This window comes from Lepisma saccharinum, chromosome 19 (genome assembly GCF_977018435.1).
Source record: "Lepisma saccharinum chromosome 19, izLepSacc3.1, whole genome shotgun sequence".
Classification (NCBI taxonomy): domain Eukaryota; kingdom Metazoa; phylum Arthropoda; class Insecta; order Zygentoma; family Lepismatidae; genus Lepisma; species Lepisma saccharinum.
In genome coordinates, this window is record NC_139247.1 from 10,935,082 (window position 1) to 11,007,170 (window position 72,089).

General features: G+C 38.9%; 1 protein-coding gene and 1 pseudogene across 1 annotated transcript; both read left to right on the forward strand.

Annotated features, from left to right (window-relative positions):
* Positions 1-2,052: 2,052 nt before the first annotated feature.
* LOC146003072 (uncharacterized) lies at positions 2,053-31,904 on the forward strand. The gene is made up of 3 exons (XM_083141243.1): positions 2,053-2,646; positions 16,937-17,286; positions 31,244-31,904. Exons 1-2 carry the CDS (start codon positions 2,112-2,114, stop codon positions 17,272-17,274), a joined length of 873 nt encoding a protein of 290 aa, XP_082997369.1. The 5' UTR covers positions 2,053-2,111; the 3' UTR covers positions 17,275-17,286; positions 31,244-31,904.
* On the forward strand, positions 14,624-15,410 carry LOC146002744 (uncharacterized; annotated as a pseudogene).
* Positions 31,905-72,089: the final 40,185 nt, after the last annotated feature.

Genomic DNA, 72,089 nt, shown 5'->3' on the forward strand with positions numbered 1-72,089 from the left:
CAACGCATGTAGACGTAAACTTATAGTCTACGGCACATCACTGGTTGGCACCGAAATAGCATCCATTCAGGAGAAGGTCCTCTCACATCCCACGAAAATCATACCAGCCTAGCACCTAAGTGTGAATCTGTCTGTCGTTGTACATGTTATTAGAAAAGTGGGGATATATGGGCATTTTGTAATTCGACTAAGTGAATTCGTAGGCGTTTGTTCGTTCCTTTTGCCAAGGATGAACATCCGCCTATTTCATCCCCTATGAGTAGACATTAATTACCGCTCGCAGACCTTCCTTATTTCTAGAAAGGCTACGGTATCTAACGAATACTAGTTTCCAGTTAACTTTAAACTGTAAACCTGAGAAATATGAACTTGATACGTAATGCATATTTTCAGTTATATGACTGTTCTATTGAATCATCTCAGACAGTCGATAAATATCGATCACAGAGAAAGCACTTTGACGGAGTAAAAAATCCACGTAATTATCTAATTAATAACTATTTTTACTCATAGTAAAAATGAAGTAATAAATTGTTAAAACTACTAAACCACAAACATGTAAATGTTATCCTCATAATACATAAAATAATAACTTTATTGAACGAAATGTTCTCGATTTCATACATTTATATGATCAAGTTAGTAATCAACCAATGAGATCTGTTGTTTACTCATTGACTACTACAGATAAAACGACAATAAAAGTTTGGTGTACCTAATAAAGTGTGCAATATCTCTATCATCTAGCTTATGGATCTAGAAATGAGAATAAAATAATTGACAGTATCAATTTGGTGTCACATCTGAGACACAAATATCTCTTTCAGAGTGAAATTTCAATACGAATACAAGAAGTTCGATTGCATTGTTTAGGATTACTACTATTTAGATTACTAATATAGAACTTTGTGTTAAGAAATGTATGCAACAAGCGTATTTAATTGCTATATACGGGTGTCCAGCTCTGTAACAATAGTTACTAAGCGTGTGGAGTAATTCTAAAAATTTCCCCATATTCTAGGTATACAACCCTTCATATTCCACAAATTATAATGAAAAAATATTAAAAAATTAGATATATAAAAATGAAATCCTTGCAATTTGTCATTAGCATGGTGTATTAAAGTTCAAGTTCAATTCTTTCCCAAATGTTACTTTTATGAATGAAAAATGTTTCTTGTGAAAACTAAGTACGATAATTCACAATACCGTGAAAAGAAAATACAATCAACATAAAAAACATACAATGGATTAATTACTTTATTTTACTTCGCTTTTCTGCGACTTTTGGTTAATTGCGAAGATGGGATGAGTGATGATATGATGAAATTGATGAATGGGCACTCCAAAACATCCATGCCCAGGCCGTGATTCGAACCCGGTACCCCTGGCGTCGTAGCGCGATATGCCACGGGGGCCGGCAAAAATGCAATAGAATTGGCATGCTAAAATACTTTTCCCCTAGATCCCATGTCATCAACACAGCCAAATTTTAATGTGAGTTTTTTAAGGCAGGGATATTATTTTCTTTGAGAGAGAGGGGGGGGAGGGAGAGAAAGAGAGAGATAGAGAAAGATGAAGATAGAAAGAGAGAGAGAGAGAGAGAGAGAGAGAGAGAGAGAGAGAGAGAGAGAGAGAGAGAGAGAGAGAGAGAGAGAGAGAGAGAGAGAGAGAGAGAGAGAGAGAGAAGTATTTGAAATAACCATCAACGTATGGTACTTGATATTCCTCCAGACTGACTTGGTCGTAAGGCCAGTTAGTGTGCAACACTGCGGATGACCCTGATTCTTATTCTTTTCCACCTGCCTATGCGCTTTCGTTTACACCCGGATGGGTGGATCCAGAGGGCGACGATGAGGCATGTGGACACACCGGGGCAGAAGAGTTGTCAATAACACGAGCACACACAAATACATTCCTCTACGCATACAGTCCCAGATTCATCCAGTCGTGGGGCGGTTTTACGTGGCCCTATTACATGACCCCTTTATACACCAAAGCCCATAAAAGATGCGCCAGCTTCGGTTCGCCAGTCATTCATTGTAAGGATTTTCTGTGCGGTTGTTCAGTGAGCTTCCGCTTTTTCGAACATCGCCGTGGTGGTTGCAGCCATGCTGTCTCTTGCGGTGTCGGTGCTTTTGCTTCTGGGCGTCGGCGAGGCGGTTCCCAGGGACGCCGTCGCCGAATTCGCTGCCAAAGCTCTGCAAATGGCGAAACCTTACATTTTTCCGGAACCGTCGGCAATCGCCAACGAAGTAGAAACCAACAGAAGCTCGAGGAACGGCGTGTATTCCGGCGACACGTACTTGGATTCAGCTTACGAGGAGTGTTTGCGAAAGGACGCTTTCGCGTGTGCGAAATATCGGGCCCTGTACAGTTTGCACACGATTGTGTTGCAGGACAAAATTCCGCTCACGGATTCCCTAAAGTTGGTGCAGATTCCTTACAAGGACTCCGGCAAGTACGAGCTGTCCGCTGCCCCCCGAGGGGTCGACTCCGAGATGGACCAGTTCTTCAAGTTTGTCCTTCGGGAGTTCGAACGATTCACCAAGTCCCACGCCATCACCATTCCCCTTCCGGAAGAAGGGGAGTCCGCCCCTAGGCTCATCGATGAGGATGCCCTTGGAGACGGAGAAATACTGGAACGTAAGTAATTCTTTATTTTTTTACTGTAGACATTTATACTGTTATCTTGAGTATTGATACCTTATTACAGCAGCATTACAGAAATATTACAAGAGGCAAATGCAGCCTTAAAAGTCCAATAAACATTATAGGGCAGACAGCTCAAATTATATGATGAGGCATCAACTGTTATTTACAAAACGATCTCAAGACCGCAACACTAATCAAGTGAGCTTCGAGACGCCATTTTTGTTATTTTAAAGATGACGCCTCGTATACACACTTGCTGCAGTTAAGATGAGTGGTTTCTTGCCCTCTGTCAGCCTAAAACTTACAGAAATAAATCTGTAAATGAAAATTCAATATCTCAGTGCATTCTTACCACACCAGCCAGTTTACTAATGGAGGAGAAAGTTCGACAATGGCCTTAGTTCGCAGGCAGATGGGTGGAAAGGCCTTCGCAGTGGCTCATAAGTGACTGCAGAGACCCCAAAGACTTATTCTTCTTAACGTATTCAGCAGTGTTTGGAAGTAACTAGTTACAAGTAACAGTCACTTTCTTTGAGAAAATGTATCTGTAACTAGTTACTTTTAAAAGTGAGTAACTGTAACTGAGTTACTTTTTTACGATAGAAGTAACGTTTTAACAGTTACTTCTACAGTTACTTTGCGACACTTAAATTGCTATATAAGTGTCATAAATTATTGGGGATTTAGGACTCAAAGTGAGCTGGAATTTAGTTTCTGCTGTGATATAAAGGCCCATCTTTGATACATTAATTCTTGCAAGAGAATGCGAGAGGCCCCTGGTTCGATCCTTGGTGGGAGAGAATCGAGATTTTTTCCACCTGTTGAAGCGGTTCCGGCGCCCACCCAGAGTCGTATAAAGTGGGTATCTGGAGGGTGGTAAAGGATGCCAGGGACGTGGTACTGATCACATCAGCCCCACCTTCGACCATGATGAAAAAAGTGTGGGGCTCAAACTCCACACCCCCCTATACGCCATCATAGCGTCGCGTAAAGCACAGGAGAGCACTTTATTTTGTAATGAATATAAATATACGAAGACTTATTAAGATTCTTATTGGGAAACCTGATGGTAACAGACCTGTAGGAAGGCCAAGACGAAGATGGAGGGACAACGTTGAGATGGACCTAAGGGAAATCGGTACGGATGGAAAAGAGTATATAGAACTTGCTCAAGATAGGGAAAGATGGAAGGCCTGTGTTGCTGCAGCCATGAACCTTCGGGTTTAAGAAGGCTAGGGAGTTAGTTAGTTAGTTATACGAAGACTTAACATGTTATATTATGTACCAGTAACATAAGTAAAAGACATGTTAGTCTTCACAAAATATGTTAATACAATTAATGATCGATTTGTGTAATTTGGTTGCAAGAAAATTTTCAGGAAAAAATAATTGTAAAAGTAACTTACAGTTACTTTTGAAGTACATGTAACTGAGTTACTTTTTAAAATGAATAACTGTAACTCTTACTTTTCTAAGCAAGTAACTGTAACTTTATCTAGTTTACCTTTTTAAGGGCCGGTTGTATAAACATCACTAACTTGAGATCAGATTTGACCTACGATCCGGTAGTGAACTAAGTTCAAGCTTCTATCTTGTTGTATAAAGCTAACTGTCGATTTGTCGATCTTAGATCAAATCCTGATCTTGGGTCAAAGAAATACGTTTGGCAACGTGGCAAATCCAGACATGTCGCTAGTGTGCCTGTGATGTTACCAATTGTCCAACACTAAACAGCAAACATTTTAAAGTCGGTTTCGGAAAATGCATGTATTTAATATTTGAATAAAGAATAAATCTGAGGTACTGGATGTAGTAAATATTCGAACATGTTGCAAATTTAGTAAAAACACGTAAAATAGATACTAAACGGCCATTTATTGCTTGTGCACGTTCCACGTGGATGATTTGTCCTTGACAACGAAAGCAACTATCGGTTCTGGGTTGCAAAGGGGAGAGCATAAATATATTTTTTTAAAAAAATATGTATTTCTTTTTAACTAAAAAGAGGTATAACAACTTTCTTATACTCGGATTTGGAGCTATTGTTCATGTAAGGAGATGTTTATTATATTTATTTTGTGATTACACGACAGCATGTTACAGGTGGACCTTTAGTTCCTGTAAGTAATATACGGAATTTTCCTTGCACTTGAATAGCCTACGTTGTGAAATGTAAAATATGTTTGCGTTTTCCCGAATGGAAAGGTGGTGCTTGTCCTCGGATGTAAATTATGCACAAAACAAATAATATTCGAAATAAAATATGTGTCATTTATATATCGGAAGGAGAGAAAGCTTTACCTTATGGCTTTACCAAGTAAAATGCAACGTGCTCGGTTCATAAAACCAAAGTTACATGATCTGTTCCATTCTGCGGACAACATTGAATTGCAATAATACTTGGCTGGATGCAGTATAGCGAAATGGTAATATTTTTATACTCCCTCTTCATCCCAACGCAAGTTTTACAATGATATCATAACAAGAAAATGTAAGCGGGTCTATTTTCGGTTTGTATCAAAACTCGATTGATCTCAAGTTACTTTTCTCTGATGGTGAAATTAAACAATGTTACAATATGCTCTTGCGGTCATTTGAGGCAAATTTCAAGAAAAAATACATGGTATTTCAAACAGTAAATAACAATGACACGATTTATGGAAAGAAACAAAAATGGAAGAAATATTTATCATTGTCACCTCGTTGTGCATACTTCTTCTTTATTATTATGGAAACAGGATTTTATGAATTAATTCTCCCGTCTTGCCGCATACGTTCACTTGCAACACATTTTACAAGCAAATATTCGTTAGTGCAGCCTTGTTACAACAGCTGAACTACGGTCAATATCTGCTGATCGGAGAAAAATCGCGGATCAACTTTGATCGCAGATCGCAGGGACTGAATCTCAGTTCAACTTTTATACAACACAAAATCAGAGTTCAGCGTGACTGCAGATCAATTTTACTGGCTAATGGAGGATCAACTGTTTTATACAATCGGGCCTAAAAGTAACTTTCCGAACACTGGTATTAAGCCACTAACTCAAAGTTGAAAATATATGTAGATCAGCAAAAGGTCTGTGCTAAAATGCAGCAAACTTGTGCAATCCTACATACAGAATCATTCAGAATAGGTAATAAACAAAACAAATTAAGGTTTTCATTTGACTCTCCCTTGCACAATGAGGTCCATGAGTATTACCGTGCAAATTGTCCATCACCATGTTCGTGCACTTTATTTGACCCACTAGGAGCTTCAAGAATTAAAAGAAAACTCAAACAAGATGTTGACAACTCCTGCACCAGCATGCATAAAAATCCATTGCTTAAGAACACATGGGATGTGAGAGAAAAATCATTGAAAATAGTCATGGACAATTTGCACGGTAATACTCATGGATCCCACTGTACATGACATACAATTGCAAGTTGCGAAGAAACAAAATATTTGATAAGACATACAGTTCCAGATGATTATAAACAACTCAACTTAAACTAACACATGTGTAATAAAATACTATTAAATATGCATATTGGCAACTTTTAATCATCATTCATCCTCGTTTAAAGCGATTAGCCAAAAGTGGCATATACGTGAACTCAGAAGAAAACTCAAACCCAACCTTACTTCCACGTAGTACACTCAGGTAACTGCATATTACAGGCCAGGCTCTGGCGTCTCGACCCACGGCCAGTATAAAGTGTGGAGATCGTGCTTAGTCGTTCATATATGTTAGTGATTGTCCCTTCATCCATTCATCCTCATCTTCGCGATTAGCCGGGCCTCCCCGATGGCGCAGTGGTAGCGTCGTCGCCTTGTAATCAAGGGGTCCCAGGTTGGATACCCGATGGAGGAACATAATGGTTCGGATTCCACTTTAAACTGTAGGTCCAGTTCCGATTAGCCTTACTGTGGACTTAAAACACCAACTCAATTTATCGCGATTAGCTAAAATTGTCAAAAAAGGGAAGTGAAGTAAATCAAGTCAATCAATCAATCATAATTTTTAGTTGATATTATCAGAATTTATTATAAATATAAATTGTATTTTAACGCCTTAAGAATGAGCGAAGTTTTATAAAAGCATATTCTATAAAACAGAATATTCGACAAGTCACTATATTTACCAGAGAAAATTATTGGGGTGGGAAAGTTGGAGAGAATATTTTCTGGAGTAAAATGGCATTTAATATACGTCTTACCAAAGAAAAATACCTGCGTACTCTTGTTCTTGGATGTGGGGAATGAGTCAGTCCTGTTCTGCCCACGGCGACTAATTTCCCCTGAAATGTCTCCTGGCATCATGGTCGCCCTGAGTCTGGATTTCTTATTTTTCCATTCTCAATTATATTTCAAGATTTGTTCTGTTTCTACTTTCCCGTATTACTTTTCTAGTTTTGATTCTTGTTTACAGGCTTAGTATATCTTTGTTAGCGGTTATTTTCGCTTGTCTCGATAAGTTACAACCTTAGTGACAATGAAGTTCGACCAGTCACAAATATAGGAGTGCGTTGTGAAAGAAGGAGAACACATGCATATGCTGAACACATTTTATTCAGCAGGCTACATGGAACAAAGGAAAACATAAATTTCCGCTGCGACACAGCAATGTATGGTGTCCACACAAAATAAAACATTTTCGTCCATCTACACGTGACATTGAAGTTCGACCACTGTTAGAGGGGATCCTGTTTACCATGGTGTGACGCCGCCCCGTCGGCGAATAACTGTGGCAATGCGTCGGGGCATGCTGCGGACGAGTCGTTCAAGGTATTCCACATCGATGCGGTGCCATTCCTCCTGCAGGCAGGTGATAAGAGCAGCCACTGTCGTGGGTCCCCTCTGTTGCACACGTCGCTTAAGAACACGCCACACATTCTCAATGGGCGAGAGGTCGGGACTCGATGGTGGCCATGGCAGAGTTCGCACGTGATGGCGAGTCAACCATTCTCTTGTCAGCCGCGCTGTATGAGGCCTGGCATTGTCGTGTTGAAAGATGAGACGCCGCCTGTGGAACAGGTGCCTTCGCACTGTGGGAAGATGCCGCTCCAGTATGCGTGTATAGGCGTGTGCATTCACAATGCCCTTACAAACGTGTAGTGGGCCAATCCCAGATGCCGTCATGCATCCCCAAACCATCACAGACGCAGGTTTCTGTACCCGACGTGCATAACATTTTGTTTCATTCTGTTCCTCCTTCCGACAAATGACTGTTTTCCGTATTTTCCCGTACACAACATTGAAAATGGATTCGTCCGTCCACAAAACCCTGTTCCACTGCCGAAATGTCCATCCCCGGTACATTCGTGCCCACCTTAGTCGATTGCCTTTGTTCAACATGGAAAGGAAGGGTTTATGTTTCGCCTTGTACACTCGGTAACCGCATCGTTGTAGGTAACGGCGAATGGTTCTGGTTGACACTTCAATGTGAAAGCGTTCTCGAGTCCACAGTCGTAATTCGGCCACAGAAACATGATTGTTGGTCTGGATATAGCGCCTAAATATCCGTAGGTCACGCACGCTCAGCAGGCGTTTTCGACCGGGGGCCTTACCTGGCTCTGTAGTACCCGTATTTTGGTGGTGTTTGATGATGCAGTGGACGGTTGACTTGGGTAAGTTCAGTTGGCGCCCTATTTCCCAGGTTTGCCCCTGGCCATGGTGATGATGCACTGCGGTTCCTCGGTGCACAGCACGCGCTTATATACGGCGGACTCCCTTACCGTGTTCGTGACGTCATGCTTCCGTCGAATGCGCCACTATCTGGAATTTTTCGTATGGGTGTGGTGCCTGGTCGAAGTTCAATGTCACGCGTATAGTTCCCCGTTTTCGTTCTTTACGTGACCTTTGATGCAACATGCTGGGATCACGATTCTTGCCTGCTCACACGCCTCCTCTTACACACATGCGTCACTTCTGCGGGTCACCCATTCCACCGCCTATGCCTCTGTGCACTTAATCACGTATTCCTTTCTGGTCGAACTTCATTGTCACCAAGGTTGTATTTTTCTCTTATATTTCTTCCCGTTTTCTGACTCGTTTTCTTCTTTCTTCTCATTCTTTCCCTTTGTATACTTTCTATATTTTTCTTTCATGTTTCACTCACAGTCTCTCTATTTCCTGTCTCATCTTTAATGCCTCTTTCTTGATAATTTCGTTTTCTATAGTCCTTCCCGTTTCTGTACTATCTTTATTGTTCCTTTATCTATCTCTCTCTTCTGTCAAGTTTCTATATTTGTCATCATTTCATACTCTCTCTCTCTTTCTCTCTTTTTCTCTCTCTCCGCCTTTGTATCTTCATTTTACCTTCGCTCTTGTCTCTAATTTTCCTATTCTTACTCTCTCTCTCTCTCTCTCTCTCTCTCTCTCTCTCTCTCTCTCTCTCTCTCTCTCTCTATGTCTTTATTTATTATCTCGTTCCTTTTTATTTCTTTTATTGTTTCTATAATTTTTCTTCCCATCTCTCATTCCCTATCGCTTATTTCATGCCTTCTTTTCTCTCTACTTTAAAACACTGATATTTCTGACTACATACACATAACCAGGGAACGGATTTATATGTAGTAAAAATGTACTAAATATGTAAATACATATTTAGTTATTTTCACCAAAAGATGGAGTTACATATGGAATTAAAATGGTAAAAATATACATTTTTAATAATATAAGAAACTACATCACATAAATAAAATATAGTATTCTTACAGGAATTAATTGTAAAACAAGACAAAATGTGTTTTCATTTTCTGTTTCCAAAACAATGGAGGGGTGTAAGGGGTGATCCGTCCACATAGGACACCCAATTGCAAATCTCACTTCCACGTAGTACACACTGGACTTCAATTTGTAGACTAACGAGGCCCTGGCGATTGGCCCTATGGCCAGTATAATTCTGTGTGTTGTCCTGTATTTTGTCCTTAAGCGTGCTGAGTGCCCCTTTACAGCCTCAGATTTAAACCTAAGTCAGAATGTTTTAACATTTACAGTTAAGTTAGTCGTTATGGTAAGGAGCTAGACCCCGTATAACGTGACGGGTGCAAAATAGCCTAATTGCTGACGCACCCAAAATTTTAAATTCAAATTCAAAACAATGGATAACAAAATTTTGTTGAGAGTGTTCATACATGAATTTCCTTCTGTTCTCTTAAGATGTAGTATTTATATTGACTAAAACTGCGTTACATATCGCAAGAAGTAATAGTAGTGTATTTCAAGTTCGCAAGATCTGCTGGAGGTAACGTTACCAAAATAATATTTTTATCCAATGCCTCAAAAATCATTTTCTATTGTAGAAAACAATTTATTTATTTATTTATTTACTCAGAGTTTCAGATACAGTCTTATTTGGCCATTTTACACTGAAACAACATAAAGTAGAAACAAAAAATAACAAAAGATAAAAACAATAACAAGATGGAATAGATTTACATGTTCTTGGTCAGTAATACATAAAAATTACGTTCTAGAAGGAAAATATCTACATTCAGAGGATGTTTGTTATAGATTTCTGCGAGCCTGTAAAACAAGGAGCGTTGTAGAAGGGATAGCCTAGTGGTTGGGTTGTGGAAGAGTGCAGGTTGCGCGTTTGCTTTTGGGGTACCCTAAGTGTGAATTCACTGATTAGGAGATCTGTTCTGATTTTGCCATTTATTATCTTGTATAAAAATTTCATGTCAGCTAGATCACGACGAAAGGATGGAGTGTGAATATTCAGAGCAGCCATGGTGACTGATTTGGATACATGTCGAAAGGAAGGTATTCTATGGCGAACAATTGCAAGAAAGAAACTGAGAACAGAATCTATTCTGGTGAGATTGGTTTTTGAGGCCATTCCCCAAATTGGGGAACAGTATTCAAGGATGGGCGAGATGAAAGATTTAAAGAATAAAGCAAGAGATGATGGGTTTTGAATTTCGCTAAATCTGTATAGAAGACCGAGCTATAATATGATAATTAAAAGTGAGTTTTTCATCCATGATAATACCTAGGTCCTTCTGGGTGGAAACGTTTTGGATTGGATCGTTTTCAATAGAATAAGTAGACATCACTTTGTTCTTTTTTAGGGAATAAGTAAGAAAAGAGCATTTCTGAGAGTTTAGTTCTAAATTCCACTGACGACATCACTTAACAAGTTATGTGAGAGCATTTTGAAGAATCATCATGTCATGATGCGATGAGATCTCCTTAAAGAGTTTAGAGTCATCCGCAAACAAAAGTATATTGATAGGGAGGGAGGACAGTATTTCAGGGAGGTCATCCATGTACAGAAGGAATAGGAGCGGCCCTAAGACACTCCCCTGGGGAACTCCAGACAAAACGGGAAGAAAGTTAGAAGAGGTACCTGAGAGAACAACACGTTGTTCACGCTCATGGAGGTAGTACTGGAGTAAAGAGAGAAATTTGCCATGGATGTTAAATCTGGATGATAATTTATGAAGAAGAAATTTATGATTAATAATTTTGTCAAAGGCTTTCGAAATGTCCAAATATATAGTGTCAACTTGAGAGTTATTATCAATAGCTCTGGCAGCATGCCAAAGTAAGACGGAAAGATTTGTTAGGCAAGAGCTGCCTGGAAGAAAACCATGTTGTGCTGTGTTGATATATGGTGACGTAAACTGTTTTGATGAAACAGGAATTTGAAGTGTTTTACAATTGCAAAATAAAACAGTTGGGAGGGGTAAAATTGAAAAAAAATTGTTGATGAGAGAAAACTTGTAATTTACACAATTGGATTGCATAAAAAATGTACTAAACTTTTGTTTGTTTAACGTCGCTTCGGACTTTGTCAGTTATTCACAAGAAATTGAAGACTAAAATTGGTAAACGCTGTAAGTGCCACAATAATTCAAACACCGTTTTCCATGTTAAACTTTGAAATGTGCCATGCTTTATAATGTGGTAAACGTGAAATGTGGCTGGTAGTCCTCTAAGTAGTTCAAAGGGAGTGTAAAGAGGTCACTAGTGTGCACGTTCTTACGGGCTGATGTGTGGAACGATGCGATTTCCCAACACTTTCGCTTTTGGCACTTACAACATTTACCACTTTTAGTCCTCATTTCACCCAACTCTTTCACTCACACGGGGACATGTAATTTTTGCGCTAACATGGAGTACATGTTGAGAAATGTTCTGAAATATGGAAATAATATGTAGAAATAACTAAAATATGTAAAATATGAGTCAAACTCTAATATATATACACAAATAGCTATGGAAAATAAGAACGGAATTTTTCGAGTCTACATGCCATGATGTGCAGAGATAATATTTACATATAAATCCCTTCCCTGTACATAACGATTATATTCCACTTAAGATTTTGGATAATTTTCTGTGGTCGACTTGCCAAACATTGATATCGTGTAAACCGCACGTAACGTAAACAACAATCTACTTGAAGGGCAGTCGGCTTTTGTCAACAAAACCTGCGCACAGGAGATACACTGACTGACGGACAATCTTGTTCGGTTCTTCTTGCAGGATGTAGAACCACGAAAATCTTAGAGTGCCATTCCTCTTGGCTACATGTAATTTTGCTGCCAGGTGCTGGATACAGAACTGCAGATTCTTGATTCTGGTAAGAGGCGAGATGCAAAGTTCTGAGGCGTCCCAACAACAGCTGTTGACGTGGGGTATAATTTTCCACGCTTGGCTGTTTACGACCACCGATTTGCTTTATTCCGATTGTAAAGGATTTGTTTGGGAAACATCACTGGAGGGGAGATATTCTCATTCCCTCTTCGAACTCTTCAAATACTTACGAGGTACTTACATGTAAAATTCATATTTTAGAGAGAAACAATTCCTTCTAATTCAATTATTTACCCTAGTTTACCCGAAGGTTTGTCAGGCCCACCACCTCTTTTATTTCGATATTTAAACTGTGAACATTTTTATAAAAAAATTGAAATAGTTTCCAATATTTTTGTTCTTCATAAAAACATAAATGTAATGAGAATACCAGACAAAATTCACTTGGTGGGCCTATCAGGCGCCTCTTTCAATGCGTGTCATTCGAGGCATCATTCACAGTGTACAATTGGTTGATTATTATGGTAATATTTGTTAATATATATAATTAATAAACAATTGCCCCTCTACAAATAAAAAAGCATTAATGAAAAATGATTAATTTTTTGTGAGTTTTAGTGAATTATAAAATATGTGTGTGTGACACTCATGCAATAATTCGTTATTATTTTTTTTATTAATTATGGTAATTTTTGTGATTATTATAATTTATAATTGTATAAAAACAAAGGAAGGAGTGATTCAATAAAAATGGTCTCTTGAATTTTAGTGATAAAATAATTGTGCCCCCCACCCCCTCAGGTAAGTAAGTTTCTTGTACGACGCAGGTAATCTAGCGTTAACCCTTTCAATTGTTTCGTCCTTGAAAATATGCATAAATGGATGATATTCAATGTGACGTCAGCGGCATAGAGCATGATGGGAAATCTGACCAAAACCACATGGTCCGGCATTCGGTCCGGCAAGCCACAGCAAGCGTGAAGCGAAACAAATGAAAATGACCTGATGTTTATTTTTAATTGTATATTTTCAAATCAAGTTTTCTTGTGGTAAATTGATGCGTTGTGTGTGTGTGTGTGTGTGTGTGTGCCATTGTTTATGTATAAATTTTGAGAGAACATAATACCTTTATACAGTTTCTTCGGTGGTTAAGATGGCGTGATTTTTCCAATGCGGGGTGAAATATGAATCGTATTTGAAAGGTAAGTACTGTGTTTGTGGCTAGCGTTATATGACTTTTGTGTTACTCTTTACATTCGCATGCTTTGCAACGCGCGTGATTGCTGTGCAATATCTAATAATGTTCACAGAAAATTTGAAATACTGCTTCAACAATCAGCAGATGCGATCGCAATATGCGTAGATTTGCATACACTTTTCAGCATATCTTCTACGCCTGTCTCAATACACATAGGAAAAGTGACAATGAGACGTTCCGGCCTCAAATAATATAGTACACAATTTTGTAATTCGTATCATTTCTATAAATTATCTTTTTCACGAGAAAAAGCTTACTTTTGATTCACTTTTAAAAAAAATTTATTTAATTTTTTTTAAATCCCCTCCACCGGGAATCGAATTTTGGATCCTTCGGTTACAAGTGGATATCATTAGCCACTGCACTATCGGATAGGCCCGATTAATTCCATGAGAAACAGGCTCCATAGTCCTATACTTTTTCGTATGTTACGTAGCTTTATACAACGTTGTTTTGTGGCAATTAGCTTCTTTTTAGATACTCTGGTCATTGTTACGAGTCCTAGCAAAATGTGGAAGACTACATTTGGCATGTAATCGTTATATTTGTACCTTGAATCACTGCCACAAAAGCTGTGACCGCAACACTTATCAAACGTGTTTTCAACACGCTTCAAAACGTTTGCCGGAATCATGGCAGCGGGCTTGCTTACGCGCAATGAATTGTGGAGGAAGTTGTTCGCTGAATATCATCCATTGAAAGTTCTGTTGTTTTAATCGATTTAGATTATTTTACTTCGGTTTTCTGCTACTTCTGGTTAATGTTAAAAGTGAAGGTGAGTGATGTGACAATATAATTAACTTCATGAAGGGACACTCACAAAGAACACAGGGATTCGAAACTAAGTCCCCTGGTGTTGTTGCGCGCTGTGATTGCTTTCTTGTTATTGTAGTTCTACACGTATTATTGGACTTACCCTTAAGGTTGATCAAAAACCGCTATTGCCTTGTAATGAAATGGTACAGGGTTTGACCCCAGGTCGAGGCTAATGGCAAAGCTCCAAATTGTGGCATGTTTGGAAAGAATGAGGAACGAGGAAGTGTAAGCATCAGCAGGAGCTAGAATGCGGAATGGTGCGAGTGCAAGATGTAGTAAGGGTGATGCACATTTGCCATTTGCACAGCACGAGATTACATGTTGGCGTGGTGGTGTTCTTTGGTGCCATAGTCTTCCGCCATGAAGTTCTTCAGCAGAGAGAATCGGTTTGCCAGAAGAGCCAAAAGGACCTCTCCAGATGTCACTCGAACGTCTGACCTGATCGTTCCTTGGATACGGAGCAAGAGTATGAGCTTGGACCATGGCTTCTCGCCACTCTTTGACCTTGACTCCCTTCGAAGCAAGGTCGAAGGTCGCTTTTACAGCGTTGGGGAGAGCTCGGAGAGGTTAGACCAAGAAGGAACTGATGGCACAAGGGACCCTCTTCTCCCGCCGACAAGAAGATGGGGAAGAATGCGCAACCTTTGAACACAGCCACCTACACGGTGCAGACATCGGATACACTAACGTCCGTTGCCGCCCGATTCGACAGCATCCCTTCGGAGTTGGCGAGGTTGAATCGGCGGCTAGCCACATGGCTCATTCCCGGGCCAAGTCCTGTTCGTGCGGACAAGGAGAAATCTAAATCCACGGAGGATGAGCAGCAGGTGTCCACGCCGACGTAAAATAAGTCGCAGAAGCTGTCGCTTCCGCCTCCTGAAGAAAAGGAGATTCTGGACAGCTTGTGACCAGTGTCTCCACATTGAGAAGATCAAGACGCCATCATCCCCAACACATGTTTCTGTTCCTTCCTTGATCCCAATATGTCGGATCCATTGGTCATTAAGTACGGGCCGAGTCCTATGGAGTTATTGCATGCATGGAATTTGTGGTGAATGCGGCCATCTACTATGATCATTCACCTCTCTTCGTCAACACCCTTACCACATCTTGTACTCGCACTATTCCTCATTCTATTTCGTGCTGACGCTTACACTTCCTCGTTGCTCATTCTTTCCAAACATGCCACAAAATTTGTTCCTGTTTTGAAGCACTACTCACAATCATTATCTGTCAACAAATGAAAATCTCATAAAAACGTGATTCTTAATTTCTGTTAATGATGCTAATTTCTGTAACTACCATAATTATTATTTACTGCACTTATGTAAACAGCAAAGGAAGCAGTGATTCAATAACATGATGATTTATTGAATATTAGTTATAGAAAAATGTGTGGGTCTCTTGGCCTCTCTGTCAGGTAAGTAAGTCCCTTGTCAGCTAAGGTTAAGCATGAACACGCTGTGAATCGTGTGGCAGGAATTCGGTTTCCGACTTTCCGCATTTTGTAGATGAGGCATTGAATGTGCTGTAAGAAATCCCCACAGGGAATCTTCATACATAAGACATGATTTATTCACCTGCCATACGATAACATAAATTATTCATTACTACTTCGTTCCGTGTTTTCCATCTCAAATCCCCTCACACGTTATCCACGGAGAAAGGGCGACATAGTCATGAAATCATTCGTTTGAATGTACTGACCTTAATGTAAAGGAGGCGGTGTATCTTATTTTTTTTCAATCTCCATAAATTTATTAGTCTTAATACATTATATTGATATAATAGTAAAGATTAATATTTATAGAGTGTTTTGCAATTATGAGTCTATTTGAATTTAATTATATTTTAGTGTTGAATTGTCCATTTTTGATAAACATTCTGGGGTCTAAAACATGGGTTTAGATGACGTATGTAGCGTGGCGAGCATATGTTAAAAGCGGATGAAGTGTTGTGGAAATGTTAGTTAGGTTGGGATGCGATTTGTTATGTCCGGACGCTCTGCACTCGCTCTGGGTTACAGAACTTGAAGTAGACAAAGTATTTTCATTTCTTGTTTGTAGGTTTTTTTCCTTTTGTGTATTTTACAAGGTGTTTCTGTTGCTGCTTGTGGGAATCAAAAGCCTTACCGCTGACTCATGCAGTGTTGCGTGTCGAGGACACGCGCCTGTTGAGAAGAGCCGCGTAAGCATTCTTCCGAGGGAGCAAAGTTGACTGCAGTCCAAGTTGCAAAGTCTACACATACCAAAGCAACAGCGAGATTGTAGTGGGAAGACTATGAAATGATTGAGGGATGATCGAAAAGGTTTATTGCTGTATTTTGATGTGAAATTTATCTATAAAGAAATTGGATATGATTTTATGTTGTATGGTGTTTTTATAATATAAAAGTATGATGAGCGGGTAGTGAGTAAAATTAATTGTTACTTGGTCGTTATTTGTGTGGGAAATAGATGGCATAGTACCAGCACAAACATGAAAATATAATTATAATTAAATAGATTAGTAAAGGTTAATGTAGATTAAAACCTTAAAAGTGAGATATTTACATAGTGTAGATTAAATACAAAAATGGTTAATTAAAACTGGGAAAAAATACATCATGATTAGGGTAGATATATATAAATTATAAATTTGACTCCTGTAATAAATGTTATTTTTAATTCCCAGTTTCCAGAGGCAAGAAGAAGAAGCTGGCCATCCTGCTTCCCCTGCTGGTCCTCTTCAAGTTCTTCAAGATCAAGATTATCCTGATTCCCATCCTGCTGGGCATCCTGGCCATCAAGAAGATCCTGGCCATCGCCGCCATCTTCCTCCCCGGCCTCATCGGCGTCCTCAAGATCTGCAAGCCTCAGCTGTCGCAGGGCTGGAGCTCCCCCCCGACGGGCCACGAGTACTACGGGGGCAACGAACACACCGCCGGGGGCTACGGCAAGGAGCACTACTCGAGGAGGACCTGGGATCCGCAGCAACTCGCCTACAAGGGATACTACGCGACGGGATCGTAGAGCGCTTCTTGGGTGAGTGGATTCTATATTTTTTCTTTAGAAATATATCGGTGCTCTCCAGGGGGGCTTCATTAACTGCGGCGGAGATATATATAGACTCTCTGAAAATGGGCCTTTTTTATATATACACGGTATTTCAAAGATAACGGTTCTTGTATTGCGACAAGTCATTTTTATAGACTCCACTTTTTCGTGCTATTAGTTTATGTGGGCTATTGGCAACCAAAAAATCCATTGCTTATGTTTTGTCAGTTCCTGAAAAATATTTTTTTTGCAATATGGACTTAGTGGTCTAATTGGCAGGGTGTCTAACTGCCATTCAAGAGACCCAGTTCGATTCTTGGGGTGGGTGTTCTAAGGTCGGAATGTTGCCAGCCTTGCCCAAGCATAATGCATCTCTAGGTCTCACCCAGCCTCAAATAAATAGATACCTGGGGGCAACCCTGGAGGGCAAAGGCGGCCTGAGCGTGGTGCTGATAACATCACCTCCAATTTGGCCGAGATCGAGAATATGTTGTGGGGCCCTACCCCCAAAATACCCTAAATGTGCCTTAACGGTATGGTGCTGTATGCAGGGGGAAATATACCTTTAACTTTACCTAGTATAGAATGTTTATTTGTGGCAGAGTCTATATATAGATTGTTTTCCTTAGATTCATTTTGCGTTTTTTTTTTTTTTTTGCATTATTTACGATGAAGCGAATTTGCGGTTTCTCTTTGGATGCACTTGCCTTCAAGGTCGACGCAGAGAAGGGGCCATCCGGGCACCACCCTTGGGAGCACCAAATTAAACAGCGTTTGGTACATCCCGTCATGTTTCCCGCGCTTGGCGATCGTTGGCATTTTTAGCAGAAACCACGCGGCGTTGCCTCTGTAGACATTGGCAGTGTCCGAAAGGTACAAAGCACACACTTGGAAGTATGATCTTGACTGAAGTGACGTCACCTAGTGCCATTCGAAAGCGCCAAGTACACAATCAATCGCGACCACAGCTCGTAGTACGGATCGTTGCAGAGTTGATCATGTGATTTCTGCACTCCTTGTTCATTTGTTTGAAATCACGGAGGTAGAAAGTCAGCAATACAGGTTAAATATACGTTATAGGCTAGCAAGTTGATGGTTGAAGTTCTTCTAATGTTTGGAAATGTATGTATACGAACATTTGAATATGCTATGTGATTTCTATGGTGAAAAACAAGTATTTAAAACGCGGGGAAAACAACGTGTCCTCAGTTTTATCTACTGGTCGTATTTGGTGCTGCAGTTGAAGTGAAATTCGAAAGACATTCCCTTCCAATCCACGACTTCAAGACCGCACTGCAAGACCATTATCGTCGGATGCTCACTTAAAGTACGGTGTTGCACCTTTCGGATACGGCCAGAGTGAACCCTGCATTGGGTGAAGCCGAGGTCAGGTTGCGTATAAGATACACGGGTATGCACAAATTCAACACCACACTACCCAGCACCACGGTTATAAGGCAAACTTCTTGCACAAACAAAACACGTGGGAGATAGTTAGCAATGTGGCAACAGCGTCTACGTAAGCGCCTTTCTACTAGCCTCCATTCGACGCAACTCCAACTGGCGGTTGGCCTTGGGTGTGTGGTCCGATGGGTGTCAACAAACTCAGTTGCGAAGTAAAAGCTGAAGGGATCAAATCGCTCTCCCGAAGCAACGTTGCAAAGCGTACTTCTCTTTTTGCCAGTTGTCTTTATGTGACTGAGTGTCCGCCTGCATTCCGACCTGTGTGTGGGTGGTCCTTCCGGAAACTTCAAGGACCACGTGTGCGGTTGCACCATTAACCCCCGCTGATTTCTGGTGCTGGCAATATCGTTGCCCGAGAAGACTCTTTCTCGCCTTACGGTACGTTTGGCAACATGTGGTGTACCCAACGCTCATTTGTTTTTTTTCCCCGGTGCCATGTGACTAGAAAATACCCGATGTTAGTCGAACAAAATTAAACTGATCGCTGATTCGCTGTTTCCCAGCCGCCAGTTGGAGTTGCGTTCAGTATAGCAGACGACATTTTACCTCGTTTCTCATTGGCACAGAAACTGTTGAGCGGTCGCTAGCGCGGGAAATCTGACAGGTTGTGACAAACGCGGTATAGGTCTTCCCCCTGAGCAAAAGTTTTTAATACATATGTATTTCTTTTTAGGCAGGCCTTCCCTCCCTGTCAAAACTTTATTTATGTTTATATAACTGTAGCCATTTATTTTAAAAAGATTTGGATTTGTGAAAACAAATATAATTGATGTTGCAAAATCATGTAGCAATATAAAAGATAAAGTTCCCCGTGCATGTAGCACCATGTCATGAAGACACATTTAAGGGATGTGGGGGTAGGAACACACAAATTCTCCTCTCCGCCATTTTGGAGATGATGTGATCAGCACCACGGTCTCTCCCCCTGGAAAATTTTAGTGGGGGGGAATAGCTCCCACGGATGTCGCACCCTGCTTTGAAAACAGAGCAAGCCTTGGCTTTACCAGTGGCATATTTTTCGTATTACCTCGTTTACCGCCGGATATTCAATATATGATATAAATCAATTTATGGAGGATTGAAGGTCAGAGGGCGACGGTTGAACATGTGCGGGATTCTCCAAAGGCGAATGTAATCTGTGCTCTATCCTGCACGAAGGTTTATGGATCCTTCTTCTTTGAAGAAGATACGGTAACAGGAGTTGCATATCACCAAATGCTAATGAATTGGTTGATGTCTCAACTACAGCGCCTTGAATAATAAAGTAGTGTGGAAAACGGCACGGTACTGGGCTCTCTCGCTGGTTCCACTCGAATATGATACCGCTAGAGGCGCTGGTGTTGGTCTCGGTGCATGGTATTCGTCTGCTTATAATGGAAGTAAAAGGAGTTTTCGCTGCAACGTCTGATTCTTCTTTTGAAGCATTTCTATGAATGTGATAATTGATATGATAATTAGTACAGTGGTCGAGAAGATATTAACGAACATTCTATACAGTCAACCACGTCCTGTTATCGTTATACTTTCATTAATAATACGGGAGAAAAAATACGCGTGGAATGCTCTTGGGAACTAAATTTTTGTGTATGAATTAGGTTCATATTTATTATCATCATCATAATTTCTTTTAAAGATAAAGCATTTATATTTTTTTATTTACTGTCTCTGTTCTTCCGCTTTAAACTAATCGCGGCAATGATGATAATGATGATTGAATGAAACAACATGGGGAAACCCACAAAACGTCCTTAATGCCATCGACATGAGTGTAAGGAAACTTTCAGACGAATGGGACAAGCGACACGGGATGTTTACACTGATGTGACTAGTGACACAGACACTTCCAGACTGTAAAATAGCATTCATTGCGCATGAGGGTCGAAACAGCAAACGACACGTTCATTTCATATGTCGTATTCGCATGCTACTTGTTACTTCGGTCGGAAAGCTCCTTAAGGGAAGGGTGCTCAGACCGAAGCGACGCGCTACGGGGGAAGTTCCCAACTAAGTGACAAGTGACATCCTTGAAGCGGCACTTCAGTCTATTAGCAAGCGTTTGCTGCTAATTGTGCGAACAACAGATCTAGGCGACACGATAAGCCACACGTGTCGCTTTGTCGCTTGTGTGTCGCTCAAATTGGGCCATTTACTCAATAGCTTGCAACGTGTTGTCGTGGTTTGTTGATCGCGCATGCGCGATGCAATGAGTGTCTTGCTTTAGGGATATTGCGTACCAAAGCGGCACGCGACACTTATCGCTTGAGGATTTCACCAACCGAACGCTGGCCTGTGTTGTCGTTTCCAAGCGACATGCGTCGCGTCTCGCTTCGATGAAAGTTGCCTTGGACCGAGGGACCCGTGTCGCTTTGGTGTGAAATCCTCGTATCGTTTGTCGCGTGTCGCTTTGGTCTGAAATCTCCTTGAGGAAACGGTGCAGTCAGAGCTTGTGTCCCTACGGTTCGAAAGGCTGCACTGATTACCGACTGCTCGCTTTCAAGGGACACTTGTGGTTTGTCGCCTCGGTATGAAATATCTCTCAGGATACTATTTATATTCTAATAAAAATAAACTTTAATACAGTCCAAGACCTGACGTCCGGAATCACATTGCGATGTTTCTTCTTGTGTTACGCACGCATGCTATTTATTTATTTATTCATTTTATTTTACTTTTCTTTCCAAATTAATGCCACTTCGTGACTGCATCACTCCACAAATATAACTATTTTCATCAATTCACGTACCGCCTTTCAAGACAAACAAATCTACATAATATACTACAAAAACTAACAAAGCTGCATTACTTTCATAAGAAAATTAGCACCGATACTGATCGCACTGCCATCTATGTTGTCATCCGTCTCGGGAACCAGTTTCTTGGGTCGTTTTCCACACTACGTTATTCAAGGCGCTGTACCTCAACTGCATCAGGACGGGGGAAACTTCATGTTCCAACAGAACGAAGCACGACTTCACTGGCACAGAGGTGTTAGGACTTTTTTGGACGAAATCCTTCCACAGCACCGGATCGGTCGTGCAGCAGACGACAACCGCGCTCTCGCACGGTGGCCACCACGGAGAACTGATCTCACACCGTGCGATTTTTCAAAGACAAGGTGTAAGTCCCCCACTTCCTAATGATATAGATGAGTTGAAACAACGCATCACGGCAGCTGTGAAAAGTGTAGACGCAGGTACCTTACACCGGGTTTGGGTTGAATTTGATTATCGTCTTAATGTGTTGCCGCGTGACACAAGGAGCACATATTGAACATCTGTGAGTTTCCGAAACAAAACATAAAGAATTACTTTATAAAACAGTGAAAAGTGTTTCCTGATAACATAGATAGTTTTTGCTTTATAAAGCATTGAAAGTGTCTATTTCATTAGTAGTAGCCATGTATATCATCTTTAGTTTTAATGCATGAAAAAAAAATATTATTTTCGCTTTAAAACTAAAATTTAAATAAACTATATAGACTTTTTTTTGTACGCCAGTAATCAGTCTTTATCGTACCCTTCCGAGGACTGGGTTTCCTCACGATTGTACGCGGCGAAGGCAAGGAAGCCGAGCGACTGGCTATTTAAAAACACATTGCTTCTGTGTGGTCAGTTCACCGCTGGAAATAGCGTTGTCGGAAGAAAACTGCTTGTCCCTTTCTGTTTCCGTGCGGGTCAGGTGAGAGACACATCCAGCTGCTAACACGTAGCAAAATGGGTTCCTAAAAGCCCCAAACCTATCCTAACAACGTAGGCATTATTAGAATTGTAATTGTGAAAATAATGCATGCAAGCTGGTTTTTCGTGCTATCAGCATGTTTGACAAACGGATTCTCGAGAACTGTTGGCAGCTGGATGTGTTTCACACAAAACCCGTTTCTGTGTGAATCGCTTGGCAGAGGGCAGTGTTGCTACATTAAGGGGACAAGATACAGTTACGCACCAATTCTGCATTTATTTCATTATCGCCCGAATGGACACTGCTACTGAAAAATGCAAGTCGAATTTTCAGTTACAATGGAAATTTTATGAAAACTATCGAAATTTACCGAAATTTTGAAGCTGTCGGACTCCGTTTCTGAATTACCTGCATGCCTGAATTGGCGTTTTATTTATATTATATATAATTTATATATATAGGGGGTGTACAATAAATATATGCAATAGATCGAAATAATTGTTACAGTAAACCAGGTCAAATATTCAGTATACGCCTCAGGTTTAAGTTTAATTAGATTCGGAATCAAGAGGGTTTTGCCCCCTAAAACCGTTTTTTAGCCGAAACAAGAAAATACGTATTTCTTCCTTTGGGCCACTCTATACACCTTCCAAGTTTCATGGAAATCGGAGGGGGACACGTAGATAATCTCCCTTGTTAGTGTGCTAAAAATAATAATAGATTTGTGTGTTGTGACTTCATTTATGATTGGCATAAATCTGTGATTTGCCCCACAAATTTCTGAACCTTGTCCGAAAGAATAATCAAATGCAATTATTGTGATTTTTTTTGTTTGGGGAAATCAAACTGCTGAAACATAGATTTTCCAAAAGTTTTATATTCGAACCCAGTCCAGTGCAGTGAATACATGTTCAATGCTTTTTCCTAGTGTTAACCCGTTGAGAGAGTTATGCGCTCACTTAGGTAAGTGATTCAATGTACGTTAAGTGTATCGTTCATCATTTTGAAGGGTCTAAGTGATTTAGTATATTGGCACTATGATTCATTGTGCTCTAATAGTGGGTTAAATATGGCGTGTTAAATGGGTTCGATGATATACAGGGTGATTCAGAATTCCTATTACAAACTTCTAGGGGTTGTAGAGGGGACTTAGTAGATCAAGTTTTGATAAGGAACCCATGTCCGGAAACGTACCATTACGTACTACACAGATGAAAAGATCACATAATTTCACATCTCCCGCTTCACGGTAGGCAACCCACATTGACGGAGGGTGACGTCTTCAGTCACGTGATGTCATGTGTACTGCTTCCAACGTCCTCCGTTTACAATCCTGTGTGCTTCGACCTTCACGTCAGTTGCTAATCAGTCGTTACAGTATGGTTGAATACACATTTGCCGAGAACACCGAAATGTTGTTAATTTACGGCGAAGCTGAACGTAATGGTAGAGCTGCGCAACATCCGTATGCAGAGCGGGAGATGCGAAATTATGTGATCTTGTCATCTGTGTAATACCAAAACGGTACGTTTCCAGAAATGAGTTCCTTATGAAAACTTGATCTACTAAGTCCCCTCTGCAACCCCTAGAAGTGAGTAATAGTAATTCTGATTCACCTTGTATATTGTACTCTTGTTTCTGTGGATCAAGATCGTCCAGATAATGTACTACATGGTGAGCAGGTGTTGTAAAGGTGCATATGTGTAGGTGTCTATAAAAACCTTTATCTCCAGGAAGGTATCAACTCGGGGCAAGCCTTGGCATCTAACGACCTGTTGGGTGAGATGAGTCAAAGCAAGGACTTATAAAACCTTTTCCTGCTCCCCAAAAATAGGCAATAGTTAGGCTGGAGAGTTCGATGAACTATCCAATCTCCAACCGTTTCGATTTATGAAAATGAACCAAGTCTACTATAGATGCTCTATAGATGGCAGAGTTGTATATTTTTATTTTTCTCTAACTTTTCTGAAATACTGCTGAGTAATGTAATCAGCATAACAATGCTTAAAGTGGTTTCAGTCAATAGTATGGCTACTACTACCGTATAAAGCCCACACAGGGATTTTATTGGGATCGAACTTAGGCTTTGCTAGCCTAAGGCGAGAGGTAACTGGCTGCGAGAAATATATTTTAGGTGTAAGGGGACTCGCCCCTGTGAAATGAGGAGAACACTTTATATTCCGTTACGTACACTTCGCTTGACGGGTCTGGCGTGGTCATAATAATTATACAGGGTAATTTGATAATGCCGTAATGCACAGTAATAACATTTGTATTGTTACATAATTCAGGACATAAAAAGGTACATGTATGCCATTTGCAAGAAACAAAATATAACTCACGGTTTGAAAATAACGTCCTCTAAATGGCGTATCATGTCCAGGAACGGCGATATGAACTGGCCTGCATGATCGCCGGATCTAACAGTGTGTGATTTCTTTTTATGGGGATACTTAAAGGATCGTGTGTTTAGTACTCGTCCTCATACACTGGAGGAACTAAAGGCTGCGATAAGTGAAGAGATTCGGTCCATCACTGCGGACGTACTGCAGAAAGTTATGAGAAACGTCCATTCCCGAATGCAGGAATGTTACCTCAGGGAGGGACGCCATTTAGAGGACGTTATTTTCAAACCATAAGTTATGTTTTGTTTTTTACAAATGGCATACATGTACCTTTTTATGTCCTGAATTATGTAACAATACAAATGTTATTACTGTGCATTACGGCATTATCAAAATCTTCCACTCCCGCGCGCCACCCTGTAGAAAGGATTTTACCTGTCGACTCTGTAGAGATGGTCGTCTCCGCTGATCTGTAGATAAAGCACTCCTGAAATACAACTATGATAGCGCACCACTCCTCGCTGTAACTCCTAACGTATCAATCGATAATCAGACTCTACTTTGTAGGCCACAAATGTTCGCTCGATAACTTTCTGATTACAACTGGGCTGAGATCTGGCCTCACGATCTATTTAAAGGGAATTCAAATTTCCGATCGTTAAAGCCGTTGAGAGTGTTCCATCCTTCCGTTAACCGTACTTTTTGCATAAAGCTGACTTTACTTATTTCTACTGATTTCCTGTAGATTCCCACGTCAGCAGACTTCTAAAGATCCGCTGAAGATTGCTGGTGTAATATGCTTGTAAGAAGCTACTTCCAGCGCTTCAAATAGACCCCTTGGCGAAGTGATTAGACTATCGAGCTGTGACGCCAGTGGTACCGGGTTCGAGTCACGCCTTTGGCGTGATACGATACTACAACAACAACAACTACTACTACTACTGCTACTAATGATGATGACTGATTGATTTAGTTCATTTCACTTCGCGTTTTGTGCCTCTTGGCTAATTTGCGAAGATGGGGTTGAGTGATGAAATGATGAAATTGATGAATGGACATTCACAAACAACCAAGCCCGAGCGGGATTCGAACCCGGGACCCTTGACTAATTATAATAAAAAATACATATTAAAATAATAATGGTATTATTATCATTATTAGTGATTGTTTCTGTGAATGAAGGTATCGGTACTCTTCAGGTTTGTTTGTTATTATTATTTGAGCAGCCGGGAATTAACTGTGTATGTACGATTGTTTGAAATAATTTTATTTCCGCTTGTGTTTGTAATTCAATAATAAACCTGCGGATTGATTGATGGATTGAGTTGGTGTTTTAAGTCCACTTTATGCACAGTAAGGCTAATCGGGACTGGACCTACAGTTTAAAGTGGGATCCGCACCACTATGTACCTCCACAGGGAATCGAACCCTTGAAACCTGCGAATTCAAAAACACTGCCAATGTTGGTGTATTGATATTTCAATAACGGTTACAGATCGGTTTTTTCACATGAACTCTCCATCCTAACCATACAACCAATCAGTTTGGTGCCGGAAATCTGTTCCTCTTGCGACATTGTACAGTCACGGACAATACAAATGGGACACCGACCGCCTGAAATACTCGCTTTCCTGGAAAGCGTTATGTGTGTTGCATAACCCTACGGCGGTGGAAGAAGTTGCCATTGAGAATTTGCTATTTAAATTCACTCATCGCCGCAGTGTTAAGCAACTATTTCAGGATCCAGGACTCCGCTTCTTATTGTCAGTCAATGTACACCCATGTTATTGTTTTAATATAATATACAAAAGTCCATCTTTTATTACATTAATAATAATAATAATCCGTGGCTCGACATCCCTGGACTCGTGGCTCGACTATCCCTCCCACAATCCTACCTCGAGGTGTGAAGACCTTCGACCAGTAATGGGGTTAAGATGAACCCTCAGAGAGTTCCGTGACCTGGTTACGCTACTCACTCGTAGCTCCCTAATTTCCTCATGATGGTGGGTTGCCACCGGTCTTGTGCAGAGGCCGAGAACCCAGAGGCTGAACCCAGGCGGACTCGAACCCAAGCCGTCCCGCAGTCGGAGTCCAAAGCACAGCGCTTTAGACCGCACGCCCATGGAGGAGGACATGTTACAATAATACTTTATATGAAGAAAAAAATAGAAATTTCTTGTACAAAATTTATCTCTTGTGGTTTACAAATATTTCGATCAGTTCTATTCGTTTGTGATGTAAATGAGAATCTAATTCCTTGGAATGATAGACGTAAAAGATATTGGGTTTATATGTTTACTATGGATGCAATAATAATAATAAATTTAGTGCTATTATCTTTGACGGTACGCCGTACCTCCTTCTTTCAGTAGGTGAGAATAAAACTAAAAGATTTTATTTTAACGAAGGAAGTGGGTGTCCAGATGGATACACAAGCCGATCTCCGTGGTTAGCGCAGCTCTCTATGTTGCTAATGGTCCCGGGTTTGAATCCTGGCCTGGGCATGTGTATTTGTGAGTGCCCGTTCTTCAGTTTCATCATATCATCACTCATCCCCATCTTCGCGATTAGCCAAAAGTGGCAGACATGCCAAGTAAAATAAACCAACTCAATCAATCAATCAATGAAACATGGATGGAGGACCATACTACATGGTCCCACTTCAGGCGCCCGCCCAGCCCACAATATTTACATACTTGTAAAATATTAAGCGCAGATCTTATGATGAATAACAATAACAACGAACGAATTTGAAGAATATCGAAACCTTCCTTCCCGGAAGAAAGCATCCTTAATAATAATAATAATGCTAACAACAATAATAATAATAATAAATGATATTGTTATGTGAAAATACATTATTATTATTATTAGTATTAGTATTAGTATTACTATTTTATTGGATTGTTCTTTTAAGCTCACTTTTGTCCTCCTCGATGGCGAGATGCTAGCGTAGTCGCCTTGCAATCAAGAGGTCACCGGTTCGTTACCCGGTGGAGGCACATAGTGGTTCGGATCCCAATTTAAACTGTAGGAGCAGTCCCTATTAGCCTTACTGTGCATAAAGTGGACTTAAAACACACTCAATCAATCACTTAAGTCCACTTTATATACAGACAGGCTACTTGGACTGGACCTACGGTTTAGAGTGGAATTTCAACCAATGTCCCATGTGGTCCACATGGTATCGAACCCGGGACACCTTGATTAGAAGGCGACAACGTTACCAATACTCCATCTGTGCATTATTATTATTATTATTATTATTAGTACTACTACTACTACTACTACTACTAGTAGTAGTAGTAGTAGTAGTAGTAGTGGTGGTGGTGGTGGTGATGGTGATGGTGGTGTCTATTGATTTGTGGTTGAAGTTCCGGCTATTGACTGCAACCACTTCAAGTACTGGAGAATCCTTTGCTTACAAGGGGACAGATTAAGCCGCCGTAGATCAGTCGTTAGGGCGTCTGACTACCACGCGAGAGACCTTGGTTCGACCCCGGCGGGGGAGAACAGGGATTTTTCCCACTTCAGGCGCCCACCCAGCGTCGTATAAAGTAGGTACCTGGAGAAAACTCTACGGGGGTAAAGGCAGCTAGGGGCATGGTGCTGATCACTTCACCCCCACCTTCGGCTGTGATCAAGAAAGTGTGGGGCCCTAACTCCACACCCTCTATAGCTACTCCTTGATGGCGTGGAGCAAAGCGCTTTACCTTTTTACATTGAGACAGAGTTGCCAGAACGCCATCGGAGAGCCCACGGCTTCAAGATGTTTCTCTGTGGATGCACATTGTTCAGTGTTTCGGATCGCAGATTAAACTCTAGGTTCAACCTCGATTAGGCCATCTAAGCATAAAGTGGAGTTAAAGAAAGGTTGCATTTGACACTTTCCCTGTCGACATTTCTGCTGATTCACCTCTCGAGCGTTCTCACTGAACAGCTGCAGTTTCAATGTTGACTGAACACTGGATCGAAGCAAGCGTAGGAAGCTTAGACCAACCAGTGACCCTAACCTTGCAGAACTGAAGTCGCGATTACTTGACACGCTCTGCCCTTGCGGTATGAATTGGAATCTTCCAACTGTGTCCACCCACGTCTTCTGCTTTTTATCTTCCATTGATTGATTTGGTGTTTTAAGTCTACTTTATGCACAGTAAGGGTAATCGGGACTGAACCTACAGTTTAATGTGCCTCCACTGGGTATCGAACTCGGTACCCTTTGATTACAAGGCGACGACGCTACCCCTCCGCCATCGCAGAGGCCCCATTATCTATAATTGTAGGATATACTACATTCATATTTATTAGGGCTAAACCAAAACAGATGTATCGGCCACACCGTAACGGCAATACACCTGGTATCGGTATCTGAAAATATCTGTTGAATTTTATTTACAGAGGGAATTTATAAAATTTGGGCCTCTAGGTTTTCCTTTGTTTTTGGCCCTGCGACAATATTATTAATATTATTATTATTAGCAGTTTCGTTACCATCATAGGCGTAGCTAGAACTTTATATTTGGGTGTGCACAAAGAAAAAATGAGGTGCTGTACCTTTTTAATATCATATTTTGCAACACAATCACTTGGCTCTTTAACTGCACTGATGTTTGTAAAGGAATATAAATTCACTAAATGACAGTGTTGAAAATTTCTGAATATATGTAGTAGAAAAAAATCATATTGCATAGGAATTACACACACAAAATGTTCATAAATGTTACAAACAAATACATCAAAATACACGTCATCTATAACAAGAGACGTCTGTCAAAAGGTACAATGTTCTTAAACCCATCAATAACTTCATTTACATCAATAGACTAAGCTTTTTCCTGTTCCACAAATAGCAAGAGCAGGGTTTCCAATCTATCCAGCTTCTGAGTTGCTCTTAATTTAGATTTAACTTGGGAAAGCTTGGAGAAAGCTGTCTCTCACACGTGCAGCTTGTGACATGTATACTGCAGTACAGAGTAGAATGCAGTAAATATCTTCCTTCTCCAATGACATCAAAAAATCGAAAAACTGCAGACACTCGTTTCATCAGCGATAATGCACATGTTTGCACCAAGTAATGATATTTTCAACTTCTTACAAACTGCCGCTTATTTTCTCTCTCATTGAAATATCTGTCTTTAATTCTCTTTGATAAAGCAGCCCATTAGGGTGTGCCTAGGCACACCCGGCACACCCCGTAGCTACGCCTATGGTTACCATGGTACTTCACTTTCACAAGCTGCAGTAGTAAACTTTAAAATATAAACACATCTGATTAAAACTGATTCATTAAACTTTGATAAAATAAATCACTTAGGAGTCATTCCATACGAAATCAACACAACCCACAACCTGACCATCTCATATTTTCATGAAATTTGGGGAGTTGATACTATCAATGGAATTCTAGCCTTATTTGATATTTCACATCACCCCCTTCCCATTGAATTTTTTTAGTTAAATTCAATATGGCGGCCAACAATATGCCGGACCTCCGATTGAAACACGCAACTATGGTCCCCTTCTCACCCGGACCTAATCTATTTCTCTCGTGCATGACCAATTAAACCCAGGATAACTCCTTTACTTTTTTAAGGAGGGTGTTATGGGACTTTTGACTCACCCTTGTACAAATGTAATGAGACCTTCAATAGTTACACATATTATTTTGTATCTTCTGATCCCATTGCAGTCCCAGTTTGATTTTTTCATATGTTTTAGAATATGGCATGATATGCCAAATATATTTTATTCACGATTTTTGGTGAGGACATGTTTTGAGAGTTTCAGGGTCAAACGTCAATGTCACCTAACAAAATCTTACCAATCTTCCCGAAAGTTAATCTTGTGACATATCATTGCAAAGCTTGTTCAATTCCCTGTACAATAAACTTTACTTGAGCTTCCTAAGCCAAATAGGGGCGGAGTTACACCATATTTAGTATAGCTAAACGGGCTCAGAAAGGGCAGTTTCTGCGAAATTTGATCCTGAATAATTTGACAATAACAAGACCCATGGACTCAAAGTTTTCACAGTTACTAATTTCCATGGATAGCTTCAGCTCCCCAAATTTCATGAGCAGCATGTATATTGACACATTGAGCAGTAAAACAATAAGGGAAGAGCAATATCAGTTTACTGCAAGTTTAGCAAAGAGGGCGAATCTAGACAGACAATAATCTCACACAGAACTCGCAGACAATTTATTGTGTCAAAAAATAGCGGAAGTCTGGTTCGGTAACTTTGTAAATTGTTCTGCGGGGGTTGGTTAAGAAGACATTCGGACCAGCCAGTACATGTGTCCCAACATCCATCAACCCTCCATTAACTTCCAAAATAATTCTCACACTTATTCCAAACAATGGAAAGTACATAGAATTCTTTAAAAGTGTAAATTTTTGTTAGTCTTTTACTAATTACTTTCATTGAGCTTAAAATTCTCTATTTTTCATTTCAGGTGATTATAATGCTCAACAGACATTAGTCACTATGAAGTCAAGAAGACTATGAAATCATGCCATCTACGAAAAATGTGCTCTCCAGAGAAAATATTTATTGCCTTGAAATACAATATTTTGTTATATTTTATTATATAATATTGTTGTAAATATTTGTTGTTTTTTACTTATTTATTTGAGAACAAAGCGATTATTTATTATTTTTGTTAACTGAATTTAGAGCTCAAATAAATAGCATAAGCTCAGTATTACGATTACCTTAATTTAATGCTGTTTTTTAAGTACTCCATGTTGTTAGTTTACATGCATTGTTATTCATATTATGTAACGTGTAAGCACCCACTCAACCTCCCCCAGATATGTATGTATATATATATTTATTAATTGTTTAACTTTCCTAAGTTAATTCTTCAATTAACGAAGATTAGATTAACGTAAATTATTCAGGAAAATTAAAAATTCACGCATGGCAGGTTACATAATATTGATATTAACTTAATGCGAATATTTAGTTTATTTGTGTACTCATCTTGTTACTTGAAGTCCGTAGCCAAATTCTTGCTGGTACTTACGTTTATAATGTATACAGTCAAGACATAAATGTTATTTCCAATATTAAATCCTTTATAATTTACAATTAATTATATCCTTATAATTTAAATTTAGTAAAATATTTATCTGAATAAAAGTGAAATTGTAATATGTTTGGTGTACTAGTGTTGTAACTGAACTGAAAATTATTTAGATTTATTTCTGTACACACTATGAAAGCCTTCCGACTCTCTACGTTGATTGAATATTAAGCAAGTTTTCAGTTCTGCATTTCTGTATTCTAAACTTAACACTATACTTTTCTTACTTTCGAGTATTCTGCAAAGTTTGTTTAATTATCAATTGTTGATATGATGAGTAGCGCTTTTAAATATTTGATGTGTATGTTTGTTCCTACCGTTGAAAGAAACAGGATGTTATGCAAATTTATATTAGGAATAATAAAACGTTAAATAATGTAAGACAAACTTCTTCGCTAGTACAGCCAACGGCAAAGATAATAGTAGGCAAATTGTTCATTACTATTTTCATTGCTTTTGTTCCATATCCAGTGCTGTTTTAAGGAATGCAATTCTGTTAAAGCAAAACATATGTTGTCCTCTGTCTATTGACGTTTTATTTCCATTCATGATCATCACATTAAAAATAACTGATTGAAAATTGTAATGTGCAATTCGCCTACTATTTTTTTGCCCTTGACTTTACAAAAAACATAAGCCTTTTTCCCAATTAAACTAATTATTGCTTAAGATAAAGAAAATAAGTTAAATAGCTTAGATTTGTATTTATAATAGTTGTTGTAAAGCAGATGAAAAATATTGTTTTCTGGACTCTTGAGTTACCTTAGAATGAAACTTTGTGTCTGTGAACAACAACGTATCAGCCGTTACTAAAATCTCTGAAATGCAGTACTCCTCAAACTCGTAGGACCGAGCTTTCAATTTTATTATTTTATATTATTCTATATTTGGGTCAATCCATGAGTTACGGGTATGACAATCACACGCTTCAAATCTAAATATTTTGTGAACAAAGACATTGAGATCATCTATATCATCATTATAATATTCAGAATAATGACATTGTTACTGTCCTGAAGAGTGGGGTCTGCGAAGAACGTTGTTTTTGGGCAATTCAAGAATAACTGGAGTTCAGGGTGGGACTCACACGGCAGTAAAAGCTTCACCTACCACCATAAAACTGAAAACTCTGTGTATTTTTGCAACTTTTTTGTCCATCATATTTTTTGGCGGGATATGCAGCTAGACTGCAACCTCTCATCTCGTGTATTTTATTCCAGTGGAAACATTTTAAATTTTACTCTTATTATTTTTTTAAAAAAGTTCCGGGTGTGATCATTCAAAGTTCCGGGTAAGACCTATGTGAATATCTCATTAGTTAACCCCATTTAATACCATATTACTCACCTAATACTTTAACTGAACAATTTCAAAGAGGAAAAGAACCTCTTCAACTCATAAATTTTAATAATAACCAAATTTATTTGTGAAATTTACAAATTTATTGAGCAATGCTTATACAATCAATTCTTAATGTAAAAAGGCAACCTTTATCACATTTCCAACTTGTCTTTGTTAATCTGAATTCCTAAAGCCATTCAAGGACATGTAAATATCATATTAGTAACTATTTAGTGTCCCGCACTAAGCTAAGGCTAAAGTTTAAGTTTAATGCTGTTTAAATAATATTTGGACTAATCTTACTTTTTGAGTGGTAGGATCACTTTGTCATGGATTGGCCCATTTATTGCAATGACGTTATTGTTACATTCTTGAATAATGTTTCTTGCACATGCACGTGCACCCGAACTTTCTGGTTTATGAAAATTTACAACTGAAGCCCCGTTCCCATTTCCACAAATTTGTCGCGCAACATGACGCGCGGCATGCGACGCGGCATGTGCCAAGCATTTGTTGAAATGGAAACTCTCTGCAACATACCGCTGCGCACGTGCCGGGGACAAGCTTGCTTGCTTTATCGTGGCTCACACCGCCTATCCTTTGCGGTTTCTAGCCATCGGGACTGCTATCCCGGGGACAAGATTGCCCCAAACGATTTTGACGCACAACATGCACAGCGTCATGCGCCACGGACAATGAAAACAGCCTGCCGCAAGTTCCTGGGGTAGAAACAGACGACGCGAGTGCAGGACTCTCCTGTTTTTCATAATCTCTGGTCCAACAAGATTTAATAACAATTCAAAATCACTTGCAGCTATTCTTACAAAGTTTTCGTATCCACTTTGAAGACGTAAGTCTCTCATCAACGAGTTATACGCTCCTTCAGAATGTCTTTCGCTAGAAAACTTCTAATCCACCATTTAGGCCGTTTTCGCCTCTTTTTAAGAAGTCTATGGTACGAGCCTGCCATAACCACAAAACCCTCCATAGCTATATTGTCCATCTTTACACAAGTTAAATCACCACCAAATTATTACAATACAAGAGAAGTAACACTGAATGCTCTAAAGCACTGCACACGCTACACTGCGGTCTTGCACTCCAGTGTTGCTGCGGGCATATTTCGCAGAAGTAGTTTTGAATTGGATACAGTGCACTAAATGACGCGCAACATGCGCCGGCTCATGTTCAGCGTCATAAGTCTGGAACTTGTCAGAAGGAAACGTATCTTTAATGGTACTTTTGATAACCTCCTGAAACCTGAGGAATAAAGTAATGAGTAATTGTCATGGTTTTGCAAACATAAGAGTTCTTTATCAAAATAATCATGCGAAATAGTCATAGATGATCAAGTAAGTCTTGTAGCTTTATTGACGAAGAATGATGAAAATATTCTCTTGTGTTATCGACCCGAACAGTCAAGGATAATATTTTCATGTGTTTGAAAACTTTTTTCATTCTGCAAGGCACAGTTAGGTCCCAAGTGACACCTGTGTCCGCGTACCATTTGGAAGGAGGCGCACTGCAATAGAACCATCGTAGTTGTACGGATATAGATAGATAACTAGATCGAGAAATATTGTTATTTTTCCTTTACAGAAATAGTTTGGAAGATACTAACGTAAGTTCATTTCAAAATATCAAAGACATTATTAGTACCTCAATGGAAATTATTCTAAAACGATTTTTTATATTTCAACAATAACGAACAGTCGAAGAACAGGCTGACATAGACAATGGATGCAGATTCAATAAGTATATAATGCGCAAAATTGCATAAATTGTGATAATTATCATTCGAATTTTACTTTATTCAATAACAAGTGTGAATGGACGAAACTGAATATAATACTACACAAGGTGAAAGTACCGGGTGGCCAGAATTAAAGTTACCCAACTCAGAGCTCTCTGTAGTCTGTTTGAGGCATCGTAGAACTCTGAAATTTGGCGAATCCACTATGCAGACCATGGGGAAGAGGATGGCGATATAAAAATAGTTCAATTTTCCGCCACCAGGTTGAAATGTGGTGCTGTACTTCCATGATGGGTTGTAGAAATAATCACGTTAAGTGATTTAGCTGAGTTATTAATTAGAAAGGAATTTGTTAGTGGCTGGAAGTTGCGAGAAAATAATCTCCCATTTATTGCAAGATTGCAAGGTAAAGGCAAATCGATAACCAATTGGAGCAGTTTACGTCATTATTACAGCCCATCATGAAAGTACAGCGCCACATTTCAACCTGGTGGTGGAAAATTAAACTTTTTTTTATATATTTTTTTAATTCAACGTCAATTTAACCCTTATATTCTTAACTATCGCATTATTGTTTCTTGGTGGGTACGCCTGATGGAAATAATTAATTAGTTAGGATGCTGGTGCTTCCAATTAAGCAACTAGTCTGATTTTTCCGGAATTAATAGATTGTTTTTCATGCTTAAAAATATCCAAACATATTTAAATCATATTCTCAAAAATCACTATGATTAAATCGTGTTCCAATATTTGAATCAAGAATAGTTAACATACACTGTTCGTAATTTAAAATGAAATCATGAAGTTAAAATTTTATGTTATGTGAAGCAATGTAAATTTAGTACAGCGTGAAAATTCAATGAAATGTAAGAGAGTTATGATAGAGAACGTTATTGAATGTGATTGAAATTGTTACTTTGATACGTAAAATAATAGTTTGGTATTCGACACACCGTAAATGAAAATAAACAGCAATATAGAAATGTTTATTAGACTCCCATAATCTTTAGTTATAACCTTCAACATATTATGCTTATTACTAAGGACGTGAAGTTTTCGTTTTATTTTCACCTACATTTCGGTTTATGGCAAAATTCGGTGTTATTTGTACATGCATTTTTACTGTTCCTTCTAGTTCTAGACTTTCACATTGTTTTAGATCTAGAAAATTGAGACAAATTTTAGTTTTAATGCAAAAAATATATGGCTTACCTTTGTGAGAAATGGCCAAATTTCTTCCATTTGGAAAACTATTTCATCTCAACAGCCACTAAATATGAAATGTTTATTAAATGATAACACCCAAATCTTTGAACACAATCAGACACATCATATTTCCCTAACAATGCCAGAAAATCCCTCTCTCTGCGACACACTCACATGCCACCCCGAAACAAAACAGGTGCTTTTCCCTGAAAATGTTCCCGTTTCTACGAAACTTCCCTTTTGGGGAGATCCCACCGAGCGAATTCTATTTCAGGACGACTTAAACACTGTCAGTCATATCTGTGTCAAACTACAATAAGTAAAGCGTGAGAATCTCTTTTGAAACGAACTATCATCAGCTAGACTACTTATGGCAGGTCTAATATCACTTCAGATAGTTCTTCTTGAACGGAAGAAGTGTTATCCCCAGTTTATATTGCGTATTTAGCTGTTTTACGCGTTAAAGTGCAAAATTCGGTGTTATTCTTAAATATGGCATAATTCGAGTTATTTCGCGATTCCGAAACTCCAAAAACTTGCCTCTGTTACCTACCCAAATACATTTTAAACACTTTATCTTGATTTCCTCAACTTTTCGGTGTTATCCGTAAAACGAAAACTTCATCTCCATACTTATTCCTGTTATAAATTGATTGTAATAATGCTTGTATTGTCATTAATAGGGCACCTGTACTCGTGGATGTATTTAAGAGGTGGGGTCAACGAGCCCAACCCCCCACTGGTTTAATAAATTTTATCCACATTACCTGTTGTACCCCCTATACTTGTTCCAAAAAATCTTCACATTTTTAAATTACAGGCATGCAGGACAGAATACGGACAGGAATTAAATTAATTCCAGACACCCTGGATGGAAAATGTCTGCGATTTCACCATAATTTCGAGAATTTCTCTTGACGGAAAATGCTCAGAAAATTATCAACATTTTGTTAATTCTAGAATATTGCATCTAATTTCTGGCGGAAGCAGTTGTTTCTGAACGTGCAGCACAAATATTATCATCATTTCATTGTAAGTTCCTGGCAATTTGAAATTTTCCGACTTTTTGATAATCCAGAAAGTCGATAGATGATTTCGCAAGGTCTGGATCTGTACCAGAAATTCTCTCTCCTATTTGTTTCCAAAGATGTAGCTGCTTCTGGATTAGCTTCAGATATTATTATTATTATTATTATTATTATTATTATTTGCTATATTTTACTTCGCTTTTTGTGCCACTTTTGGCTAATTTGCGAAGATGGGGATGGTTGATGATATGGTGAAATTGATGAATGGACACTCACAAACATCAATGCCAAGGCCCGGATTCGAACCCGGGACTCATGGCGTCGTAGCGCGATGTGCTAACCACTCCGCCACGGGGGCATTCAGCTATTACTTCTACTCTCTCTGCGGTTGGTCAAGGATACGATGGCCGTGCTGTAATGAGTGGTAGAATTAATGGATGAGATCAATCATTTTAGAGAAGTATTCCAAAGCATTTGTTTGTGCATTGTGCAGTATACACTTTATATCAAGCTGTTGCCCATTCATGTGAAATTTTCGTTATGAGAAACTGCATTGGGACTGTTAAGTCAGTTACATTTTCCCCGTGAGTCTTCTTATTTAAGAAACTATGTATGTTTCATTACGTAAAGTACGATGCCTTTGTTAAATTCACCTACGATCAGATTCAGAAACGCTTTGATGCTGATACATTACCAAGCTACTTGTCCTAAATAAGTCGCTCTTCTGCAATGCACTCCAGAATTATGAAAAAGATTCCATTGAATTTGTAGTTTACTATATGCCTAAATTACGATAAGTATGCTGAATCCTCAAGGAATTTAGAAACAAATCAAACTATAAATCATTTATACATAGTTACACATAGTTTGCAGTATGCTATAACAAACTTTGTATATAAAATGCATAAAAGTGCTCCCTGGAAAACAAAAATGTATTTATATATACGCAACATCTATGTATGCTCTGACAAAACCAAATCTGACCACTTGCAAGACAGTCGATCTCTACATAGTGACTATAACACACTGAAGATAATGCCTCTCTGCAAAAGTGTGAGAGTGTGATCTCTCTCCCTCCCCTCTCTCTCTCTCTCTCTCTCTCTCTCTCTCTCTCTCTCTCTCTCTCTCTATATATATATATATATATATACACACACACACACACATACATACATACACACACACACACACACACACACACAGGGGGATTCAGAATATTCCTATTTCACACTTCTAGGGTTTGTAGAGAGGACTTAGTAGATCAAGTTTTGATGAGGAACCCATGTCCGGAAACGTATCGTTTTGGTACTACACAGATGACAGGATCACATAATTTCACATCTCCCGCTTTACCTGCGTCACTAAATGAGCTTCAAGATGTGGTGACCCTGAAGTTCGTTGCAAACAGTGTACCTCCGAAGGATGTTTACATACACACGCTAAAAATACCTGGTGTGTGCTGAATCGTGTCTGCTGCAGCCAGAACGTGTGCAACAGGTCTTCCTCCGATACTACAGGAGTCTCATAATCAAGACTCTTCATCTGGAAGAGTCAAGAGGAGTTAGATCCTTCTATCGTGGTGGCCAAAGAGTTGGTCCACTGCGACCTATCCGCCTGTCCCCGTATGTTTGATTGAGATGTTGTAGGACGTCATGGGAAAAGTGTGCTGGTGGGCCATCATGTTGGAACAACATGTGCTGTGTAAACAGATTGTAAACAGAGGACGTTGAAAGTAGCACACATGACATCTGGTGACTGAAGACGTCGCCCTCCGTCAATGTAGGTTGCCTACCGTGAAGCGGGAGATGGGAAATTATGTGTTCTTGTCATCTGTGTAGTACCAAAATGGTACGTTTCCGTATGGGCGTAACTTGGGACCTAACTTTAGGGGGCTGGATCGAAAATTTTCCATTCCATTAAAAATAACGTTTAGGGCAATGTTGCTAAATAACTGCCAAATTTGCAAAATTATAAAAATTATGAAGTTATATTAATATACAATTAATTGTTAATTAAAGTTTTAAAAACATCAATTATTTAATGGGAAATTAACAAGCCAAATAGAAATTTTAAACACACAGTAAACTTTTGTTGTTTAAACTTTGTATAAACTTAGGAGATAGAAGATCATCATCCTTTATGGTTGTAAATATCAGTCCTTCAGGACCTATTTTAACGTGGCATTCCCCGCCTGGAAATACTTGTTTCAAGTTGAAGTTACATGTTAGGTTAGGTTAAAGCAAACTGTCTACATTTAAATATTCAATTTAACATTTTAGGTATTTAAAGTGATACCCGGTTATTGTTATATTTTACACTTACTATTGTTGTCACTATTGTTAAAACTGTAATCAAAGGGCCCCATAGTGATTTGGATCCCTCTTTAAACTGTATATCCAGTCCCGATTAGCCTATATGTGCATAATGTGGACTTAAAACAACAACTGAGCAAGATAAGTAATGCGTGACATTACATGAAACTTTTCAGATTCATTGACTTTTCGCCATCCACTATGCACGTCGCAGCACTTGAACTGGAAAGAACTATGAATTTTTATGGTGATTTTCACACGCATATATCTTACACTGTTCCATGGCCGTGAACAGCAGGACTCCCTCCATACCGTAAGAAAGCTATACAGTTCTGCTAAATGTGTATAAACCAATATAACCAATGTAGTTCTCTTTTCGACATTTCGGAGTCTTTTCTATCAGAGGGGGCGGTCGGTAGTTCGCTCTTTGTGTTTCTGGCATTTTTTAATGAAAATAAATCAGACTTCAATCCATGATAACGTCCAAACTGGACGTGGGGAAGGGGGGGGGGGATGTGTATTCTGAATTATTTAATTATCATCATTTTTGTTCCTTCCTGTATCCCCATTAAATAATAATATTTATCAGGAAAACTGGTCATGTGTTTTGGCCAGAATTTCAGGCCTTTGAAAACTCTGTGCCATGGTATGCAAAGTATGCAGTAGTGTGTGAGGTTGTTTGCATGAATTTAGATTTATCTTGCAGAGTATAGTTCAACTATTTGTATAGCATGTAAAACACGTCGCTGTGACAGCTGCGAAATATCTATTAATTTATTCTACAATTTGTTTGCTGCAACTTTTGTCACTGATGTTAAAGTTAATAGCTTTAGTGCATAACGGTTCTGTTATTTGAATAAATAAGCAAGCAACCTGTCATTAATTTGTCCTCTGAAAACGATCTCTATTCTTAAAATACAAGTTATAGGAATGGAGTAGTTTCCCGCTATCTATGTTGGGAAATTACAAGAAATGTGGGCCTTTAGACAGGAATTCCTTCAATATTTGGAATCATGTGATATGTGGGATGCCCCGAGAGTTTCCGGGAGGTCATATAGCGAATATAGACCATAATAGAATGTCTAGGGTATTTCTTTCAATTTTAATGCATATTTTGATCATTATGGTGCACATAAATTCGCCCAGCCATACACCACATGTAGCACACAAGTATGAGTGAAGCTTCTGCTTCTAATGAAGTTTCAGTCTCCTTTCTTAAAGAGTTGCGTCGGAATAAAATTCATTTATAATTTTGGACCTAGTAATATCATATGGTTGTTAAATATACAAAACAGCAAGAAGGTAAAGTATTGAATGTCCAGTAGTGTTGAATATACAGTGTATTCATCCCGAGCCTGCTAGGGCAAAAAAGATTGCTCACTGCCTCCTGAACTCAAGGAGGTTGTCAAGAAAGTTTTGAGCAATTCATTTCAAATTTGGAAAATATTCTCTTAAAATATATTCCTTACACATATACACAACACATTGAGTTCGCAAGTATTTTTGTCTCTGACATTTTATGGATGAGTGACCAACCGCTACACCTCCTTGGCCCCGCCAAGTTACGCCTATGCGTTTCCGGACATGGGTTCCTTATCAAAATTTGATCTACTAAGTCCCCTCTACAAATCCTAGAAGTGTGAAATAGGAATTCTGAATCACCCTGTACATATGAATAGCAGTGAATGGGAAATGTAATGTAAAGTAGGGAGAAGTTAGATATCCCTAACTTAATAGTAAAATTGTGGCCTTCCATGTGGTGAAGATTGGATTTTGATACCCTAATCCTACCAAAAGTTGATCCCTCCCTTACGAGATCCCTCCCTTATATACGCCCATGCCTATATTTCAAACCATGGAGCAAAAATCTCGGATTTATCAGATATTTGAAAAATTTTGGTTAGAGGCCCCGTGTATATTGGATGTCCCATGCCCCGAAATCACCTTGGATCTCTAAGTTGATCCGGATCTGATCTGCGGACATGTGTACCAAATTCGACGGTAAAAGCAATGGACGATTGTTGAGTAGACTAACCTTGTGACATTTGCTGACAAAATCCCACTCTTTGTAGTTGCTTCTCTCTTTCTGCCTGCTGCACTTCGGCTTCCTCGTTCCATATCCTTGCCTACGATCTGCAATGACGGAAACTCTTTAGTTCTCCCTTTGTTCGCACAGGACTCCAACGCATGACCAGCCAAACGGTTTTTTACAGAAACACCTGAGACGAGACATTTGACGGGTGTCTGTCCTTCGAATGCTCACTTCCTGCACTCTGCTTCAGTGCAACTTAGCCCTTGCTGACCCACTAGAGCAACTTCTCGCACTGAATCTAAGAGTTTGACCTCAAAGCATCACAAACATTGTTATTGTCCACATGGCATTCTTGCATTGACGTGTCCTGAAAATGTGACATTTATAACACAACAATTGTTACTTATTGTATAGGGCTACAGGGTAATTCAAAATGAATGGTACAATTTTACACAGTTATTATGACGTTACAATTTATGAAAGAAAATCACACAAAGCATCAACATGAAGAGAAACTGTGAAAGTTTTACTCACAAAGATTCAACATGGGAACCACGTGTAATGAGGTAACATCCAAACAATTTTATTAGTCTATGGGCCAGGTGGCCAAAATTAGGAATTCGGAATAATTTGGGGGTAGCTACAAATTTTTCTCTATGCTACAGTTATGTGGGTGTGTAAGGATACCAAAAAAAAAAACATTTGCCATTTAAAAGTGGTAGCTAAATAAATGTCGCCCAATCCAAGATGGCGGATCTTGACTCTTAAAAAAAAACAACTAGGTATATTTCTGAAACTAATGGTCCGATTTCAATGTTACTTTATTTTAAACGAAAACGTTAGATGTGGTCTATATTTAATGTTATCTTTAGATGTGTGGATATTAGCAACCGTTAATTAGTAAATCGCACATTAGTGAAAAAAATCGTATTTCTTTACTAATAATTTTATGTTTATCATAAAATTACTAATAACCTATACATCTGAGAAGAAAGTGTTCCAAAGAAAAATTGTAGCTTAAACTCATATCTTTAACTTGACATATTGTACTTGTTGGTTTTGATCTCAGAAATTGTAAGAAACTAATTAATTATGTACGATGTGCAGCGAATGCTTCTAGCCGAATGTTCGTTTAGTCCTACTTAATGATATCGACTATTGAACAACGTATTTATGTTAGATAACTGTAATATTATTTAATAATAAAAAAAAATAACAGTAACTTCATTATTACTATTTTTATTAGCAGTGCGTAGTTTCTGTAATAACTAACAATGAATAATTTTGTTTATTTGTTACCGGTGTCCATGGAAGAATGTTATTGATTGATTGAAATATAAATGTTGTGTGCGTCAGCACTTAGGCTACTTGCACCCGTCACATTAGGCTATAGGAATCCAAGCCCCTTACCATAGATAAAATAATCAACATGTGTCTCTGAGGAGATAAATCTCCTTACCCAGGTCAAAAACCGAGGCTGTATAGGCACACTCAGCACATGTATAAACAAAACGCAGGACAACACAGCCCTACAGAGAATTTTACTGGCCGTAGATCCCAGTGGAAGCGCCAGGATTAATCATCTGGAGGTGCTGAGGGGGTGCGGAATAAAATTTAGGGGCAGAGGCGCAACCATGAATTTTTGTCTGAGGGGGGGGGGGGCAAGTACCATGATAAACGTGCCAATAATAACAATGACATTATTATTATTATTATTAGTAGTAGTAATAGTTGTTGTAGTAGTAGTAATATAGTAGTAGTAGTATTAAAGACGTTATTATCCTCGTAAATCACACAAAAAGGGGAGAAGTCGGTGCTAAAGCATTTGTGTTGGACAAACGATTTCAAATATTTTTTCGCACGTTCAATTTCACATTAGCTAATAATTGAAAACAAGGACACAAACTGTATTTTTGAAAGACAGAAAATGCATGACGAATATAATTATTTTTGTACATATGACATGTATAACTTTCATGTACAACAAATGTTTTACACATATGCAACATAGAGCGACGTACAAAATAATAGCATAAATATGCAACATGTTAACACTAGTAGTGTATATTGAGCGTTTCAAAGTAACACTTTGTAGGTATCTCTTTTTTTAATCAATTGAATATCAGTTTTTGACATATTTTGACAATTTTTTGTCGATGTTTTAGCGTTCAGCGATGTTTTTAGTACAATTTTCAATGCAAAATTTTTTTCCCCACTCACACTTGGTAGGTATATCACGATCTTACGTGATACAACTTAACCTATTTTTTTTTCTTACGATTTTTTAATTTTTTTTACGATCCTAAGTGATATAACTTAACCTATCATTTCTTTTTTTATTTACGCACCGAACTAACCTACAAGGGACTCTGTTTGTTTTAATATTTCAGTCGACATCTAGTAGCAAACACTAGAACTATTTCCTCAGGTATCGTCTTCATGTTCTAGTGTTTGCTACTAGATGTCGCCACCGGCGATGAAGACGCAGTGTTGCCACACTATGAGGACCTTCCCAAGGGGCAAAATTTCCCTTTTTGGACCATTTTTTCCCTTTCACCTAAGCAAATGACATAATAGAATAATAATTAGTTGTGGTAGTAAACTTAGTAGATTATTTTTTTTTTAGTGTGTGGCAATTTTTTTACGAATTTTTTAAAACTGTTCCGTCACCCTCTCGTTCTTCACGTCGTGGACGAAGGACTTCTCTGCGATCAGGATGATGCTGCATAGAGTATCGGCAGGCAGCGCATCGTGGAACTCGCAGACGACCTTGATGTTTGTGCGATCGTTGACCACCACCTGCTTCCTTTTCGTGGTATTGATGACGAACATCGGCCTGCGGATTTTGAATTCGCTGGGAGTGTAGTACACGTCCACGCTTCCCTCGGTCACGCGTTTGAAAGAGGTGTAAGCTTCGTAAAGTTTTAGGTAATCGTCTTTTGTCATGTCGAGGTTGTAATTCTCGCGCGGGAACACTTCGTTCCTGCCGTTCTTGAGATAAACGTTCTTGATCTTGCAGTCGTCGAATACGCAAACAGATTTTTCCTAAGTCTTACCGTTTCCAAGATAACTCCGTTTCCGGTCGCCATTTTGAATTTCCGACCATAGGTTCTATTCATATTTTACTTACATATAGGCGTACGTGATGAATTCGCAAACAGATTTTTCCTAAGTCTTACCGTTTCCAAGATAACCCCACTTCCGTTCGCCATTTTGGATTTCCGAGCATAGGTTCTATTCATACTTTTTCTCACGTATAGGTCTACATGACGAATCCACAAACAGATTTTTTCTAAGTCTTACCGTTTCCAAGATAACCCCACTTCCGTTCGCCATTTTGGATTTCCGAGCATAGGTTCTATTCATATTTTACTTACATATAGGCGTACGTGACGAATCCGCAAACAGATTTTTCCTAAGTCTTACCGTTTCCAAGATAACCCCACTTCCGGTCGCCATTTTGGATTTCCGCACAAAGGTTTTATTCATATTTTACTTACATATAGGAGTACGTGATGAATCCGAAAACAGATTTTTCCTAAGTCTTACCGTTTCCAAGATAACCCCACTTCCGGTCGCCATTTTGGATTTCCGCACAAAGATTTTATTCATATTTTACTTACATATACGAGTACGTGATGAATCCGAAAACAGATTTTTCCTAAGTCTTACCGTTTCCAAGATAACCCCACTTCCGGTCGCCATTTTGGATTTCCGCACAAAGGTTTTATTCATATTTTACTTACGTATAGGTGTACATGATGAATCCGCAAACAGATTTTTCCTAAGTCTTACCGTTTCCAAGATAACCCCACTTCCGGTCGCCATTTTGGATTTCCGCACAAAGGTTCTATTCATACTTTCTCTCACGTATAGGCGTACGTGATGAATCCCCAAACAGATTTTTCCTAAGTCTTACCGTTTCCAAGATAACCCCACTTCCGGTCGCCATTTTCGATTTCCGAACATAGGTTTTATTCATATTTTACTTACGTATAGGTGTACATGATGAATCCGCAAACAGATTTTTCCTAAGTCTTACCGTTTCCAAGATAACCACACTTCCGGTCGCCATTTTGGATTTCCGCACAAAGGTTCTATTCATACTTTTTCTCACGTATAGGCGTACGTGATGAATCCCCAAACAGATTTTTCCTAAGTCTTACCGTTTCCAAGATAACCCCACTTCCGGTCGCCATTTTCGATTTCCGAACATAGGTTTTATTCATATTTTACTTACGTATAGGTGTACATGATGAATCCCCAAACAGATTTTTCCTAAGTCTTACCGTTTCCAAGATAACCCCACTTCCGGTCGCCATTTTCGATTTCCGAGCATAGGTTCTATTCATACTTTTTCTCACGTATAGGTGTACGTGATGAATCCGCAAACAGATTTTTCCTAAGTCTTACCGTTTCCAAGATAACCCCACTTCCGGTCGCTATTTTGGATTTCCGATCATAGGTTCTATTCATACTTTTTCTCACATATAGGTGTACATGATGAATCACCAAACAGATTTTTCCTAAGTCTTACCGTTTTCAAGATAACCCCACTTCCGGTCGCTATTTTGGATTTCCGATCATAGGTTCTATTCATACTTTTTCTCACATATAGGTGTACATGATGAATCACCAAACAGATTTTTCCTAAGTCATGAATTGGAGGGTCTATGAAAACTTATATTAATTCTCGTAAGAGAACAGAAAACAAAAAAAAAAAAACAAAAGAAAAAAAAACAATACTGTGGTCATTACAACAAATAGTCTTCTTCAACCCCTATCCAAGAAACCAAAAAATCATCATCCTAACTAGAACCATGTAACTATCTGCCATCTGTTAGAGGTTTTGTGAACTAAGTGGTGCTTTGTTTGTGTGTAACAAAAATACAATGCTTTTTGCACTTGGTTTTCATCACCTAACATGTTATTAATTGTTTTTTAAAATTAATTACAACTGAAAACTAATAATTAATATTATCTAAAGTTACTAATTAATATTATACAAATAATTGATATATATTTTTTTGTTCTTGTTGCTAGTGTTGGGTAATTATAGTTGTTGCAAAATATAGCTCTCGCGTATGACAGTTTCTGAGTTTTGTTGGGTATATATAGACGAATCGAAATTTTACTTGTTATGTTAAATTGTATGTTAGGGTACATGGTAGGAGAAATCATTGTATATTAGAGCGCTCTTTTAATGATTTGCCTATAACTGCATACAGGCAGCCGTAAATTTAGCATAAAATATCCTGATCCTGTTTATTCTAGCATGTGCGACGTTTGTTGTGGTGGGATCATTGGGGGAAATGTGATTCTCCCAGTGTGTCATCTGACTTACTAGCATATGCGATACGAAGAACAGGTGTGTATGTGGCTTACTAGGATTAGGCTCATGGTAATGAGGTCCTAGTAGCTGAAACGTTGTCGGGGTATTTTGCATTTTTTATTTTTTTGTTAAGCATAGCAGTGTGTTTTCGCCTATTTTAATATCAGGCAACAATGTTAGAAAATGGCCCCAAGAATACAATTCAAAATCACTAATGTGATATGAACCTTTTTTTTACTTGTGTGTATTTGAATATGAAAGTGAGGTACTTTAAATAATTGAGGGGAACAATCACAAATAAGCTTGCAACTGTATTGGGAGGTGTCACGAGTTCAAATTTTAGACGATTTCTGTTAATCTGCTAAGGCGATATCAGTACGAAAATTTGTAAAAAAGAAGAGGCAATTTTAGCTAATGGCAACGATGAGGATGAATAATGATAATTATGATGAAATTGATGTGTAGCACTTAGAAAACAAAACTTCAAAGTGTATTGCACCAACAGCTACCCCCTCCCCAAATACAAGGCAGTTAACAGAGGTGTATATATTTGTTGGTTTACGAGTCTGAGGGCTTAAGTTAGTATGTTCACTATAGCTATACATATTAAAAAATGAAATGACCTGAGCAATAAAATATAACAATACCGATTCTGGCTTTTTGTCGGATGACGTAGTGGTAACGTTGTTGCAATCCCACACCCTGATGGTGTATAGACTTAAATGTTTTGCATAATATGAAATATTGTTAATGGGAATGTGTTGTTTCTAATGTTCAATATAGAAAGCAGATAACAAGAAAAAAAGAAATGTTGCAGGTAGATACGGAGCCTCAGCCCAAACACATATATGATCAGACAGGATGTCAACAATGCATTCATAACTAACATGTGATTATTCAAAAATTGAAATAGTGCAGTGGGAAACAATCAACTAACTAACTCTCTAGGCTTTTTAAACCCGAAGAGAGCAAATACAAGCACAAGCGTAAATAATTAAATAAGTTACAAGGGGTTCGAATCTTTTGATCTAGGCTATGGATGCAGACAGGTACTAAGTTTTTGTGTGTGAACACAATTGATAACGGAAAAATCCTCTTCAACACAATAACTAACTAACTAACTAACTCCCTAGCCTTCTTAAACCCGAAGGTTCATGGCTGCAGCAACACAGGCCATCTATTTGTCCCTATCTTGAGCAAGTTCTATATACCCCTTTCCATCCCTACCGTTTTTCTTTAGGTCCATCTCAACGTTGTTTCTCCATTTTTTGTTTTGGTCTTCCTACAGGTCTCTTAAGTAGGCTTAATTCAGGAAATGCATGTTACTTTTTTCTTCATAAACTTTTGTCTTCTTGTTTAATATCTAAGATACTAAACGTTAAAATATCCAATAACAGTAATTGTGCCTGTGGATGCGAAAACTTGATCTCTTGCATTGACATTGAGAGTATTTGAAAATAAGATTCTTAGGAAAATATTTTAAAAGGGGATGAAGAAACAAGTGAATGGTGAAGGTTACATAATTTAGAAGTATATAATTTATGTTTGTTTCCAAGTATTATTAGATTGATGATTAAATCACAAATACTTAGGTGGGCACGAATAAGAAAGGAATAAAGGAGATTTTACAGGAATCTTGTTGGGAAACCTGATGGTAAAGGACCAAAACGAAGATGGAGATGAATCTAAAAGAAATCTGTAAAGATTGTAATAGAATATATATAAATTTTGCTCAGGATAAGTACAAATTGAACTGTAACCACGAATTTTCAGAATCAAGAGTGCTAGAGAATTAATTAATTAATTAATATTTAATGTAATAAAGGTAGTAATATAGTATTCTTATTGAGAAGAGAATTTCTACAAAACTTATTTTTCCTCGTACGTTTACTAATAGCAGTTATATTTGACATGTTTGACTAATCGCGAACCAACGTACGGAAGCCGTTGGAAGCAGTTTGAAGACTGAAATGGCTATGCAAGGACACTTATTATAATGTTAATATTTTAGTATAATGTTTCTAGGAATTGCTTCTCGATAATGTTTGGTATTTAATTTAATCTGTTGTTAGATAAAATAATTATTAGAATTTAAGGATGGAAAATATGAACAGCGAATGAATGATACGTTTGACTAATCGTGAAGATGAGTATCACAGTACGTTTTTATCGTTCTTATATAAACGTTGAAACGTTTAAGAACGTATAAGAACGTTTTAACGAAACGTTTCAACGTTGTTTTCAGTGAAACGTTTCAACGTTCCGGTAAACGTTTCAGCGTTCCGGTAAACGTTTCAACGTTCCAGTAAGCGCGACTCTGGACGAAAACGAGAAGACGAAGAAGAAGAACATAAGGAAATTAATCGATGCGGACAAGATAAACGATGATCTGATCAATAACATTACAGCATTAAGTGCCATGCATTCTTTTTTCGTTCGTAATAAAATTAACAAGTTATAAAGAGAATAGCAATCCAATTACGGAACTTGTCATTTGACCTCCTTAACGAAGCATATTCTACTTGTAAAAATAATAAAATTATTGGAAGTTTCCGGTTCGTCTCATTTCGCGATTCATCCTCATATCCACGATGAATTTAGGAGGCGCAGGCTTGTATATATTCCACCTTTCATTCGGAGGGACAGCGTAAACCGAGCACCTAATTAACCATTCAATGATGATAATAATAATTACAACAGCGTTTATGATCAGAAAGACAAAATTATCATGTAAGAGCTTTACTGTGTTCCACCTCCTTTTGAATATCCCCCCCCCTCTCTCCTCTGAAGCATGCATTCGCTGTTCATATTTTCCGGCCTTGATTTCTAATATGTTTTCCCGCTCGTCAGTCAAAAGCGTGTTCTTTTCTGTTTTTTTTTTTTGAGCACAGCTCTTCATTTCTATTTTTCTTTCAACGCACAAACTCATGTTATCAAGTCAAGGAAATTCTTCTCTTCTTTGCATCGCATAATTGAAGATTTGAAGTAAAACAGGATGTAAATGCTATTGGTAAACTTACGAGGAAAATGAGTTTTGTAGGAATTCCCTTGTCAATATGAATACCATGTTGCTGCTTTAGGTTTCTGAAATATGTGAAATTATATTATATTGAATACTAATTAACTAACTCTCTAGCCTTCTTGAATCCGAAAGTTCATGGCTGCAGTTCCATTTGTCCTTATCCTGAGCAAGATTTATATATATTCTATTACATCTTTACAGATTTCTTTTAGGTCCATCTCCATCTTCGTTTTGGTCTCTTACCATCAGGTTTCCCAACAAGAATCCTGTAAACTCTTCTTTATTCGTTTCTCATTCGTGCCCACCTAAGTTTTCGTGATTTAATCATCAATGTAATAATATTTTGGAAATTAACATAAATTATGTACTTCTAAATTATGTAACCTTCTCCATTCACTTGTTTACTTCGTCCCTTTTAGGCTGAAATACTAAGGATCTTATTTTCAAATACTCTCAATTTCAATGCGAGGGATCAAGTTTTCGCATCCACAGGCAAAATTACTGTTTTGTATATTTTAACTTTTAGTTTCTTAGATATTAAACGAGAAGACAGAGAAAAAATAACATGCATTAAGCCTTCTTTTCATTTTTTCTTTAATATCATTTTCATTTGTTAGTATCACTCCTAAGTACTTGAATTTGGAAACTGTTTCAAAACGAGTAATTATCACTTGGTTTCAGCCTGTAATTTTCTCTTTGGTAACTTCTAAAACCTATCTCTTTAGCTGCTTTGAAGAAAAATATTTTAGCATTATTCTTAATTTGTATTTACATCATTCCCCAGTAAGTCTACATCATCTGCATATGCTAACAGTACTTCGTTAGTTTCTTTTACCTTCCTAGAAACATATTCTAAGGCAAAATTAAAAAGAGCAATGGAGATAATGCATCTTCTTCTTTTTTTTAATCCATCATGAATTGTACATTTGTTAGACATATTAACAAGTTTCTTCTCGACTAATTTATCTCTTTGACTTCATTCAAGTTAAATTCTGCTGTGCGTACTTAATTTATTTCTGATTTATCTCCTACATGAACATTTAAAACATCATTAAAGTAGTTCTTCCATATATTTAAAATAGTCAGCCATTTTATATCAAGTTTACTTTACGTTTCCACCCCTTTCTCAATTCATTTGCACCTCTGATACTTTTTATTTCAATTTCGTTAATTTTACTTTTCAAGTAATCTTCTAAACATGCTGTTGTTCTTTAACCGCCTAAGTCTATTTCTATTAGTGCCTCTCAGATGGCGCAGTGGTAGCGTCATTGCCTTGTAATCGGTGGGTCCCGGGTTCGATACCCGGTGGAGGCACACATTGGTTCGAATCCCACTTTAAACTGTAGGTCCAGTCCCGATTAGCCTCACTGTGCATAAAGTGGACTTAAAACAGCAACTCAAGACACAGCAGACAGCCCCTGCAATCATAGCCATAGCCTTTGAGCTGAAAATTCACATTCATAAGAAAAATCTATAGTCGGCACAGTCGACCATTTCGTAGTACCTCTAAAGCCATAAGCTCAGCAGGAATTGGGGCCTACAGTTGTTGTTTTTTTCTGAGCACCTACAGTTTTTTTTATCTGAGCACCTACAGTTTTTTTTATCTGAGCAGAAATGGGCCTACAGTTTTTCTCTGAACATAAAAAATAGGTCTAGTTTCTTTTTCTTCTGAACATAAATGGGCCTACAGTTTTTTTTATCTGAGCAGAAATAAACCTACAGTTTTTTTATCTGAGCAGAAATGGACCTACAGTTTTTTTTTATCTGAGCAGAAATGGGCCTACAGTTTTTCTCTGAACATAAAAAAATAGGTCTACAGTTTCTTTTTCTTCTGAACATAAATGGGCCTACAGTTTTTTTTATCTGAGCAGAAATGGACCTACAGTTTTTTTTTATCTGAGCAGAAATGGGCCTACAGTTTTTCTCTGAACATAAAAAATAGGTCTACAGTTTCTTTTTCTTCTGAACATAAATGGGCCTACAGTTTTTTTTATCTGAGCAGAAATGGACCTACAGTTTTTTTTTATCTGAGCAGAAATGGACCTACAGTTTTTTTTTATCTGAGCAGAAATGGGCCTACAGTTTTTCTCTGAACATAAAAAATAGGTCTACAGTTTCTTTTTCTTCTGAACATAAATGGGCCTACAGTTTTTTTATCTGAGCAGAAATGGGCCTACAGTTTTTCTCTGAACATAAAAAATAGGTCTACAGTTTCTTTTTCTTCTGAACATAAATGGGCCTACAGTTTTTTTCTCTGAACATAAAATTTTGGGTCTACACTTTTTTTTCTTCTGAACATAAATGGGCCTACAGTTTTTTTTTCTGATCATAAAAAGTTAAAACAGTTAAGATCCGAACCACACTTTCCACTTAATATCAAACGCAATAAAGAAATGGCCTAATAATGTGTCCCGCACACACATTTTTTCCTATCAACAAACGGTACACAAACAAAAAAATGCATGCTAAAATGTATGTGTAGTTCTGCGAGTGTATTTTCTTCCACAATACGTTAAGGGCTGTTTGGCTTGTTTCATGGGGGTCCCATCCACAATCCCTTTCACGTCTGTTTGGCTCGTTTCAAGAATCAACTCGCAAGTACAAACACCATCATGCAAGCTACAAACTTTTTATCTGGCAACAAAGAGAGAGAGAGAGAGGAGAGAAAGAAAAAGAGAGAGAGAAGAGAGAGAGAGCCAAGAAAAAAAAACTTTTTATACTTTGTGTTCTGCGAGTATATTTTCTTCCACAATACGTTAAGGGCTGTTTGGCTTGTTTCATGGGGGTCCCATCCACAATCCCTTAACGTCTGTTTGGCTCGTTTCAAGAATCAACTCGCAAAACAAAACACCATAAGAAAACATATCATGCAAGGTACTTACTTTTCTCTGGAACACACACTCAACAGGAACAAAAAAACTTTTATACTTTGTGTTCTGCGAGTGTATTTTCTTCCACAATACGTTAAGGGCTGTTTGGCTTGTTTCATGGGGGTCTCATCCACAATCCCTTAACGTCTGTTTGGCTCGTTTCAAGAATCAACTAGCAAGAACAGTCGCTCTAGATGATATGGAAGTTTCCATGGCAGAGCTTCGGATTATAAGGGGATGCGAGGAGTGATATGTTGAGCAAAGTGGCGTAATCCGCATCAGAAAATAGTCCTCAATTCCATTGTCTGAACTGATCATCACCCCACGTTTTCGATGAAAAGCCAGGAAGTACTCTTCCGCTCTCCTATTGTTCAGTGAACATGAAGAGATTTTTCCCCCTTCACGCAGCACACTCGATTTCAAATATCGCTACAATACCATTTTTACATCATGAAGAGTAAATTTACAGAAAAATATCGTAACAGGGGCCCAAAACATCGTAGGAGAGGCCCCCGTTAGGTCGTAGCAGGGGCCAGGGATTTCCTTAACAAAAATAAATTTTGATTATCACACACACACACATTGTAGAAGATCACACATGAGAGTTTTAAAAACAAAAAACCTCGTGGCAGATTACGCTGAGAGCAAGGTCGTGGTAGATTACACTGAGGGACCTTACAGTAAGAGGAGACAGCAGCCTTATAGGAAAATATCGTAAGTCATTTCAAAAGTAGGTCAAAGGACGAGGTAGCGTAAGAGCAAGATTTGCAGGAGGTAAAAAATAGCTTAAAAAGTGATGCCAGAGCTTTTTCTGTCCATTTTTCTCTCATTGTAGGTTAGTTTAGTGCGTAAAACGTCGTAAAATAAAAAGTAGGTCAAAACACAGGCCCAGAACGTTGGGTTCCACCTACTCGTGTAGTTTAGCACGAATAAAATGGATAGGTTAAGTTATATCACGTAAGATCGTGATATACCTACCAAGTGCGAGTGGGAAAAAAAATAATGCATTGAAAATTGTACTAAAAACATCGCTAAACGCTAAAACGTTGACAAAAAATTGTCAAAATATGTCAAAAAGTGATATTCAATTGATAAAAAAAGAGGATACCTACAAAGTGCGACTTTGAAACGATAAGTATACACTACTAACACTGTATTCAAAGTTTCTTTAATACACATATATAACATATTATTTAAATGCATTACATAAGCAATTCATCCGCCTCGTAACAAACAAACAGCAAAAATGATATAAATCTGTCAAATGTGTTTCATCCAAACAATTAGTTCATGCATTATGACCAAACTGCTTAGCAATAACAGTGTGAAGTACATAGTTAGTCTCACTTCTCTCTCCGGCAAACTGAAAACAATATTAATTTAATGTGCGCCGCATTCTCTCTTTTATAACGCTTTAATTTAGATTGTTCGCCGCCCCTAGCTACGGCTCTGAACTTTCACGAAATTACGAAAAATAAATTACTAAATGTATTCTTTATTTGCATAAAATTTGAAATCGAGGATGGCAATTACCTCTCTGTGCCCCCACTTTGCTTTGAGGTGTCGGCTTCCAGACGAGAGCTGAAAAATAATTCCATCTTGAGTATAATTTTGTCATGCACTCTTAAATTCTGCTAGCCTTGACTTTTTTTTAACTTTAATTTTTGCCCCTTGTCCCCCATAGAATTTTAATTTCGGACAAAGTTTGGGACCAAGCTTCATCTTTGTTAAAATCCCCTTCTGCCGCGGTATCTATCCCCATCAACGAACTGTAACTTCGGGCTCCTCGGCAAAGTCTGAAATGGTACTTTACTAAACATGTTACGTGGAACATATAGAACATACGTACTAACAGGTAAACTAAACTACCCATCACGATACAACACGCATTAAATAGTTTCCCGAGTACGACCTGATGATATCTTGAGAGCATCTGAAATTTTTATTCCAGTGTGACTTGGAGAAAAGAGGAACAGCAAGCAACAACGGACAATAAAACCGTTTAACAACAATGACAAAAAAGAACTCACTGAGCTGTGTGCATATATCGAAAAACACAAAGGTCGCTTAAAACAAAAGAAGAAACAATTCTTAACAACAATACTGACGAAAGAAAAGACAACTTGTTAGCCTCTGATAGATTGCCGACAGTACAGGAAAATATATGCGGCTTCTCTTTCAATACTTGGCTGTTGTATACAATAACAGTGGTGTCACTATAATACCTAACATTCACGAGCTCAATGTAACTACGACATATGTCACTGCAAGAATTAATGTTTCAAACATAGATTTTGAATAAGGGGTGCTGAAGGGGTTGCGGAAGAAATTTAAGGGGTGCGCAAGCACCCCCTCGCGCTCCCCTAGCGCCCGCATGGCACCGCCCCTGGCGCCAGAGTCTCATTGGCCTGCAAGACTGCAGTTTCCAGGGTGTAGCACGTGTAAGTGAGGTCAACATTTACGAATGTTCAGAAACGGTAACACCTTACATCTTACAGCTAAGGAAGAACATTAGAACATGCTTTATTGTTTATTAGTTGTTACAGTGGAAACGTCTGCTTTCATGAAAGTCAAATCTGTAAAAACAGAAAGTTGACCAGAAAAGAAGGTATATTATATACGGGGAGTTAGAATCAGCGAATGAAGTGCATCCACTTTTGGCTAATCGCGACGACAAGGATGAGTGATGATTTAGTAATAAAATTTATGAAGGGACACTCACAAAGAACACTCATGCCTAGGGCGGATTCAAACTCTGGGCCCCAACACAAAGAATTTGATTTCTCCTTAAATATTTCTAGCATTGAGCGTAGGGTATTTATTGTTCCAGATAATCTGACTTTCAATTTGCTATTTGCAAACTGGGTGAGGATTGATAACCTATTTGAAGGTAGAAGAAGACATTTTGGCTAAGGAAGAACCCATGCACGAAGCTGCTTAACACATAAAGACAGATATGAGAGTTACGTAGAAAAATCCGAAGTCTGACCCTCCTCATCTCAAGAGATTCACATAAATTACGTAATCATACATCTTCCGTTGATATCCTTCTTTGGAACCTTAGGAGATTCGTCACCTCGAATGCCTGGAGAGAGAATGTTACAGAGGGAAACTCGACGTAATGCTGAGAGGTTTGAGGAATTAACAAGAAAAGCAAATAGATTCTGCAAAGAAAAGAACAAAATAATGTACAGAAAGAAGATGCACGAAATAGAAGAATTAAATCAACAAAGTGAAATAAGAAAATTCTACAGAGCAATAGATAGAATGAGAATACGATATGAGCCAAGAATAGGAGGTTGTAGGGGGAAGAATGGGAAAGTAATTGTGGAAGAGAATCAGATACTGAATAGATGGGTAGAGAACTTTAAAGATATTTTGAATAAAATGGAAGACCAAGAAGAAGAGAAATATCGGTGATCGTGAGGTACGAGAACATACTATGGAAGAAGTTGAATTTGTAATGAAAAAAATGAGCAATAATAGAGCTCCAGGCGAGGATGAAGTAATAATCGAACTTAATAAACTTGTGTGGTAACACTTTGTTGGCAGCAATACATAAATTGGTTGTAATGATATGGTAATCTGAAACAATGCCCCACAAATGTTAATCCGGAATAATATACCCATTTTATAAGAAGGGTGATAAATTAATATGTGGGAATTGCAGAGGTATCACACTTCTTAGTGTGATCTGTAAGATTCAGTCAGGATTGATCAGTGAGAGAATAAGATGTTACACAGAAGATATACTTGGAGAGTACCAATGTCGATTTTGCCCTGGCAGGAACACTACTGATCCGATTTTTATTATTAGACAGATGATGGAGAAGTTTTATGAACATGACGTGGATTTGCATTCTTTTTATTTGTTGGTTGACTTCAGGCAGGTTTTTGACATTGCTAATCGGAATCAAATGTTCAAGGTACTTGAGGAATATAATATTCCCCTCAAAATTATAAGACTGATAAGAATGACTATGAATGGTACTAAGGCAAGAGTGAAAGTTGGTAGTAAACTGAGTGAAGAATTTGAATTCAATACAGGAATGAAACAAGGGGATAGCCTTTCAGCAGTATTATTTAATCTGTCATTGTACAAAGCTGTGCATATGCAGATGATATTACTATCATTACCAGAAAAATAAGTACACTTCAACAAATGTATAAGTAAATGGAAAGAGAAGATATAAGAATGGGTCTCACTGTAAATGAAAAGATGACTAAGTATACGAGAATGTCTAACTCTGAGATCAGAAGAACAAGAACCTTAAGACCTGACAATTGGAGAGAAAAGGTTGAGGGAGTCCCTTGTTTCAGATAGCTGGGGACATTGGTATATAACGACAATGATATGAGTAAAGTGATAAAGGAAAGAATGCAGGCAGGCGTTCGTAGTAGTTATTCACCCCCGTTGAAGTCGATAAATCAATTGATTGGAAAAGATCGATCAAAGATCAATTGATGACCAAGCAGTGTGGGCAAGCAAGGGTGGTGGTTTTGAGCGTTTTGATTGGCTGTTGGGAAAAAGTGGGCGGGGCTTAATGATATGGATTTCCTGTTGTTAATGAGGAGATTGATAAGTGTTTCCGGGGGGCGTTTTCGGTGCTTTGATAAGTTTGAGATTGCGGGAAGTGTTTCCTGTTGTTATTGAGGACTTGATAAGGGTTTCCGGTGTTGATGAGATTAGGTGGCTATTTTTGGGGGGCGTTTCCCGTTTGAGACCGTTGATAAGTCTGAGATTCCTGGAAATGGGTGTAACGGTTTTTCTGTCTGAATAGAACATGTCCGAACATGTTTTGGGCGTAGGTTTGGATGAATTTGCAATTTCTGGATGGTGTAACGGTTTTCTGTGTGAACATGCCCGAACATGTTTTGGGCGTAGCCTTGTAGTTTGAAGTTTGTTTAACGGAAATGGTGACGTAGGAGGGAAAAGGGTATAAATAGAAAGGAAAGAGGATCTTAGTATCATGTGAGGATGGATGTAAGCGGTACACGTTTGTCTGATAATGGTGTGAATTTCTACGAGATCAGCTACGAAGAGTTCTGGGAACTTGTTCGGTCTTGCGGCGATCTGGACAGCGATCGAACGGCCCTGGATCGGTTGCTGTTATATTTCCCGTTTATGTATGTAGCGATACCTGAATCTCCCTGGTGTGGATGTCACGTGGTCAACGGCTCAGGAAAAAGAATTCACCGTCGCTGCGAGACTTTGAAGGAGATAGAAGAGAGGAAAAGAAGAGGTGACGAGAGAACAGGATTTCCGAGTCACGGGTGTATCTGCGAACTACGTCGCAGGAAGGAAGAGTTGGGCGAAGCTTTGAAGAAGAGAGTGAAAGAGTGGCTTTCTTTGTTGGCAGACAGAAATTCCGTGTGGTGTTCTGGCTGTGATCGTCCATTGTTACTTAACTTAGAAGGTCATCCTTGTTTCCCTGTGGTTCCTCCCGAAGGTTTCGATTTTCGCAGACGGCTGTTCCCCGACGATCCTGAGGATATTCTGGCTGAACCTTTATCGCCGATACCAAGGACCCCGTCACCTACAGTATCAGACGAGTTTTCTTTGTTCGACATATGAGAGTGTATACTTACCATACTCGTCTGATAGCAGGCGGTCCTTTTACCACCGATTATATGTCGGTGAATGCGAGATACAAGACTTACAGAAAGTGGCCAATAGGATTACGTCAGACTGCTGAAGAATTAGTCACTGCAGGTTTTTATTATTCAGGATTCAGTGATAGGGTAATATGTTTCCATTGTGGGTACGGAGCGTGTGATTGGACATCCGAAGATTGCCCGATTCTAGAACATTACCAGGCAATACCAGCCTGTAGTTACATACAGAGTGTTGCAGCGTTACACAGTGATTCGAAAAGTTGCAAATATTGCGACAGTGTGGAAACTAGTGTAAAAACATCCGATAAAAAGAGTGTGGATTCTGTGCTACTCTGTAAAATATGTTTTGAAAACTCTTGCAGTGTGGTAATTCTTCCGTGTCGACATTTTGTAGCCTGTGGTCTCTGTGCCTCTCAATTGGACAAGTGTGCGGTATGTCGGGGCAGTATTAATGATACATTGACAGTGTTCACCTGTTGAACAAAATGGATGCCTGTTTTTTGGACATTCAAGGTTTTCGAGGAGTCGAAGGAGAATTTGTGTGTAAAGAAGTAGGAATTTTAAAATTTCCTTTCGACAGTGCATTTGACTGTTTAGTGAAACCTCCATATGGTTTACACTTGTTGAGTGAAAAGTATCGCCGAGTGAATTACTGGCTCCGTACCAACAAACATGGTCTCGATTGGAATGATGGATGGCTACCGTACGAGAAATTAGAAGATCTTCTGTATTTAGTGCTTATGAATCAGCAAGTTTATGTTAAAGGTACGGAGAAAATGGAATGGGTGAAAACATTAGTGGGGAAAAAAGGTGAGGGTAAGATGACTGTATGCAATATCGAAGAACTTGAATGTCCAAAGTTAAGCAGTGTCAAAAACAGTTCAGAAAGTTTAAAATGTAAAGAACATGGTAAAGGTGAAAAAACCTGTGCAGTTGAAAATGTCTGGAAAATGTACACTTTTTATTGTAATAAATAAAAGAAATGTTCAAAATATACAAATGTTTTATTTATAATTGATAGTATGGATATAGAATAACACAAATATTTTATTTACAATTGATGATATGGAAGGTTTACAATACCTGAAGGGTTATATTACAATACATAAAATAAAAAAGACTGATTTACAATACATAAAATAACAAAGACTGATTTACAATACATAAAAATAACAATGGAATACAATATGGAATAGATTTACAATGGATACTTTACAGCATCAGATACATAAGATAACTTATTTACAATATCAATGTGTGTCCAAGATTGTTCTCAAGATATATTTCAATCATCAGTTCTTTGTACCAAAGTACATAAAAATAGTTCAATACATCGGGTTCTTCTTTTTTTCTGAAACCATATTCTTTTTTATACAATATACAAAAGCCTCCATTTCGGGTTGTAATTTATGATAACGTTCGTTCATTAATTTTTGCAGAGGTCTAAAAAGATTACACATAAATAAATGTAGTTCAGAGGCTGTGAAAATGAAAGCATCCGGTGAATGATGTTGATACATCGAGATGCAACGTTTCCCGAAAAAATTTACACCACTAACGGTGATATTTCCAGTAACCAAATAATTGAATCGTCGACCAGTGTCGACGTAATTCAGTAAGTCAGATTTTAAAGCACACAGTTCTCTAATCTGTTTAGAATCGATGCGTACGGGTGATCTCCCCTGTTGCGAAAACTCCCACACCAAATTGAAAGGGGATTCCTTTTCGAATCCTATGGCTACGTACTTGTTTTTTTCCTTGTTCAGAAAATATGTGTTTGCAAGATAGAGATCTAAACATGCATCTACGTCATGTAGTTTAGGACACTCGATTTTGTCTGTGGAAAAACCAATTTCCCTACGTCTCTTTATGAAATCACAGTCCGTAGTCACATCCATTCCCTCGTCAGCCGTCTCGTTCTTGATAGTAACGGTTTCTAATTTAATAGGTTGCACACGTTTGCGAGGTTTACGTTTGGAAACATCATCCTTATGGGTCATGCGTGTCACAAGTTTGTCGTGTTTCTCCATTATAGAAGCCGCAGTAGGTTCCATGGTGTGTTCACTAGAACTGTCTCGATGGCACCGAGAGAAAGATACGGCAGCACACATTTTAAATAGATTTCTTCATGACGCGAGCCTGCATGGTGTGGATAGAACAACACGTTTGTTCCCCTCTGGAACACTTGGAATGTGGTAAACATTTGAAGATCTGACGAAAACGGTGCAGGATATATCCATCTTTACTGATACCTGGTGGAAATGTGTGGATGAAATCCTTGGTTGTAACGTGACGTGCTTTGTAATAAGCATACACGCAACAGTAATGACCGCATGTTGTGGCCAATATCCCCTGTAAGGGAATGTTGTTGTAAGTCCATACCGAGGAATGACTGTTCAGGAAATTTACGAATTCTTGATAGAAAGGATGATATCCGTATGAATCGAAATACTCGGCCACATTGTTTTTGTCGAAATAGAAGGCCACCCAGTGTGTACCCCGGGAGTCGGACTTGTCAGTGTTTGCGATGATCAAGGCCGGGGTAGGAAACGTCCGAGGTAAAAGATCTCTCGGGTAAACACCGTAAAAAATGTTTCTGGTGGAACAGTTACGAGATAGAATCTGTCTGATCTGCGACGTGTTCATGCTGCTTATGTTTTCAATAATGTATAATAATGCGTCTGTCTTTGGTCATTTCTATGCTTCCAGGGCTGTTGTCAAGTAGTTCGGGAAACGATTGTATCTTCACAGGTTTCGAAGTTGTCACTTTCGAAGAAACACTACTATGCTTAATAGTACGGGTTATCACTTTGGTGGGTTTTTCCATCACAAGCAGTATAATGTTTACATAAGAGCTGTTTCGATAACACTGTGAGTCAGAAACACAGGCAGACATATTTATGGAAAATTCTGTCTCACTGATGGAGGATGACACTTCTATCTTTAGGTATATCCACTGCAGATTCAAATTCAGCATACAAAAGGCATGTTATATTTTCCGACAGCGGGGGAGAAAATTGCATCTCGGCTCCGATGATGCCTTGTTCCTGGAGACTGGTGTGCGTGTCGTTTCCTGAAGAGTCAGGCGTTATGTCGTAAATCAGAAAAAAGAATCCGTTCTCGAACATTTTCCGTGTGATCTGGTGTCCGTAATTGGCGTGGTGAATGCCTGTACCGGAAAATAGAGTTTGATAGGCACGTGTTATCAATCCGCTGTTTCCTCCTGTGGTGATCCGTAAAGGTTCGGAAGGTACGAGTTCTCCATTTTTCACAAGATGGAAAGAAGATAGGTTAAAACTTCTAAAGTCGAACGGATTTTTCTTACTGTCTCCGAGAAAGCTGGCGGTGGATACCATAGCAAAAAGAACAACATTCGGAAAAGGACCTTGAAAAGCATTATCGATCGAAATCTGCTGCGTTCCGGCGACGTAAGAATAAGCTTTGATCACGCTTCTGGTGAACGGATAATGAGCAGGAGCGTAAGTGAGTGCTCTGTCTATGGCCAAACTGGTGGTGGGAGTAGGAATGATGTGATTTATTTCGAGAACAGCCTTTAAAATTTTTATTCTGACTGTAGGTGATGTCTGGTCTCCCCAGATGTAAAAAGCGTCACGTGATCTAGCTAGATCTATGCGTACTTCAACACCGTTGATCAGGTATTTAGACTGGTGGAAGAAATCTATGTGAAGTTTTCCCATAAGGTCGACCACGGCTGTCACTTCCGTAGGATTGCCTGTCGTCGGAACATACTGGAAAAATTTTTTCCTTGTGGTGAAACCTGTGTTGTCGGCAGTGATTTCATCTTGATGTTCAGGTGTGTCCAAATACCATAGGGCATTCGTGAGATGCGTGTTTGCGGCATCGCTTCCGTAATTGATAGCTGCTTCGAAGATCGCTTTATATGCGTAATTGTTATCGGCGGTTGTTACAGCAATGCCGTTGAGAGTCACTGTACATTGGGAAAAGAGTGAATGGAGAAGATAATTCACGACCCCGCAGTTTTTTGTGAGGGCATTTTCGGTTTCGGAAGCACTCATGGGACTTCCATCCTGTTTAACCATTTGCGTTTGCAGACGGAGATAGGCAGATGAAAGATCGAGAAAATCAGTTCCTGCCCCCGGTATGACAAACTGAATTATATTTTGATTATCGATGGAAGCGATAGGTTTGTAGGTGGCTGTGTACGTTTTTTCCACATTTTGCTGAATAGGTTTTTTCCGGAAGAGGTCGAACTGCGAGATCATGCACATGTTATCCTCCATCATTATCCAAAAATATCTTTCCCTGAGACCTTCTGTTTGATTTTTCTTTTACGTGTTGTGGATGTTTTCCTTCGTTTTTGGATGCTCGTTTTTTACGGATCGTAGATGTTCTAATACGGGTGGCTGAACGTTTTAACATCAACTGAGCAATTCTTGTTGCAGGTTTCGTTCTTATACCAGAACCTACCAGAGAGTCGATTTTCTGTTGTGCTATATGCGTAATAATTTTTATCGGCGGTTGTTACAGCAATGCCGTTGAGAGTCACTGTACATTGGGAAAAGAGTGAATGGAGAAGATAATTCACGACCCCGCAGTTTTTTGTGAGGGCATTTTCGGTTTCGGAAGCACTCATGGGACTTCCATCCTGTTTAACCATTTGCGTTTGCAGACGGAGATAGGCAGATGAAAGATCGAGAAAATCAGTTCCTGCCCCCGGTATGACAAACTGAATTATATTTTGATTATCGATGGAAGCGATAGGTTTGTAGGTGGCTGTGTACGTTTTTTCCACATTTTGCTGAATAGGTTTTTTCCGGAAGAGGTCGAACTGCGAGATCATGCACATGTTATCCTCCATCATTATCCAAAAATATCTTTCCCTGAGACCTTCTGTTTGATTTTTCTTTTACGTGTTGTGGATGTTTTCCTTCGTTTTTGGATGCTCGTTTTTTACGGATCGTAGATGTTCTAATACGGGTGGCTGAACGTTTTAACATCAACTGAGCAATTCTTGTTGCAGGTTTCGTTCTTATACCAGAACCTACCAGAGAGTCGATTTTCCGTTGTGCTATATGCGTAATAATTTTTATCGGCGGCTGTTAGAGCAATGCCGTTGAGAGTCGCTGTATATTGGGAAAAAAGTGAATGGAGAAGATAATTCACGACCCCGCAGTTTTTTGTGAGGGTCTTTTCGGTTTCGGAATCACTCATGGGACTTCCATCCTGTTTAACCATTTGCGTTTGCAGACGGAGATAGGCAGATGGAAGATCGAGAAAATCGGTTTCTGCTCCCGGTATGACAAACTGCGAGATCATGCACATGTTATCCTCCATCATTATCCAAAAATATCTTTCCCTGAGACCTTCTGTTTGATTTTTCTTTTACGTGTTCTCCTAGATTTTGCGGATGTTTTCCTTCGTTTTTTGGATGCTCGTTTTTTACGGATCGTAGATGTTCTAATACGGGTGGCTGAACGTTTTAACATCAACTGAGCAATTCTTGTTGCAGGTTTTGTTCTTAAACCGGAACCTACCAGAGAGTCGATTTTCCGTTGTGCTTTACTTTGAAGATTTTGACCTGCTTCACGTACCCGTTGACGAACAATAGTTTTCGGAGTTTGTTGGTTTGTTGCAATGTCGGTGATAATGTTAGCGCCTGTTTTTAAAGCTTCCCTTCCGATCGCCTTTGCACCGCTCCAGAGTAGAGGTTTCACCATTCTAAACAGTCCTGCGAAAAGTGACCCCAATCCTCTCCCTTTTTTATTTCTAGTTGAACGGTAGATGGGGCCAATTCCTCCACGGATTTGGTTACTGTAATATTCGGTCTGCGAATTCATGATGATTCATTCGCTTTTCGACAAAGACTGAGACAAATAGCTGTCTACTGTTTTTTAAAAGGACTTTGCTTTTCTACGAAAATGTAAAACAGCGATTGTGGGTACGGAGCCAGTTCTCAAAGGTAAGAAATTTCCTTTTCTATCGTACAACGCAATTTCTATTGTTTCGAAAGAGGCTTTATCCAGAGGAACGTAATGAATCGGGTCGAATGATTGATGGGCTACGGGTACTGTGCAAGACGTATTTGTGTCCGAACACTGTTTTCGGGTAAGACGCAAGAGACGTACCATTTCTCCCCCGACCAATTGTTGTTTCACCAGATCGGAGTAAATAAATATATATGGGTTTTTATCCACAACGCTATTGGACTGTGCGTGCGTAGAATAAATAGATTTCAATATGTCATATCGAAATTTAGCATAGTCATCAGTTTCGTCTATGGGTGTAACGGTATTTGTTGGAGCATCGTCAGGTTCAGGCTTCGGAACCCCTATCACGGATAGATGTTTGTACACGGCCTGTTTGAAGAAAAACCTGAGATGAGTAGGAACAGCTACATTAGCAGGGTCTGTTTTCAGGAAATAAATCAGATCCTCTATCGTATATGTTGTTGCAGGAAAATAAAATGGTTGTTCGTTAATATAGAGTGTGTTATCCGCACAAACAGTAGATCCAAATGTTCCCCATTGCGGTTCCGTCAAAAAATGCCAGAATTTCTCGAGAACGGATCTCCTTATTTCCAGGTCGTCGGGGAGAGATTCGATGATGGTAGAGACTAGGTCCTCAGCACTTGCATATGTCCGAACAGGAAGAGTTAACATTCCAGAATCAGTTTCCAAAACATTGTCGTATAGAGTTGAATAATGTAGTTCTGCCAATCCGACTTCCCACAATTCTGGAGACAGATCGATCCGTTTAGCAAGTTTTACGGTGAAATGGGTGAGTGTGTTGTCTGGAAAATATTCCTCCGATGCAGATGATAGGAGGTAAACGTAGAAATTATCGTCCATTCTCGCCGAACACAGAGAAGTTACTGGATCGCAGTAACGTTATATTTTGATATAAATATGTTTTGGAAATTATTTTCCCGATAACTGTTTTACGGAAGATGCCTTGATCCACGAATCGAAACTAGGTGGATATCCGAGCCAGCGAACCAGGTATTCCAAATTTTTTCCTTTTCCCCGGGTGTTCAAAATTTTATCAATTTTATACTCTTCGTCAGGATCCGAATTAACTTTCTGCAGTTCATGTTTGTAAAATGTACCTTTTACTGGTTCTTCATTTAAGTCGTCTAATATGTATACAGGTACAGGTGTTCGCTGAACAATGGCATGGATTTTGAAAAGTTCTCGTGACCACGATTGTTCGTATCCTTTCTCGAAATGTCCTTTGACGACAGAAATTCGTACAATATCACCTACATTAAGATCTGAAGACGGTTTTGAAACATGTTTGTCAGGTTTGTTAAGACGTTTCCACACAATGTAAACATTTGTCTCGTTGACATCTCGAGGGGCCATTCCTATGGAACTGTGGATTGCTGTATTGTAACCTTCGAGAAGTTGCGGTAAAATATCTACATAGCGTCTTGTCTGTTTTGAGGTGAAATATTTCCACATCCGTTCTTTTAATGTTCTGTTGAAACGTTCCACTACACTCGCTTTCACAGGATAATTTGTTGCTGTCGAGAATTGTACATGTTCATTTTTTAAAAATTTCTGGAATGTAGAATTTGTAAATTCCGTTCCTTGGTCGGTCTGTAGTGTATCAGGTTTCCGTCTGTTTTCTTCGAAAATAGTTTTGAAAGCTTCGGTTACCGAATTGCTTGTTTTATTTTTTAGCGGTAATGCAAAGGCATATTTTGAAAATACGTCGATGACTGTCAGAAGATATTTGTATCCGTCGTTATGTTTTTGTATCGATGTCATGTTGTTGAGATCAGCTTCCCAAAGCATGTCTATGTTCCATACATTGTAATGATTTCGAGGAAACCTTTTTCTCGCAGATTTGTGGAGAGTGTAGGTTTCCTGATGCATCAGCCATTTTTTCACCATATCGCGGGATATATTTTTATCCCGTACCGCTTTCCACAGACGATCTACAGATGAGAATGAAGCATGGTGTCGGGGATCGTAATATATTTTGGTGAGAATTTTATTGTGTTTCAACTTAGAGACTCCCATGACCGATCTCTCTGTCTACGGCTTTTTCTCAGAGGAACCAGTTTGTAAGCGTCAGGTGTTCTCAGAAAAGGTGTAGTTTTTCTGGAAACACGGACTGTCACTTTCTTCTTCTTCTTCTTCTGTCGATGAGACGGTCCAGGGCTTTCCGTTGGCGACGATGAGAAGTTCAACGTTTTCGGATCCGGAAGTGTTTTTTCCTGACGTTCGTCTATCAAATGTTGTGCCGTGGATTGGTACTCATCGATGATATTCTGTAACTGATGACGTGTATTACGGGGTAATGTCTCTGCCAGGTTCGGAGGAAAATACGTCGATTCTGGTGAAATAGTAGAAGAACCGTCGTTATCTTGAACAATAGGAATCTGTAATGGTTCTTTGGATTTTCGGCTCAGCCATAAATACTCGTCCAGTTCCTTTCTGTAAAGACGCCATTTTTGATAGTCTGATATATTTTTCATTTTTAGAATATCATTCATCTTCTTATCTAGAACGGATAATTTTTGAGTCACAGACAATTCGGAACCACGAATACGTGCTAACTGTTCCGGTGAAAGGACGATCATTTTTTGTAAGAAGATGTCATTTCTCAATGAGGAATGAGAGTACCGAGAAGACCCGATAACAAGGAGCCTAGAAGTAAAGGTAGAAATCCTCCTTTCTGAACAAGAAGCTTTCTGCGTTTCTCGATGTTCACTTTCGGTTTCACTAGATTGCGTATGACCGACTTGTAAGGTGTCAGACGACGTTTTGCGGACGGTTTAATTTTCACGTTTCCTTTTAAAACGTTCAGGCAGCATTCGCTGATGAAACGTATAGTTTTTTTCGGAGCACTTTTCAATAATGATTTACGGATTTTGGGCGGTGAATTTTTCAACACGTGCAAGAAAGGTGAATGTTTCTTGAAAGAAGTGGAATGTCTATTCCTGTTAGAACGTGAGTTGGTACGTGTCTTCCTCGTTTTCCTCATCTCGATGCTTTAAACATTCCTGAGGAAGATATACAGTTGAGTAATTCTGGTTGAAAACGTCTGTCTGATAACGTAAAGGATCCGGTGTTGACTGTGAGAGATCGATATACAAATAACTGTAAGGTTGCGCGGTAGCATCTATATATACTTTTTCGAGTTCCTTCATGCGGTGAGGATGAAGTTGTCTTGCAAAAACAGTGAATTGGTTCATATCTCGAGGATTTTTAAAAATAACAAAGTGCTTCAAGTTCAACGAAATATCTCTGCAATTTTTTCCTTGGTGAAAAAGATTCTGTGTTATGAACACCACCGAAATGTTTTTGTGATGGCTACCTTTTGTGAAAAGGTCGGCGACTTTTTCCCCTTGTGCAACCATCATAAGATCATCCAGGATTATAAGTGTAGGAGTTTTTCCGTTCCACGACTGCCAATCGACGATACCTTTATGATATTGCACATCTCGAAGACTTTGTGGAATACTGTTCTCCTGATCGTAACACCATATGATTTTCTTGACGGATCCTTCTACAAGATGAACGATGGAATCGACCATATTTGTCACAAAAGTAGTTTTTCCGCTTCCTGATGCTCCGCAAACCATCATGGTGAAAGGATGAGAAAGTTTAGGAATCATGCTGAAGAAACGTCTTACAGATTCTGAAGAAAAATGAAGGTCTGGCAGTCTGCGAACACGTTTTATATCAGCCCCGAAGGGTTCGAACTCTGGACCGTTACAGACATATTTTAGTCTGCACAGTATCCGAAAGGAAACGATAAATGTTCATGGTCGAATTGTCGTTTCAACAATACTGGCTGAAACAGCTTTTTTTCATTTGTACTGATGACTTGGAACTGTTTTGTTCTTCTGATTCGGAAAATATTTTCGACCATAACTTCAGGTTTCTCATTGTTTATCATGTCGCACATGGTATCGAAATTAATCAATTCTGATGTGGAGGTATTCAATGTAATCCCTTTCACTTTACAGATATACTGTGCTTCGGAGAACGGTTTTGTTATTTTCATGCTGTAACTTTTCGGTCCCGTTGAAACAAACTGTTCACAAACCGCATCGGTGCCGAAATCTGCCAATTCATCGGTGAGTTCTCCTAGTGCGTCATCTGTCTGGGGATGGTATTCCATTTCAGGACTATCTATGTAAATTACTGAATCTGTATCACAATAACATACCCTGTCACCCAATTTTTCTAGAAGTTCATAAAGTTTCAGACGAGCATGACATGTTGTGAAGGCAGCGATAGGAACGTTTACTTTCCTGTTCTGACTGACTGCCTCTTCAACATATTTCCAGTTCACTAAAACGGTGTCCTGATTGATGAATACGACTCCTCCGATTATGATATTTGGGTCAGTCATTTTATCGAGGAAATCCTTCGATTCCTTGATGATGGTTGTCTGGGAAAGATTGTCCCGTTGGCAGAACTTGCCCCATAAAGAATTAAGGCAGAGTTTAGCCAGAGTACGTTTCCCGGGATTGACTTCAATACTGTTTTCTTCCAACAGAATACCCTCCTTATCGAAATATTCCTGTATGTATTTCTGTTTATCCTCGTCGTTCTGACACCATGAAGGCCAACCGCTCGCTTCCTGTTTTATTTTCAAGAAGGTGTTGACATAACCAGAAAAAAGCCCTCCAGTCTTTGTGACAGGGTCGTACATCGATGTTTCATACTTCCACACTTCCGACACTGACAGCACTTTGTAGCCTAAACTGCAAGCTTTACGCACTTCGGCTATGACCCAAGTTCCTGAAAGTACACGTTGATCATCGGAATGGCTGCATGTACCTTCACATTTTAATCTAAAAGCACATTCCTTGCACAATACAAACATCAGTTTTCCGTGCATTTTTGTAGGTAAAACAGGATGTAAAAGGGATTTCGGTGGCAGAATAGTACATTTGATGAGTCCCTCCATGTTCAAAACCTCATTTACCGGAGGAATAGAATTTCCTAGAAATATTGTAGGATGTCCGACAGGATAGGCACAGTATTTGTTCACATAAGGGTACAAACTTGTAAAATCGTTGTACTGCAATTTCTCGTTTTCCTTGATCTTGTAATAAGTCCTGACTGTTTCAACTCTTCCTCCATATAAGGCGTCTCGTGGATTTAAAGGAATGCAGCAGACAATAGGATGTGTCGATAGATATCTATTCAGTTCAGGATCTGCTTTCAATATTTTGTTGAAATCGCATTCCCACATAGTGACGACATGGTATCCTTCAGAACGTAAAGCCGCAAGTTTACGACATGTTGTCTCGTATCTGAAGGCTGCTGTGTTCAACATGTCACTGTGTTTCTGACTGTTACTATCCTGATCGGTTTCATCGTCATCTTTCGGATACATATCCCTGTTAACGGATATGCAACGTTGACAACCATGCCAGTAACAGCCCAGGTCCTCATACACTGTCCTCGTCTCCTCGTGATAACCGTCCACTCTGTAACGTCCTCCTATGACATATTTTTCACGAGTACGTCCGCCGTGAAGAAGTATTACATCATTCTGTTCTTCAACGTAGGTTAGCCATTTCAATGCAAACTTCGACATCTGATCTGCATGATGGTAACCTCCTTTAGGAATTATTCCTATAGTGTTAGCAGGCATAAATTTCTGTCTGTAAATTAGTGAACAGGCAGATGCTATTGTGAGGCAATCCTTGAAAATGTCTATTTTGCATATGTCTAGGAAATTCTGTCTCAGCTTCAGACATCCTTGTCTCAACAGGGTAACATCCTTGATGCAGTATTGGAGAAGTTGGTTTCTGTTGTTGAAAGGTATATTTCGCATGCATTCGACGTCATACCAAGACATGAAACGGTGTTGATCTTCAACTGTTTTCATGTATTCATAACCGTATGCAGAAGGAGGAGGCATCGGTCCAATGTAATTTCTGTTCTTGTAGGTGTTCCACAAATGCGGATAATATCCTTTCTGAACAGGCAAACCGAAAAGTTTCGAAAAGCCTGCAAGATTTGTCTGAACGTAGTTGAGACTGTCCACAAAATGAAGATTTTGGTATGTCATGCTGATGATTTTGGTACCATCTAAGATGACACGAGGTTTCATTTCTCTCTCCAACATTCTCCGTAATAAAAATGTACAATCGTAACCTCGTGCATTATGTGCACAGATGGTTATGTCGGAAAACTTATGCTGCAATTCCAAATAGGACAGGAATGTGTCTACAGGGTCATCCCAGAATATAAACTCTCTTGTTCCACAAACAGAACACGGAACCGTTAAATCCTCTTTTTTGTAACATGCGTGACAGGCCGTCTGCACCACAATAAGATTCGGAACGTGAAGAAAAGTTTTTTCTTTCTCAAAATAAGGAATGTCAGTGTAGCATTCAAAGTCGTAAAACACAAATAGAAATTTTGAGTTCTGTTTAGGTTTCGGTATAGACATGTAACAGAAATGATTTACAGTTTTCACACAATTACATACCGTACAATATTTCATGTTGCATCAATGTACTTTCTCATATCTATTGTTCGTGAGAATAATTCTGAAACATCGGGGACACTGTTGGATTTCGCTGCAGACAGTACCGTTTCGGAACGGTGTAGAAACATGATTCGTGAAGCAGTTCTCATTTTTGAAAATTCTGTTACATGTTTGACATATTCTCCGAACACCCTGTTCAGGCACACACGGTGGAGTTGAACGGCACATAGAACATAACTGTTTACACAGATGGTTATGAGCTTTCTGAAATATGAGTTCGTTACACCCGCGACATTCTTGTTTTGCCGCAAATGCTCCAACACGGTTCACTATTACATCATAATGCTGTCTCAGGTTATCGTAGAGAAGATATATAAATTTGGAAGCGTTTTCAACCTGTCCTTCAAACAAAACATCTTTAACGTCACGAAGATTGTTGTATACAATAATTTTATATTCTGGGAGAACTTGCTGAAATTTTCTCAGTTCGGGAATTCCACTTCCGACACACGTATTGTCTGTCAGATCTACATCTGCTTTTCGCATAATTTCGAAAACAGGTTTGAGAAGATTTCTGTTTCTTCTGTATTGAGTATAGGAAGGATCGTTATCAGCATAGGCTTTCCCAATGACCAGCGCTTCAGCTAAACAGAGAGGTTTTTTTCTATTTGGCACACCGACGATACTTCTTTTTCGAGTGCTTAACATGTAATTAGGTAAACAATATGTTCGATTACCCCCACCTCCAACAGGTATACTGACGTGGTCTGCTCGTAAAATTAAGCGATCTGTAGCAGTGAAGGTTTTCGCACTTTGTAGTATTTTGTACATAATGTTCCACACCATATCACTATGCAACTGATCACATCTATGCCACCCGATGTAAATATCTTTCACAGTTGGGTCAGATATGTTAGACAAAGTTAAACCTATTTTGTCTTCATCCTTGGCGTCTTTTTTAACGTAGGTGAGAAGATTTTCAACACCTTCGCGAATCCAAATGTGAGGATCGTCACCGACATTGCAACAAACCAACAAACTCCGAAAACTATTGTTCGTCAACGGGTACGTGAAGCAGGTCAAAATCTTCAAAGTAAAGCACAACGAAAAATCGACTCTCTGGTAGGTTCTGGTATAAGAACAAAACCTGCAACAAGAATTGCTCAGTTGATGTTAAAACGTTCAGCCACCCGTATTAGAACATCTACGATCCGTAAAAAACAAGCATCCAAAAAACGAAGGAAAACATCCGCA

Excerpts from the sequence above, each read along its gene's own strand:
- LOC146003072 (XM_083141243.1), top strand. The coding sequence starts at position 2,112 with ATGCTGTCTCTTGCGGTGTCGGTGCTTTTGCTTCTGGGCGTCGGCGAG. Across the intron at positions 2,647-16,936 it reads AGACGGAGAAATACTGGAAC|TTTCCAGAGGCAAGAAGAAG; the intron begins GTAAGTAATTCT and ends TTTAATTCCCAG.